This window comes from Pempheris klunzingeri, chromosome 11, assembly GCF_042242105.1.
Source record: "Pempheris klunzingeri isolate RE-2024b chromosome 11, fPemKlu1.hap1, whole genome shotgun sequence".
NCBI classification, from domain to species: Eukaryota; Metazoa; Chordata; class Actinopteri; order Acropomatiformes; family Pempheridae; genus Pempheris; species Pempheris klunzingeri.
The window spans coordinates 23,573,464-23,645,552 of NC_092022.1; the positions used below are offsets into that span (position 1 = coordinate 23,573,464).

Sequence of the window (72,089 nt, forward strand, 5' to 3'; positions counted from 1 at the left end):
AAAGTATCTCTTTCATTCCTACGAAAGATCTGGGGCTCATAAAGAACGCAGTAAGGCAAAGCTAAAGGGAATGACACAGTTGCAGATAAACCCAGTGAGCACGTGTGTGAGGGCTTAATGTCAAACAGATTTTATTAAAATACACCAAAACAGTGGCTCAAGAGCCTCATGCAAAGTTTGCCTTGGCTTAATAGTAACCTTTGGGACCTAATGAGAAAAAGAGCCACCCCAAAAAGTTCCTAAAATCAGGACTGAATACTGATCGACTGATTTATAAAAGTTTGAGAAGTAAAGTCCTTAGAGAGGCTAAAGCAGTTTTCTTTCCTGAAATCATCAGAGAAGTGGGATTGATTGTGATTGTGTACTTGCATACTTCCTAATACTTACTTACTGTTTGTATACTTCTTATCTTTCTTTATTGACTATTTTTAGCCTTTGTATACTTTTATCTGTTATCATAGTATGTTGTACTCCTGACTAACATATGAAACTTTCTTATTATTCTATTGGAGTAATTACCTACCTGGGGACAACAGGCAGAAGATACCAGTTTTGCCAAAACCTGGTACAAAACATCTCTCCTTGCTTTAAATAAATAAGGTTTGTACATTGCTCCTGTTCAAATATAGGCATTCGTTAGTTTATTCAAAATGAATGAATACTATAACCTGGCCAGCTTCCAAGAGGAAATACTCTCTCAAATCCAGAATTTCCCAGTAAAGCAACATTTGAACTCTTCTCATAACAAACTTAAAACAACTCACAACAAAAGAAAAAAGCGATCATGTAGGCTTTAAAGAGTGATAAAAGTAAAAGCTCACTTGAACTGTTGCAGTCACCACGGCATTCTGCAGCAACATGCCGCCCCGTCTGGTTTGCACCATCAGTTCTTTTTCAACGGGACAGTGACTCCAAACACACTGTGTGCTGTGTAAGGGCTGTTTGACCAAGAAGGAGAGTGATGGAGTGCTGCGTCAGATGACCTGGCCTCCACAATCACCGGACCTAAACCCAGCTGAGATGGTTTGGGAGGAGTTGGACAGCGGAGTGAAGGAAAAGCGTGCTCAGCACCTCTGGGAACTCCCTCAAAACCGTCCCAATAATACCAAGAGTGTGCAAAGCTGTCATGAAAGCAAAAGGTGTCTTCTTTAAAGAATCTTTAAAGAAACATATTCTGGTTTGTTTAACACTATTTGGTCTACTACATGCTTCCATATATGTTCCATGATAGTATCGATGTCTTTAATATTAATCTATAATGTAGAAATTAATAGAAATAAAGAAAAACCATTGAAGGAGATGGCGTGGCTAAAGCTTTGACTGGTACTGTGCGTATTACACATTGTTTTCCTGCCTATTGTCCCCACCTTAGATTTTCTGATCGTATCCTTTGGCCCGGCAGCTAATAAAATGACACTTTAGCTAAATGGATCTTGTTTCTTTTGAGAGTAATAACTCGAACAGTCCACCCTTTACAAGGAAACTGAGGAAAGACTCAGTTCTTAGTGGACACACAGCTCAATTTTGTGCAAGACAGAGTGGACAATTAAGAAGTAAAAAGACTTTTGCAAGGTAATTCAGGACGGCAGCTACTAAAAATGAGGACGAACACCATCTGGAATAAAACCCATTAATGCATGATAAATAAGGCAACTAGTCTCCACTTAATGATGTGTTTATGAATACCAACAGGGAAAGAGCAGGTTGGTAAGTATAGAAAAAAACTATGCGTGAGGATACATTCATGAGAGCAGAGGTTGATTTGACATTTGAATTTGACCATCACCTGCATGTCAGGGTCTGTCAAACACGTATTGTAAGAGCTGGCGGAGAGTAAAAATGGAGAGACAAAGCCAGAGACAGTGACAGGAGAGAAAAGGAGTGCTGGTTGTGCCTGCTATAACTATCATTTTAGTAAAACTTGAAAAATGACAGTTTGAGTAAAGGTTGGATTACTTTGCCCTTTTCTTCCATCTTTTATAACAAAAATGATACGGTGCTGCAAAAGGCCATCTGATAGTAGAGAGGCTCCTAATGGAGCTGCTGCTGCTGCTGCACACAAAATAGCAGGAGGTTTTCCGTGCCAAGTCTTGGTGACCTTGGGTACAGACAATCATTCACACTCACAATTTAGAGTCGTCAATTAACACACTTGGCATGTCTTCGGTCTGTGGGAGGACACCAGAGCATCCACAGAAAAAACCCATGCAGGCAGAAGAAAACACACAAAAACATGAAAAGCACATTAATCCTCCAGGTGTGTTTTTAAATCTCCATGTGCAGCCGATTTCACTCTGGAGGTTCTTCGATACGACCTGTAGAGTCGACCTGTTTCCTCAGAACCGAAGTTCCACATTTATCATTCAAAGTCATCAGCCTCCAGCTGGAAGGACAACCTCTCACGTGCAAGATTTAAAAACACAACCATGTATTGATGCATCCCTGGGAACTCACATACACTGATAGAAAAAGTCAAATATGACGCCTGAAGTGGAAGAGTTGGACATCCAAGTGTGAACGAAATGAGGCTCTCCACTCCCAGCTCATTTCTCTTCTGCCTCGGCCTGCTCTTGTACTTGATGATCTGTGATGAGTTCGTTCATATATGACGAGTGTGTTTGTGATCAGAATAAGAAACAGCTGACCCTGCAGGAGACCTTAAGCATGACAGGTCATAACGGCACAGTGTGCATGATGATGCTTTAATTGGAAACATTGAGTTAATGTACGTTTTCCCTGGTCAGACAACAGATGTCTGTATGGATTAAGTGGATATTATGACAGCTGCTCTTGAACTCCACATCCAAAAAGACTGATTAAGGAGGCCAGACAACAGCCTCGCTACTGAAAGAAATTATGCAAATAAGTAATTACACTGCTATTCCTCTGACATATTCCCTGTATGACTCTCTTTCTTAATTACCAATTGCCAGATAGAGGCAGGGACTGACGAAGGAAGATAAACAGCAGGAAAACAGAGGCAGGATAAATGACATAAGATGAAGAACAAAAGAGGAAGATAAGACGAGAGAAATTAAGAGGAGGGTCCCTAAGCTGCTTCTCTGCTATCATAAAACTCAGTGTTAAGTGCGTTTACATTAACACAGTTATTGCACATATATCTTATTCGTTATATCTTAAGAGACCAAACGATTCAAGAATTCAAAATTCATCAGATATAAACTACATATTACTCCATATATGAGGCTCATAAGCTTTAGGTTTTACAGATTTTCACAATAAGACAGTTTTCTCCAAAGTTTTATGTCCACTCATCCTAACTTTGCAGTGTTTCCTGCTGAGAGAAGACACAGAGGACGTGATAGAACAAAGAGAAGAGAAGAATGAGCTTTTAATAAGCTCTTAAGAAAAATCTGTGTTTTAGTTTGAGTGACCATTGTTCACATCCGTTATGTTTTTTAGTCTCTTGTGGCTGTGAAAACAGTGTGTTAGCTGTTGTTGTGTCTTTGTGATGCCACAGAGCCCGTGGGATGAGGTTGGAGGCAGATCTTCTGTTATCTAACTTTGACACCCTCGTCAACATATGAGATTTTTACTTGATTTTCCCACGTGGTCTTTTTCTTATTACGGTTTAAATTACAGGATTAGTTTTAGTTTTTAATCAGTTAATCAGTTAAATGTCTTATTATCTATGTATTACCTACAAATCAATAGCTGTATGATTACATTACATACTGTGCTTGAGTGTTAGATGGTGGTGAGGACAAGTGACACACTGTCAGCTGAAGAGGGAGCCAAGTCAACAAAACAACTGAAAATACAAACAGTGAAAATACAAAACGATTGCTGCAAAGGTTGAATATTTATAATCCATTTTTAACTGAAACATTTGGGTGGAAACAAGTCATTTGGTAGGCAGATGAAGACAAGAAGTCCAGCAACCATAAAAATCCTCAGCTGATGGAAAACTGCTTCTGGGAGCCACAGGAGATTTTTTTAAAAGAAAGAAAAAAAATACTTCCTGGGTCGCCATGAAGGTCACTGCTTCCACAAAGATGATAAGTACCTGTCTGAAATGTTCATGTCTGCTGGCTTCATGCTGCGCACGCACACACACACATACACACACACACACACACACACACACACACGCACACTCAAGCGGACAGCTCTCACCAATAGCTCCAATATATAAATGTCAGACCTAAAGTGAAATTAATTTAATGTGCTCTGTCGTCACTGCAGAACACACACACACACACAGACTCCCCCCTGTGACTGTTTCCAATTACTGTGCAGGTGCACCTGAGCAGGCCTTTTAGAAAAGGTCATCTATCATGTTGTGTGTGTGCATGTGTGTGTGTAGTTTAATGGATGTGTGTGTGTGTGTGTGTGTGTGCTTCAATTTAAGCACCAGTCCTCTATCAAATTGCCTTTTAGTTTACCTCAAAGTCAAGCAAATGCTTGACAACAAGTTACTCAGCTGGGCGGATTGTCTGTCTGCATAATGTGTTCATGAACAAACAATCTGAGGATGATGGTACTTTCTTTACGCTCAGTCACATCCAATATGTCAATTTCTGCCCCAGTGGTCAATAGAGAAACATGGAGCCTCAAACATAGTTGGTTAAAGTAATACTCCAACCAAAATCATGCCTCCTCTGTTTTCTCAGAACTATAGCTACAACAACCAAGGTCCCATTGTGAAGTTGTTCATTTTGTCATTGATTCTCCGTCTATTGACTCATTAGTCTCAATAGTTTCAGCTTTACTCAAAACTCAACTTGTTAAAAGGCTGGTGTGGGCAGTTTGAATGTTGTTACAATGAGGATACAGTTAGAGTGCAGGAAAAGAACCATTAGCACCTTCTCAAACCCTTCCTGTTGTCTGATCCACCTCCGCATAGACCATCAGGGTGCTATTCATGCTTCAAAAATGTACTTAGGCATGTCTGAATACACCGCTATTATGTCGTGCTGTCACCCTGCGTGAAGCTCAGCCTCCCTACTGAAAATGTTCCCTGTGTTTCAGTAACTACCCTGAGACATTTTTCATGTATTTAAAAGTGTAGTTTGCAGTGGAGTAACCTGTCCGTCTTATCCACACAACTTTTAAGTTTCTCTTTTCATCTACACTTCTGTATGTGGATGAGAGAGCATGGCTGTATGCAGTCCTATGTCTACCGTGCACATGTGGGCTGAAGTTTTCCATTGTATAGAAATACAATGGTGAAAATTGAATATTTTAAATTAGGTGAAAAACGCCTATTTTGCGAAGGCACTGCATCTTACACATAATAATTACTTAGAGAGCTCGATACAGGGCAGTTAGTCAGCTGTGCAGTCAATTTGCCCCAGTTGCCCACTGTGATATAGTACAAAAAATGTCCTTGCAGGCCAAAAGGTATTTTCCTCATCGACCGCCATTAGAAAAGAGAAAAATGGAACTGTTAGTAAGACACCTCGGAGTGTAAACCAGGTTAGTTACTCTTTGTATCATGAAACAACTATGAAGGTTATTTATTTTCAAAACTTTTAGGATTTATCCAGTGGTGAGTTAACTGTGACCCTTTAATAATGAATGTGATGCTAAAAAACACCTCCTGCCCACTCTACACAACCAAAGTGGCATATTGCACATTGACAGACTTACATCATCCTGCTGAGTCTTGACACATCACCGGCTTTAGTCAGACGGATCAGTAGGAGTCAGTCCACATGATAAGTGTCTAGAACCATCAAGCTGACAACCAGCTGCTTTCTTTGTCAACTGGCGGTCTCAGCACTTGAAATGAATGTCTGCTCCCGCAGGGTTTGATCCAGTAACTGTGCGGTTGTTGAGTCGTGATTATCAAACAAGTTTGAAAATCATTGCAGTGACTCAGATCACCAGCGATTTGGTATGGATGATTATAATCTAACCCTCACAGATAATTTGAGGCTGTCCTTTCAGTAGAAAGCTGTGATGTGATGTGAGAAAAATGGGAAGAACCCTCTTTAGATTTCTAAAAGATAAGTGCTACAGCCTGTTTCGCCAACATTGTGAATATTATGTAAAATGGTATATTTTGAAATCCACTCCACAGTCTTGTGTCATTTTCCCCAAACCTACCAGACATTCCCTGACATTTAAGCCGCCTTCAACTATAAACTCTTTTGCTGTCTGACATGGACTAGGTCATAAACTAGGTATAATCCAGCATTACCCAAGCCCGACCTATCTTAGTTTTAGTCTTGAACAGGAAACCCAAATACGTCCAGAGGTATCTGGCAACCTCTTTTTGCACACAAATAATACCCTTAAAAACGACCCTGAAAGTACTCAATTGTGCCCAGAAATTATTTAGCTAATTCCATCAAATTGATAGAATTTGGTTCAAGGAGTCTGAAAAACTAGATGACAGCACATGAGCACGTGTCCTGACTAATGTTACTGATTGGTCCCTCCTTCATTCTGTACTCAACCTCTGACTGACAGCCTCTCTCAGCTTTTCTGTTTGACAAGTATACTGTCACTGTCAATCATATAAACACAAGCAAAACAGCCGTCGTGGCCATAACGCTACTCTCAGCTCATAGCAGCTGCTCAGCTGGCTCAGAGCTGTCTTTGTGCTAATGGGTTAGCTCCATGGATGTATGATTAGCCCACTAAATATGGCTCAGTGTGTGTGTGCTTCATGCTGGTAGCTCATGACAGTCTGTCACTGAGCCATGATTTACATTTTGGCCGCTCTACCATTCTAATGCGATTAGCTCGCTAGCTTTAGACAGATAAGTGCGCAATGAGTGTGTATGCGAATGATTTCATTCAGTCCAAATGGAACGATTGGACGGGTTTACTATAGGCACCGGATTCTTGGCTTTTTTTTGTCAAACCATTTACTTCATTGATTGCTGTCTGGCTGTTGTGAGAATTTCCACCAATATAACAAAAAGTGCTTCTAAAATAAGTTGCAGACTCTGCCTTTAATGTGGCAGTGGGACAGGGCTCAAAGTGAACAGTTATCAGTGAAGGGCTGGCTGCAAATTACTGACTGAATGTTGTCAAATCAATGTTGTTACACCTCTGTAGCAGGACATGCAGACTGGAGAACACGGGATTGAACCATCAGGCCTGGCTGTTATATAGTTTAGCCGACTATTGCATCATTTAAACATAATGAAAAAATGTTTAATGTATTATTATTATTTCTTAAAATTGCTTAAATTATGGAAATATTTGAAAAAATTAGACAAAAAAAAATTGTTGCCATATGACATCAATGTGTAATTACACAAAGAACCAAAAACTCTTTGCTTTTATTGAAAACAAGATTAAACAAAGGCTTGGTGAAACTCCTACTCATACTTGGTGAAATGTATAACCCAATATTTACACAGTGAAATGTATATAACATAATATAATCAAGGGCCCAAATACTGCCTACCATCCTACCTGGACTATGCTGTATTATCACGGTGTATTTTCCACCTGTAAAGCATCTACAATATATTATCCTCGAGGAGGAAAATGTGGTTGTTAAGGATCACTGGGCTTATTCACTAAGTGAACTAACTAAAAGTGGACCAGCATATAGTTTGGGTGGGAGATCATGACCATCTCAATGTCATGTGTCCAAAAATAAGTTACATAACATAGTAAAGGACCTTCTTTTCACAACTAAACAGTAAAACATGGATTCTATGTTACTGCCTTTTAAAAAAGTAGAAATGAGATAAAGTAATTGTTGCCATTTGACAACTCCATACAATAGAGGGTTAGAGATGCTATTAAATGTGTGTATTCCCTCCCTCATCCCCTCTGTACACACATTATTAAGATTCCACCCTGATACCTGCCAGCTCCATACAAATACCAATCTATGTTTTGCAATCAGTTCTGGATCACAGATGACATCCTCTCTGGGTTTTTAATGTTTCGGTGTGTGCATCTGGACACCACTGTGACATTCAAAACAGTGTGCTCACACACAAAAGAGCAGAAGTGTTTCTCAGAAAGGTCAATACTACTTTGGCAGTGGGAATGGGAGCGAAGAGGACAAAATAAACAGTGGATGTGCAGCAGAAAAGGTTAAGAGCCTACCCACAAAGACATGATGTATGCCATTATCTTTTCTGTCTTCTTTTTCTTAAGTTAAATGTGTCATTTCCAGGTGGATCATTTATTTATATGTTTGAGTATTTGTATTCAAAGTCTATTAATGTAATATTGTTTTACAGTTTTTTTTTACAGTAGCTGTTTTGCATTAATGTTCAGTGCCAATCGGTGCCATAGGTGGGACTGATGCTGTTGTCAATGAGACAATATGTCTTCACCATACCACCCAAACACTGTAGTTGTTGTTTTTGCTTTGCTCTCCTCAGCTTTGGGTTAGGGTTAGGGTTAGGGTTAGGGTTCAGCTCTTAGAACCCCACCAAAACCAGTATGTTAGCATGGCTCTGCATCAGTGTGGTCTGTAGTGATCAGGGTCAGGGTAACCTGAATCTCCTCCCCCGCAGAAATCTGTCAGAGAGGAATGAGGCGATGTCAGGCTGAAGAGTCGGCAGTTCTGTCTGATACAGGATAAGAGTCTTACTATGTGATGCCTAATCCAACATGCTCCATTTTAACACATATTTTATACAACAATTTGTGTGTTTGTGTAAATGTATTAATGTATTGTCGTGGTACTGTGTTGAGATATATACTTACACTGTGAAAGCACGTATTTCTACATAAACTCTCGTTTTCCACTGTTTTCTACCTTCGGCAGACAGAAGGACAAAGGTTAGCTAGCAGGAAACGGCACCCATTCTTTAACCCCTTACTGCCTGAATTTATTTACAATTATATATAAAAAAATTAATTATTTGTGTTTTTGCATTCAAGCAGATGCTAAATGAAGTGGAGATTGTTAATTTGAATATAACATAGCATAGACTAGTGCAATATAATAATAGTATAATAAAAATATATATGTACATACGGATAGAATATATATATATTTATTTATGTATGTATGCATCTATGTATATATAATGTATACATAGAATATGCATCAACCAGCATTAGTAGGATACAGAGGCCACCTCAGATGCATCAAGACCGGAAGAGGTTTGAGGCGAATTCGCGACAACAGGCAACAAGGGGTTAATGCATAAGCAACACCCTCATATTTAAACCAACTGCAGTGTTGCTTATCTACAGCTGGGTATTTTCACACTCGCCCTATGACTCTCAGATGAAAGTCTGTTTAGTGATGTCTTGTTCTCTGTAATTTAGTGTCCTCTATTATTAGTGGCTGTCGTCTTGCCACACCACGTCTTTGTATTTACTGAATTAAGTATATGCAGACCGTAAGCGGAATGTGAAGCCTTGCCGTCCACAGAACATCATTTGTTGCACCATTTCACTGGAGGACGGAAAGAGAGATCAAAAAATCACTTTGTGCTAAACGCTCTACGCCCCAGGCTTGTTTAAATGATAAGAACCTGATGAAAGCCATTTGCAGTTTTTTTTTTATTCTACTCTTCCCTCTCAGGCTCATCACTCTGGAAGCATTTAGTGTCCATAAATGAGATTTATATAATTAAAATCAGCAGGACTTGATTTTTCAAAACATGCTAGCGGCTTTGTTTGAAACGTTACAGTGTCATGTTGAAATTGCAGTCCCTGCACATGTTATTAGACTATAAGATCCAGATCTATTTCCACCAGCGATAAAATACGATTTTTGCTTTTAATAGTCCACACCAGTATCACTCAATTAGGCCATAAATGCACAAATGATGCAGCTACAAATAAACCTCTACCAAGGCTTCAGTCATCTCTTCATATTCTTTTAACCCTTGTATGGTGTTCGAGTTTGTGGACCAGATTTCATCTGTTTCTTATGTTCTTCATCAAAAGAAAAATTATACGATTAATCATTATTTCAAACTCAGATTCATCAATATGAGCCAAGGCCAACGAGTCTGAGTTTGAAAAAATTATTTATCGTATCATTTTGCTCTTGATAAAAAAATGAAAACGGGTCCCACAGACCCAAACACCATACAAGGGTTAATGTCCCTACTTGAAACTACATTTTTTTCATGTTAGCTCATCAAGCATCAGCTGTGCCATTATAGACTATATACACTCTATGGACAATTAAATCTGGAAGTGTAATTATGAGCTTTTTATCTCCATGGCAACAGTTTTTAATTTTCAGTGGAGATGGCGCAAAGCAAGGACACAGTGAGTATGTATGTCTGTAGAGTGTGTTATTATACACCATATATTCAGGAAGAGATGGGAACCAAAGATCCAATGACGGCCAGGTCACATCATGCTTTATCCAGCCCGAGAGCTCCAGCTGAGGGGAGAGAATGAGATGGAAGTGTCAGAAAATGATGCAGTGAATGAGAATGTGTGGGGGGGAAAATGAGGGAGTGTGTTCAGATCAGCTCGGTGACCGTGGATGGCAGAGTGACATTAAAACTGAGTGAGAGGGACTGAGTGTGAGTTATTGGGAAGAGATAGAAGGAGGCAGATGGATCAAAAGAGATGAACTGTGACAGAGTCAGAGAAATTTGAGGCAGATGCTGTGTGTGTCATCATCAGTGTGTGTGTGTGTGTGTGTGTGTGTGTTCAAAGATGAATAAGATAAAAGTGTGGTGTGTTCCTGAGATATGGAGGAAGTAAAAATCTGTTAAAATCTCTCATTTTGATGCCCTTCTTCTACTTTTCTGTATGTGTTCAATTCATTTTCAGCTGCTGGTCCAGATCCATGTCAAGTTGGCAGCAGGCTAAGTCAGGTAGCCCCAATGGCATGTTCACAAACCACTTAGAGTCTTCAACGATGTCCTAAATGCAGCTAAAAGTTCCTAGATAAGAGTTTCCTCCTAACACCCCTCCATTAAGCTGCTGAGATCACATAATCACTGTTACTGTGTCCCAAATCCATTCTACATGATACTTGCTCCATTTGTCTCAGTCCCCACCAGTAGCATACTCAGAAACGGACCCTGTATTCGTTTTGCATTCTGTCTGGTCTGACTTCCTTTGTTGGAAATTCTTTATTTGGAATAGCACATTGGGAAGAGCCATCTCATTTTGATGGTCATGATACAAGCCTTATTCATTCACTGCAGTGTATTGTTCATTTAATAAAAAAGGTAAAAAGCTCCCTCCTCACCACGACAGTCCGGTTCAACGTCCACAGTGCTCAAGGACTAAAGGTGTTGATGTCTTTGAAACAACATATCTGAGGAGGGCATCAGGCTGGAATATCTCCACATGCCAGTTCACATACATTATCAGATTTTCATGTCTACAATATCATTTATAAAATATTAATGAAAAAGCCTTTGTAACCAAAAATAGCAAACCAAGTAGATAATCCATTCTTTTCCTAGCTTTGGGAACAAGGTCATCTTACTCATAGACATTAAAATGACCTTTTTTTAATAATCAGTACACCAGAATAAATTGGACACTCTTACATTTCTTGGACAAATTTGTTCTATGAAAATCAAACTGCACTGATATTATACATTAAATTACAATGGCGTTATGGATTATTAATGAAACATGGATTATTCATGTTTGTAACTGGTCCAACGCTGATTTACTAGAAAGCAAAATCACAAAAACGTTTGTGGAATATAGCATAAGGAGGGTATAAGTTGCCATTCACTAACTAGAGGACGTGAAGCTGTTAAACATCATGCTTGATTGTGATTGTTTCATTTTGTAATTCAGTGGTTAAAGTTTGAAATCAGCATGTGGCTGAGTTAGAATGCTTTGTGTGGTGAATGCTGTCATCCAGAGCCTTTATCAGTACTGTGAAAGCATGCAAAGTACTATTACCTGTTATTTGATTGGAGAAAAGAGAGCAGAGTGTGACTGACCTGCACTTGGCTCCTGTGGAAAAACAGAGAAAAATAAATCTCTTCCAGGTGTATTCGTGCCAAAGTACAACTCAGGACAACCAAAAGTAATGTATGTGTCTTTGCTGTGTCGTATCTGTCAGCAGAGTTCCTGAGGTCTGAAGAGTCACAGATGTGGATGAATACCTCCATGGGTGTGTTAAAAGAGCTGGTTGCCATGATGGCACCCAAATTTCAATAAAAGCTGCTCGACACCCACATACATCAGAAAAATGACTATAATCCGTCCATCATCCAAAGCAGAAGTGCTCTGCAGAAAAGTCTGTGTTATAGAATTTTATTTCACACAAACATTCATTCACAAAACCTGTGACCCTGTACGCTACTGCCACACACACACACACACACACACACACACACACACGATGCCTCCCACAAGAGTCTATGGCACCGGTTCATCAGTTATGAAAGGGGGCGTGACTTAAGAGTTGGCGGAGCAAACCATCGCCAATTAATCTAATGTGTGTGTGTGTGAGTGTATGTTTTTGCAACAGGCCACGCCCCCTGAATTGGCATGAAGAAAACACACACCTTCACACCTTCACACACACACACACACACACACACCTGAGCCTTGTTTTCAGCCTCCTGGGGCGAAAAACTTTGGCTGTCAAGGAGTGGATACCTTTCTGTGGACCGACCAACGGAGCGAGCTGTAGAGCTGCTGGTCACAGCTGAAAATCAGCTTTGTAAAAGGTTGTTGTCGTGAAAAGTCTAATATTTCTCTCTGAAATGTAGTGAAGTACAGGCGCCATAAAATGGAAGCACTTATATACAAAAACCTCAAAACTTTATTTGATTAAATCTACTTTGTCCCTCCCCACTACATGTTTAATAGTCGTTGACCATGATGAACAGCAGAAAAACTTTAAATTTAAAAAACTTTTTCAAAGAAAGATCATTTATTTATGAATATTCAAAGACAAAAACATGTAAAGGTCTCCTTTAACTCCATCCGACATTAACAGTAATTCAGTGTTTGTTCCAGCGTCCACGTGGTCTTTATAAAAATCGAACATCTGAACTCTTTATTCTTAGTGTGAATAATTTTTTGAAGGGCTCGTTCTGAAGATATCACCCATTTACTGACTCAGTGGCCACATTACCTTCTGGAGTATAATGCCTTCTGTGTTGCTACAGTGGAGCACTAATTAAATTGTTTGTGCAGCGAGCGCTGGGAAACAGTTACATCTGTCAAACTGATATCTGAAATAAGCACAAGGGGGGAAATGACGTTCTTCGAGGGTTAGCTGGGTAAGTTCTACAAGGAAATGAATGAATTACGGTAAGCATATCATCATAATTGTATTTGTGTTATTTCCCTAGAGTCCCTCGTTTGCCCCTGCTCCTCCCACAATAACACAAACAAACAGACACAGAGGTCTCACTCTGCTGTTACCGCCTGACTCTGTCTGGCTGCTCTGATGATGTCCACCTCTGTTATTATTGAGGCTCGTCCTAAAATTGGCCTAGTTATCCAGGGGTCGGTAATACTGCAGTGGGGAAATGCTCAAATAGATTTAAAGTCCATATGAAACAAATGTGTTTCTAAAGACATTATACATGTTTTAAAGATGTGGGCTGAGGCGATCTGCTGGGCCAATTCCAAAACATGTGTACCTACCAGCCATATCTAACCCACAATATGTGAAAATTGGACCCAGGTTGTAAATCACGAGAATTATCCTTGAAGTTGGTTTAATAAGAGAAAGAAGACAAGACCTCAGAGCTGGCTATGTAGTAATAAGTCTATATGATTATAGCCTGGTGGTCAAGTGAACATATCAGACATTTGCCTCTCATATTTAGTTAATATTGTACTTTGGTAAGTGTTATTAGTTATTTCTGACTGTTGCTGCTGCTTGTCTTCAGCTGAAGGAAGAGAGCAGCACACATTTCTTTATCTAAAGGTTTGGGTGGTGCAGTACCTCAAGCTCTTTGTTGGACAAATGGAATGACAGTTTTAAAAATGACTGAATACAGAAGTTCATTCTTGACGTTTTAATAATAATAATCTTTATCTGTACTTTTAGCTTGGCAAATATTCTAATGTTACTGTTGTTTTCATGTGAGCAGTTGCTTTATTATACCTAAAGGTTTATAACTAATGCTTTAAATATCATTTATAATCTATTAATAGGAATACATTTTGGGATGCCTCTGGTTTAACTGGTGTTCATCCCCCACCAGCGAGATATCTTCTTCTTTTAAAGTCCTCTAGTGACTCTAATGAAGCACCGACCCTCTGAAAGAATCTGCAATTATAACTCTAAGCTTAATGTCTTATTGTTTTATCACCAAATAAAAAGGGGTCAACCAGTCAAAGTTGCCTCTACGTGTTTCATCCGTCCAGCATCCAACAATTATGTGTCCTTGTGTGTTATGAGCACGTCACCGTTGAGAGGGTCCTCTCCTCCACGTCAGGTGGGTTCCACTGTGGCGGAAGAGTCACATCATGTCACATGGTCCCTTTTATGGACCAACACTGACATCTCATGGCACAAGAGTCAGATGACACCTCATGGACACTATTTAAACTCCTGAGTTGAAGTGTTTTCTTTTTGTTTTACCCACTTTCTCCTGGAGCTGTTTTAGGATTAACACTCAAACTGCCCTTGTCCACTTCCACAGGAAACTGCACTTATATGCTTCAGACTCAGGACTGTGAATCTCAGGCTGCAGTCTGATAGTCTCTTCTCTGCCTTATCGTCTTTTCCTCTCCACTTTTCCTAAACCACGTCATGAGGTGAAGGAAAGATGTGAAGGAGACTTCTTTAATACGTGTCTACTCGGTTATCATTGTTGAAACGCATATTTACAATGAAACCAAATATGATAGTAAATACAACTGTACCTCCAGAGGAACATGGTGCATCTAGATGATCTGTGATTTAATTCAGTAATGTAATGATGTAATAGTATCATAGTACTGGTGGTTTGAGAGTGGCAGTCCAGCCATGAGTTGACAACTCTCAGTCACAATCCTGCTAACAGACACAATTTAATTTGGTGATCCGGAGATTGAGATGCCTGGAGTGAAAAATTGGGCCGCTGTATAAATGATGTGACTGGTGGTAACTTGGTGTCCGTGTGGAACTGCTCCCACAGGCGGTCAGCTGAGTGTCCGAAGATGTAGATAGTGAATAAGGGAACCTGCTGTGTGAAATTACTCACTGTGTATTTTGTATGTATTTGTATATCAGTAATCACTTTATGGAAGTACAAGGTACTTGACCTGAATTTTCAACTTTAGTTCTAAATATAAATATAAATAACAATCAGTTATTTAACTAAACTGCCGCTCTTCATCAACACTCTTCCCATTATCAAATAGCAGCTGTGGTCCAGGAGGCGGAGCAGGTCGTCCACTGATGGCGGGGTAGGTTCTGCCCACCTCCTCATACTAAAGTGCTCCTGATGGTTGGCCATCATGAGATCATGTTTGAGTTAATGCCCTTTCCATCGTCTGGTAGAGTGTACCTCTCTCACCTGCCTATCATGTCTCTCCATCCAGACCTGCACACCACAATATTAATATCATGTTTGATCACATGGAAGTGTGTTTAAGGATATTATTAAGCTTTTAAATCTATGGTACAAATTATTGGTCTGCGGTCAAAACAAGATGCTCATTTTTGCTGATAGACAGGACAGGACTCTTCCTGAGTCTTTGGTCCTCCTAGGGATCCTGGGAATGGATGTCAGCCAATTCTCAAACCTTTGTGGGTTTAATATCCAGTTCTGATGTTAAACCCACTAAGGTGTGTACCGGTGATGTTGGATTTGGTTAACTAATTTTCAGATATCTTGGGGTATAAAATAGACAGGACCAAATCTGATAAGATCGGCTCAGCCTTGAACAAGATACAACTTAAGGGCTCAGACAAACTACAGATCTTATTATAAGGAAGAATCCAAGCTATAAAAAACATTTTAACTTCTGAACTGGTCTATCCTCTAAGCATGTTGCCTCTACGTGTACCAGTGACCACAGTCCAGACTATAGACGGAGTGCTGAGACACTATATTTGTGCAGGAAAAAGTTAAAGGCAGGGTCTGCAACTTCTTGTAGAATCCTTTTTGTTGTATTAGTTGAAATTCTCATCACAGCCCAACAGAAATTAATAAATGCTGTCAACAGGTCTGTAATAAACTTGTTGAATCATTTAATTTGGACTGAATGAATGAATGAATGAATGAAATGAATGACACCCACTGAGCCGAAGAACGAGAAGGAGCCGCTGCTGACCATCACCGACCGTGATAGCTTAGTGAGCTAACAAAGCACAAAGCACAGTCTCCAGCTGCTCACTACCGTTGCCATTTGGTTTCAAAACTTTTATTAGCCACTTAGCCAAGACAGGGTGGCTGTCTTTGTGATAGGTGGGACTACACGTGGGTCCGGTGTGCCTCTGGCCCCTGACGCTAATATTAGCTTGTGCACAGGAGTGAGGAGGCTTTGGGAGCCACACTTTTGTTCCACAAGTAGGAAAGTATGGAGTCTTTGATTGATGCAGCAGTATTTTTGATGTGTAAGTTGTGTCTGATGTCTGTCAGTGTGCTGTAAAATGGGTGACAAACAGTCCAAAGCAGGAGGTAAAATAAACAATAAAAATAAATCTGTAATTGGTTCACCAAACGTTAAGAGTGAGGGTTTGAAGAGCATAGAGCTAATTTAAACTTTAGTTTGAATTTTAGTTTAGTTCAAACTTTAGCTTAAATAAAGTAGAGGAGCAGGTGTGGACATTCAATCTTTTATTTACTTTCTCCTAGAAGTTCAGCCTTTTTTTTTAATCATATCATTTCTAACTCATACATTGAAGGCCTCAGAGGTAGAGAGACCTCTGTCTGACTTTGTTGACCTGAGAGAAACTTGTAAACACACTCTATCCTCCTCCTGAAATGTTTGACGTCTAGTTGGGGCGACATTTTGGAACATTGCCGCCTCCTCCTCTCACCAGACAAAGCTGAGCTGCTGGCAGAAGTGTCTCCTCCACGCCTGCAAACAGAGCTTACTGCAGGTACCAGATTCACTGGACGCTGTCCTTCATCCTGCCACTCTGAGCTCTACAACTGAGCCCTTTCAAAGAACAGTAAACATGACATCAGCATTCAGAGACTTGAAAGCTGCTCTCCCATCAGCACCAGCTTTGGGCTTGACAAAATATGAGCTGTCTCTTCATCTGTGTGGGCAAGAGATTGAGCGTTTTCATCTCGGGTCGGAGATACAGCCTATTATAGCTGTGAGCATCACAATTGGAGAATCGCTCTCATTGTTATGGGCCCAACAGTGCAGTACTATGTTACCTAAGCAGAGCTGTGTGTAAACTAAGCACCCCCACTGACACATTATGGGGGGTACGTCAATTTGCTGCAAAGGTGAGGCATCCTCTCAGAGGGAAGGGACAATCTTTAAGGAGGTACTGCTCAGCTGTAGCTGTAGCGTTTCCCCTTCATGCTGTCAGCGTTGTACACTACATAAATGTATCTGTCAAATGAGAAATGGGACATTTGTGGGACTGAGATCTCAAACACCAGGACCCACAGCACAAGCTAATGCCCTTGCATACCATCTTATGTCATCAATGATGTCTGTCATAACTTATAATGTAATTAATTATTAGTTAATGATCTCTGGTATTTTACTGCTATCATAATGAAATAAGTTTTTTCTCTCTAAACAAGCTGTGTATTGAAGTGCATAGAAAAAAGCAGAAGCAGCAGTCACTTCTTGCGCCCTGTGTTGATCATTTGTTTTCATGAAAGGCTGGATGGTGTGCCGCTTTTATCTCCTTTCCTCTCATGAAGAATGGTCCAGTGTATCCTTTTCTAAAGGAGATAATAAAGAAAGCACTGAAACACCTTCCCTTAGTATTTAGAGAATTCAGACTCATGGCTGACAGGTAAGTACTTGGGGTCATTTGGCTCATTTAGGAACCTCCCTAAGCAAAATGGGTCTATTTGAATGCAAAGGCGGAGCAACTTATGACTACATCCTTTTTACTGGTACATGGAAGAACAAAATGTGGACCCACTCATAAACACATAGCTCCACAGCACTACCAGTGGTTAAAGAACAGTGATGGAGGAAGTACACAGAACAATTTAGTCCTGCAGGCCGGAGCTGTGCAGCTCTTTGTTATCCCTGGTGGGTAATGAGCTACACCTGTCCAATAACTACCAGAGATCAGGTGTACGTCATTACTCAGGAGGAACAAAAGCCTGCAGGGCTCAAGACCTCCATGACTGGGACTGAGCAGCGTTAACTTAAAGCAAGTAATAATCCTGAGTACATGGATGTTGCAAGCAGCATGTACTACAACACTTCACTTCATATTGCAATGGTTCCTCTGATGGACATATTGATATATATGACACTGATGCATCAGTGCATAAGCAGTATGTCAAAGTGTAGCTGAGCTCCCTCCGAAGGGTCACATGATAAATCTGAGGGGATGATATATTGGGAAGGAAAGAGGGAAACTTTTCTCCTTACTTTTCTGAAAAATGCTCCTCTTCTCATTTGCCTTTTTCTCAGCAGACATTTTGACAAAGCACCAGTGTTACTAGTACTGATAATATATTAATAATGGTTCTGTTCTGTTCAATCTATGCACAACACCATGACCCTGAAGCCGAAGCAGCCAAATGGAGTTCATTCATTTCATTATTCACACTTGTTTTTCCCACTGTCACCTCTTTTCTCTCCTCCTGTGCCAGATCGTCTTGTGGCCTCGTGTCGAGTGTTCCAGCGATCTAAGTCAGTGTGAGTGTCTTGTTGAGAGTTTTTGAGTCTAACCAGGTAGTACTTGTGATAAGTGTTTGTGTTTGTTGGTGCCTTGTCTTTGTTGTTCTGTTGTCTTTGTTGATGTATGGTTATAATAAAAATATCCATTACAGCTACTTTAAAAATGACTTTCTAATGCAAAGTAAACAAAGCCACAGCAAAAGTTGTTTTTCCTCCTTTCATTTTTAACAGGAGAAACCTTCTGTGCGGGAAATAAGGCAACAGCAGCCGCAGTCCTGCTCTCCTCTCCAACCTTTATAGTAGAGGCACGTCAGAATCAGTGAAGCCCCGACGGCTGCACAGCTCAAACTGATCAGCACCTGTGTGTTAGGACACAACAAACACACAGTGGGATCATTATTTTGGCACTGCCCATGAAACTTTTTTTTTTTGTAATGACCAAACACGCAACAATTTATCACTTTTACAGACAAATTAAATAAGAAGTAATTGAAAGAAATCGATAACCAAATGAATAATGAGTGCATCACTGCACCACCAAACCCGTCACCTCCTAAACCAAACCGTACTGTGTGAAAAAGAGCTCGGTCCATCTCTTCTGTCACAGTCTGGTTCTGCTGGTTGACAGTGGCCCACTGGGCCAGAGAGCTTTCGTAGTCCAGATTGAGAAACCCAATGGGCAAAACCCGGATCCCCCAGTAAACCCTCTTTACCCTGCGGAAGGCAGAATCCTGCACGTCACAGCGATAGGTGCCTGAAAGTAAAAGTTGATAGCTGATAAATTTGCTCTGTTTTTGTAATTATGTGTTAACATTTCTGAAATATAGGTGGTGTGTGTGTGTGTGTGTGTGTGTGTGTGTGTGTGTGTGTGTGTGTGTGTGTGTAGATGACGTCACATTTGACCCACATTTCATTACTGCTACTTGGATCATTGTGAGAGTTTAAATGAAAGTTTGAAACCTTATTTTTCTTGGATGTTCAGTTGCCAACTTCATCTTCAACCCCAAACCCCAGGAAAGTTTAAACCATGCACAGAGTCTGTGTGATCACATGCGTAGATGTTTTTACCTGCGTCTTCCTCCCTGATGGGGTCCAGAATCACTCGGCCCAGCTGAGGAGCATCCAGGCGAGTAAACACAGAGTCGTCAGAGCTGATTATTCCTCGGGCGTAACGCCAAGACACCCTGAGCCATAAGAAATAACACCACACTGAACACGTCATGTATAAAATGTGCATATTACTCACATATCTGCAGGTCAAACACCATCTTTGCATATCCAACTGGCCAAAGTGAGCTACTGGTAATGGTAATTACTTTCAGGCAATGTGATGAATTGATCAACACAAACTGAAATGTTAAATGCTCAGTAAAGTGCCCAATGTCTCTAGCCAACAATTGCATGTTTTCATAATTTCAGAATGAAAAAAGACACGAGTCACTCCTGTATCCTGTACCTCCAGGAGAACCTCCCCATCGCCTTCATGACTTCTCCCAGACAGTCGAACTCCACTCTCTGCCCTGAGGTCACAGTCATGGCCTCGAGTCCACACAGCCACGACTCCAGACACTTCACCGTACGGGCACGACACTCCTCCGACACCTTCAGTTAAGCCACACAACAGTGAAAATATGTTATTAAAGCTTGAGCTGCTGTCCTTCTTTCATTCCTCAGTCATTCAGGGTTAGATGTTCAAGATATCTGTGTGGTACCTCTGCCCCGTCTTCACTTCTCACGTCTTCCATCGCTGTCTTCCCATCTTTCAAGAAACACAGCGTTTGAGTTTTCACTCCCAGCCCACAGGTGACACTGCAGGGGGAGCTGTCAATGACGACCTCCACCGGCACTTTATCCACCTCCTCCGGGTCAGCCGAGGTCAGAGGATGGAGGAGGAGGAGGAGGAGGAGGAGGAGCAGAGGAGGCCTGGTAGTCAAATGTAGCATTTCCATGTTTGATGGTAAATAAAATATTTTCCTGTCAATGCACAAAGATCTGCTGCTGTTTATTTATTAGCTGAATGTTGTTGTCCTGACAACCAGAGTTCCATGCTGCAGGCTCCTTCCCACTAGATCTTGGAAGGTTTTGTCAGTTTCCAGAGAAGCTTTTTCATCCGTGTGAAACCTTATTATTATTATTATTATTCAGTCTTTGCTCTTTATTGTCTTGAAAGTAACTGAAAGTAATTTTTCATGTTATCCAAAACTGCTGAAAACCAGCTTGTTGCATGTCGATGATGTTGCAGTTTGTAACGTGACCACCAGGTGTCAGACAAATACAAGAGAGAAACCAGCACAACATGCAGACTCATTGGTTGTAGCGCTCAATTGATTGGTTACATTGTACATTTATAATTACATCAACCAGTCAGGTTTTAAATATGAGTGGTTAATCATCTACAGTCGAACCTAGATAATTTGCAAATTTCCCCTGATGGGGGATCAATAAAGTCCATCTTATAAAGTCCATCTTAAATAAACAGGGAATAAAACATGGGAATAAAACACAGTTATGGTTCTTTAGTTAATTGGACATACACATATATCCTGATCCTACTCAGGAGTCAGGCCTTGGTGGGTTTGGTTGGGTTGGATTCAAACTAATGTGGCTCTGTTGCCTTTGTGTTTGTTGGACCATAAAGTTTTTCACTTCAAATTCCATCTTTTTAAATCTACAACTTGGTTGGTATCCCGTTTGTGTTTGTCCTTGACTAAAGGCAAAGGTGTATGTAATGTTACTCTAAACATTGCTCAAGTGACTTTTACGGAAAAGAAAATGACGGCACACTGAACGCAGCACTGCAGTGTTTATCTGGGAAGCAGAAACACTAATTCTGTCAATTCTGAATCGCGGAAAAGTCAAAGTCATGAAAGTTTACTCACTTTTACCAGGAGCGTCTTGACCTTGTTGGTGATAACTTGGATCTTTGCTGGTCGGGACGCACCAGCAGTAAATGCACCAGTAGTTTTGGTCCAGCCTGACCTTCAGGCCCAATGAAGGACCCACTTTCATGGCCCATGGCTCCCCCCTCTGGAAAAGTTCCAAACCTGCCTCTTTTTTTAGGCCGAAACAGGCTCAACATTATGGTACAGTCATTAACAGTGGGCGGGCTTTGTTAGTTGACAGCGAGGAACAGACAGGAAGTGTGGGAGAGAAAGTAGGTTAGCCATGTGGCATGTGGTATGCAGTACAGCCATTTGGCTGTGGAGCTTATTTTTGTGAGTGGTACTGCTACTGATGCTGGGAGAGGACCAAGACACGAAAACACACAAAAAGGCAAAACACACTCAAAGAGAGTCACGAAGATGACTCAGCATCAGCGTGGGACCAAAACAGTTTCACTAGTCAGTACCAGTGGCCTAGTTGGCAGACCAGTAAAACTCAGAATGTGGTCGACACCACATGCTCAGTGTGCTTGTTTGTGTGTCTGAAATATGGAGCGAAATGTAAAAGGGGAATGAGGAAGCAGCATAGGACAGGAGAGGAGAGGGAGTGAAGTAGAGGAGTTGGAAGAAGGTGAAGGGGGATGAACCGGTGTGATGGAGGAGAAAAAGGAGGAAGACAAAGACGAAGAGATGCTGTATTAGAGCAGGAGGAAGGAAAAGTGGCAAGTGAGCCCACTAAGAGTTATGATCTCACAACACAACTCCAATGGTGGCGTTTAGTGCCAGTGCAGGAAGTAGTGTGTGGAAAATAAGGGAGTGGAGGTCAAGGTGGTGGATCTGTGTGTAGTGTGTCACACTCAGTCAGTGCCTGTTGATTCACTGTAGCCATCATCTTCCTCTAACCAAGAAAACAAACATTTCAATTCAATTCAATTCAATCGTTTTATTGTCGTATGTACACCTTGCTTCACCCTTTTCCCTTCAATGCTGCTTCAGGATTTAAGAAATAGACAAATAGATAAATAGAAAAAGAAAGGAGATAAATGAACAGTAGCTGTACAATAAACAGCAGCTATACAGAAAAACTACATACAGTTCAGTAAAGTTCAGCTAATATCAGCTTTCTTGTCTGATTGGGTTGGAAAAGTGCAGTAGTTGACCCTTACATCAATAAGGAACCTGCAGCGGATACTACTGTGACAAAACCAGTTACAGGCCACCTTGAAATTAAGCAGTGGGTTGTAAACACGGTCTGCGATGTGTTGCAGCTGCACACATCTGATGCTGAAACACAGCAGCGAGGCGCATCGGTCTCAAGAACCATCAAAATCAGACCAGCAGTGTTTGAAATACCGAAACATGGAAAGAAAAATGTCGTGTGCGGCAAGCATGGGCAAGGACCAGGGTGTGTGTGATGGATGAAAAGTTAAGCCAGTTCATAGCTCCAGCCATGACCTCACTGTTGGAGCCGATGTCCAGTCATGTAATATGTATTTTATGTTTCAAACTACGTGGTGCCAGAGAACGATGCCAATCTGCACACACCCATAAACTCTTTTAGTTTCCTGTTGCATGGAGGTGTGGTTTATGCCTTTGGACTATTTATGGCTTTTGGCAACTTCCTTGCAGAAAGCGAAACCAGTGAATCAGAGAGCGCTGAGCTGCACAGAGAGAGGGACGGTCAGAAGTCATGGTTTGGAAAATGTATTCTAGGTTTAGAGTTGGCACATTGTAGAGAAACGGGATTATCTTAATAATCATCGACGCAACTTTATATGGCAGTTAACATTTGGGTTTTGGGTCAAGAACAGCAAAGAAAGGTTCAGGTAAAGTAAGATCCAGGTGGGTGGGTCGTGGTCACAGCTTTGCCTCATAAATCGTTATTTCCCATGCTGATGTTTGGACTTTGAACAATTGGACAGTGGAGAGCGATGAGCGAGCACCTGCTGAAAATACTAATTATCGGAGGAGAAAATGTTGGGAAATCCTCCTTTGTGCATCGCTACGTCAGCGGACAGTTCAGCAAGACGTACCAGATGACAGTAGGAGGTACGGCTGCTTTTGTCTGTCAGGGTTCTGTGGTTTGATTGTGTGTCCCCACATTGCCCACAGTGTCTGGGTGTTATTGATAAAACAGATTTTGCTTGGTGATGGTTCATGTCAGGGTTAGGGTCAGGGATAGTTTAGTATTCTGCAATTACAGTGTACATTGTGTCAATTGGAAGTCCCCGCTGGCATAGAGACACATGGTGTTGTGGGGGCACACCCACAGTGAGGGAACACATTGTCTTATGGGGACATTTTTCTGGGCCTCACTGGGATGACAACATTTTTATAAACTATGTTGTTATTATTGATGAAACAAAAAGCGTCAGAATATTCATATTCTACAGTTACAGTATAAAACAGTATGTATGGGAAGTCCCCACTAGCACAGAGACACTGTGGGTTTCAGTTCTCTCACTTCTCGCTTATTTCACTTTCTTCTTCTGCCTCTGATATATATGTTTTGTTTCTCTAGTGGACTTTTCTGTAAAGCTGCTGCACTGGTCAGATAAAGAGAAAGTCAGACTGCAACTGTGGGACATCGCAGGTATGACACATTTTTCAGTTTTCAGATGGATGGATGGATGGATGGAGGGATGGATGGGCAGCACAGTGATACAGTGAGCACCTCCCTGCAGGTCAGGAGCGTTTCATATCCATGACCAGGATCTATTATAAAGGCGCGCTGGGCTGTGCTTTGATGTTTGACGTCACCAGCTCGTCCAGCTTCCTGAGCTGTCGCCACTGGAAACAGGACCTGGATGACAAAACCACCCTTCCCAATGGAGACTCCATCCCCTGCATCCTGCTGGCCAATAAGGTGATTCAGTGCATTTAACTAATGAATCATGAAACCCCTCTGGCTCAGCGTTAAGAAATGAGCAATGAATGCATTGTTGCTTGATGTATTAACACTTTAGACGTTCAGCTGCAGCTTCCCTGTATTTTGGGAAATGTTAAATAAATAACATTATAAACAAGAGGTGAAACTGGTCTGGTTCTAATTGCTTATATTTTGTCCCTGTTTGTCTATATTTAACTATGTTAAGAGATTTTATAAAATATTAAACATAATTGAATGGAAAAGGCAGTAACCATTTTCTTGGAGTTGGAAGTTATTTTAACTGGTCAACTTTTCTGTATGCAGTATGAAAAACAACATGAAGTAACAATGAATTATCTATATTGTTTATTTGCATCTGTGTGTAAATGATCATATAGATACATTTAATTTACATTAACCTTGCAGTGACCATAATCTTATTTCTGCTTCTACTTGTTTTTTCTTGGTGCACAGACTGAAATATCACATTTACCAAGACATTTGAATCTGTAGCACATTTTGTTATAATTGTTAAAATAAAGGATTGTATCATGGCCTGTGACGTGTGAGGTTTAACAGTTTTGCTTTGCCACTGTTGTACAGATTAATTCCACAGCAGATATAGGTCGAGCTATTTCGCATCAGTCATATCACAGACGGACAACTCTGAATGGAGCATAAACAAATAAAGTTGCTCTGTCTGTCTCCGTGCAGTGCGACCTGGCTGAGCGGGTTGTGTCGGCAGACAGCATCGACAGGTTCAGTAGGGCCAACGGCTTCGTCACGTGGATGGAGACTTCAGTCAAGGAGAACAAAAACATCGAAGAGGCTATGAGGTAACTCGAGAGGAGATCACAAAAACAGGAGAGTCATATTTGAATGATTACCATTACTAAAACCATAACAAGAGGAGCAGAATGTCCTTTTACTCAGCTCCTCCTTGTCCCGGTCTTCTCCCAGTCCATCCTGCCTGGAGGTCCTCCAAAAGGGAGGTCACCTGGTGGCATCACTCACTGGGATACTTACACCTTGCAGCTACTCAATACCAAGGTCCACCAAATAAATGCAGACATACAGTAGGATTAAATGCTTGGTGGGAGATTTCTCTCTCTACTTTAGAGTTTACACCCTACATACTTGTCTTTTTAATGCATGACATTATTTTTCACCTGGAGCTTCAAAAAATTTTAGACCTCATCCAATTAGACAAATCGATAAAGATGTTTATATACATGATGGTGTTGGTAGGCCATGGCCTGTTCTTTAGGTCAAAACCAAGACAAATGTTGCAAAGCTGCTCATTAATCCTAGCCTCTGTTGGTTTGGCCAAGTGCAGCTGAGTGCTGATTATGTTCTTGCACCGTACAGCTGCCAGATTTGGTTGGGTTTTGAAGGTGTGAACTTCTATGTGGCCTGAGAATCAGCACCATTTAGCATTTAGCTTGGGCTATAGTGTAAGTCCAGCAAAGAGATGTGCCTAGTTGTTTAGGCAACCTGGGCTAGCATTATATAGCCTAGTTAGTAAACAGCAAGGTGGAATGACGTCATAGTTATTTGCAAAGTGATATTCTCACATGTTAATGCAGGTCCACCATTTACAACCTCTGCTCATCTAACACTTGTTACGTGTGGTGTTTAGTGATGACTTCTGCAAATGTCTTGCTCATGGATGAAATGTACTTAACATCTACAATTATGGTTTTTAGCTGACACTTGCCATTTCATCAAATTTCCCCTTTTTTTGGAAAAATGGCCCCTCTCCTTTTTTCTTCAAAGCTTTGGCCAAAGTACCAAAGGATGTCAACACAGAATGGGTGTACAATGAGAGACAAAAGGGATGTGGGGATGGTAGCCTTCATCTTCACACTTACTGTATAATATACAGTACTATAGACTAGACACACGTAAGATGTTGAAGGTTGGCATTAGGATTTGGTCTAATGGGGATGCTTTGGTTTCATCTACAGTGATTTTCAATGAGTGGGCTGGCAGTATGGAAACAGGAAGCCAAGTGATGATTGACACAGGCTGCTGTCTGTCCTGTTTCTGTGTGTCATTTAGCTAAGTATTGCATGCAAGAGTCCAGCTTGACATCAGCGTATCTCACCCCTAATAAAACACCTGTAATTGAAATGGCTGGATGAACAGATTCCTTAAACAGGAAGTCTATTTTGATGACTCATAGAATTTACATTTCACCAAAGTCTCTAAATCTGCTCTGTTTCAGGAGGTTGGTGCATGAGATTTTGTCTGTTCAGTCCAGATTGGACCCGATCCAACCCGGACCTCAAGACAATGCTTACCCTCAACTGGACTCAGAGTACAGCGGCAGAGGAGTGGGCTGCTGCTGAAGCACTTTCATCAGCCTCATGGACAAGCAAACCCAGCCTGGACCTGCTCATCGGTTTAGCGAGCGAGGCACCTTCAAGCTCTTGGATTGATTCTGTCCTCTAATAGAAGCCAGGCTGCCAGTATAGGGGTCCTACTGTAGATGTTGATGTAAGGAGGCGTATTGTTACAAGTGCACTTAAAACCTTCCTTTGACAGCAGAAAATAAAAGATTACAGCTTTTCAACCAGGAAGTCACTGCTGAGCATCCAGTGTCTCCAGTACAGCCGCTCTGCCACCAACACTTCAGGATGGGTTTACTCAGTGGTGGAGTGTAACTAACTACATTTACTCAAGTGCGGTATTCAATCCACATTTGGGATCCTTGTACCTTTTCTGGCCACTTTCTATCTTGTCTCTGATACACTTCAGAAGCACTCATTACTGTTGTCGCAATACAAACCCTTCAGGATGAATCAAGTCCTGCACCAACTTGTCAGGGTTCATTTTGCAATCATGACCCACTCGCTGTACACTATCTCTTACGTAGCATTTCACAGAATTGTTAAGTTGTTAGACTGACAATGCTAAAGGAGGCTGACAGTCAGCATTGTGCACAGAGGAAACAAAAGACCTGGCTATGGAGCTGTGGCAGCCGTGGTGGTGGTGGTGGCAGCAGATGGTCTAGCCCAGCAGTAGTCATGCAGTGTGTGTTCATGTTTTGTGGGTGGGTGGCATTAGAGTGAGACTGGAAGGGAAGAGGTGGGATTTTTTTTTTAAGATACTATCAAAACAAATTTTGTATTTTTGGTAGAATCTAGCTACTATAGCTACTTTACGCCATGTTACACATCCTGCCTTTGAGTAAAAGACAGAACTGACTGCTTCCTCTATAACTCTATCTAAAAGGACATAAGTATGAAGTTGCACACAGTATCTCACAAGTGTTTCAATGTAATGTTGAAAAATCAGCTGCCCCACATCAGGTCCTAACTCAAACGTGAAGGAACTCTAACCACAGACCTTCCCTCCCTCCAAATTGTTGGATGTTGCTATGCTTTCAACTATGACAATCATTTTTGGGTTTTTATGTTCTTGTTCTTTTAAATAAATGTCACTTTGGTCAGTACTGCTCCAGAAAATGTTGCATTTTAGATTTTGCGCCAGCTGGAGTGGTTTCTTTGGAATAAACAGAAGAAGAACTGGGTGGTTATCATGAGCAGCGATCAACAGACCAACAGATCAACAGTGAACAACATGGCTGAACAGAAACCTGACCTGCATCAACACACAATCCATCTGAGGAGAACATTGCACACATACATCGCTAACTACAGTTTAATACTTTCACCCACTGACTCGCTGTCACTTGGATGTTAGAGAGAGGCAGACATTGCGCGCTAGGAGGAGAGAGAGGCATGGAGAGAGACAGAAGGAGCAGAGGGAAGGTGTGTGTGCCGTTGTTACAGGGAAGGCCTCTTGGTGCGAGAACGAGGTGTGGAGTGTGCTCAGTGCAGCCGCCAAGTCACCTCCTCCAACAGGCTGAGTCAGCCAGACACATGGCGTCCCCGTGGTAACAACGAGGGGTGTGTGTGTGCATATGCAGTGTGTGCCAGTAAGGCTAATAGTGTGTAGGTGCTGTTGTGTTTTTGTGTGTGTGTGTGTGTGTGTGTGTGTGTGTCAGATGAAGGCACATGGATGTACATGTGCTTTAGGGAACATTCTGCTTTTGATTTCTTAGCATGAGCCTTTGCCGGTGTTTTGAAGTCAAAAACAGTATTTTTAGCAGACTGTGAGAGTTTGATTTTTATGATATTATTATTATTTTATATTCACAAGCAATCTAAAACGTCTTTTACTGTCAGAGTCGCATCCATTAGCTACATAATCATTTGTCACAGAATCGGAGGAAAAGTTGCATCTGTTTGCATCCACTCGCATGTTTCCATCGACTTTGTATGCAGTTGTCCTGAGTGTCATTGAAACCCAGAGAACTACTCGCTGTTGGAGCAGGGGTGTTAAATAATTTCATTTCAACCTGCCCGTAGGCTTATTAGATACTGTGTGTTTAAAGGTCGTATCTTGAGCTGATAGTGAAGCTAGAAGAAGGGTTAGGGGATGGACGAGCCCACAACCAAGATCTAACACACACACAACCAAAAACAGAAGTCATTTGCTGCCTACGTGCATCTGAAATTTAATTTGACTTCTTTGGTGCGCATGTCTGCTCCTCCGTGTGGGTTGTTCTGCTGTGTGCATGCGTAGGCTTCTATTCTTATCAGTGAGTTGGAGGCAGGCAGGAACCCTCGGCTGTGACGCAGTCATCCTCACACACTACAGTCCCAGAGAACCCTCAACAAAGTGTCTGGCTGTCGGACAGATGGACTTTTTGTTTGTCAAGATGTAGTCACTACACAATAAGTATGTCACCTCACCATCATCATCATCATCTCATCATATTTTTTTCTTTTCATATAATTTTGCAGCTCACAGCGTGTCAGTGGGACCAAGGGCACTTCAGCTGGTTTCAGTAGCTGTAAATAGACGCATTTGCTGTTGCACAGGGGACGTTCTGGACCTTTTCAATCCTGGAACTGTCTCTCTGCTCACCAAGTGTGGCCGTACAATTGTTAAAAAAAAAAAAAGAAAGAAAGAAAAAGAGCACCCATTGAATTCTTGCGTGTCAGATTTCTATTTATTTACTACTAATCCTGTGCTTCCTCCCCAAATGCGACCATCCATATATGGCCAGTTCCCCTCCTGTAGTCCCACAGATGCACATAATCGAACCACAATGGATTCTGTGGCACAGAGAATTTAATTTAATTGAATTAATTCCTAATCCTGGGTTTCGGACTTTAAAACTTAGTTTAATTTGAAGTTTTGACACTGTGGATCTTTAAAAAGCAGGTAGCGGGTATACGCATTTGTTCAGTTAGTTCACTAGTTTCACTAGTTTGTCTGTATTTTAATTTCTTGCTATTTTTACACACTTAAGCCTTTATAATTGTGACGCACAACGTCTGCTGTTGAAAGTTGCAATAAAATAAATTTGACTTCATTTCACTTCATACCTAATTTTACTTTTAATCCTACCCTACATCACATCGATCCTCACTAAATAGTAAAAGGAAGAAATGCAAAATGAATTGAGTTTTCAAACTTGCAGCGGTTCTCCTTTGTTGCCAAATGGGGCCACCAGGAAACTCCCTCTGGTTACAGCATGTTCTGTGAGTACTAATGCTTAAGGAGCAATCTTAACTTACCAGAGATAAGAAGCGTGACGAAATGAACAACCTTAAGCAATGTATTCTTTTCATTTTGCCAAGAGACAATAAGCACAATGTAGGAACAAAGTCTAACAAATGGATGATGACAGTGCAGTCTGGCACCAGCACTTGGCCTGGCCTCAGTGCTTACCAACCATGACGCTCGGAAGCAGCAGCGTAGGAGGCCTCCCACCAGCTCATGTGGGCAGGCTGACTGAGGGCCCTCTCTCATATCAAAGCTGTCTTTGGCTCAGAGAAAGAGAGCCAGAGATAGGAGCAACTGTTCGTCCTGCATCGTGATCACTGTCTCTGCTTAAGGCCACCGGAAGGTGTGGTAGTCCCAAACACTGTGGATTTCACACTGTGCATGGTTTTCCCTTGTTGGCTTTCCTCCACTCTATTACATAAAACATTATTTATTGTGTATGGGCAATATGTCAGAATCTGAACTATCTGAGTTCATGCTGTGTCTTTAGACGCATCCGGTGATGGAAAGTAACGAAGTAGATTCACTCTGCAGCTGCACTTTAGTACAATTTAAGCCTATGCAATAAGACATTGAACCAGAGGTTGCCAGCCACTTAGCTTGTGACACCTTACAAAATCAGTGTCCTAGTTACAGATGTCTATGAATTGTCCCACCAAAGAGCTGGTTTGATTTACATAACTGAGGCCCAGTATTCACAGACAGTGAGCGCAAGCTGAAGAGAGAGAGGCAGTGCTAACCGCCATTTAGATACTTTAATAGTACATTTTGCTGCTAGTATTGTTATTTAAGTGGGATGTTGAGTGCAGGAGTTTTGCTTGTCGTCGAGTATTTTTACATTATTGTATTGTTGCTTTTACTCTCTGTATATCACATTTGTGTAAAATGATGGCTGAAAGTGTTGCGCTAGCTTTGCAAAGCTGGTCCACATGATCTATTTTACTTACTGAGGTCTGGAAAGGCCAATAAACTTGAAGTCTTCAAGAAGTGCAGACCAAATTAACACTCACCGGATCAGCTTCAAAGGTAAAAGCAGTAATCCAAAGGTAAACTGAAGTATGTAGCATGTATCAATTTCTTTTTGTCTGAGGCTGTTTTGTGGAACTGGGGTTTTAACAGCTGTAATGTCCACTTCTATTTTCAGGGTGGTCTGCCTACATATAACATGTAACATTTAGATGGTGAATATAGTGAACTGTTGATGCACTGCTGTGTCTGTGCACAACTTCACACTAGCATGGCTGCACACTGTTGCAGACTCTGCTGAGCATCGTGACTGGATTATTTAGAACAGGGACAAGGAGTTCTTTTCTTTATGAAAGTCATCCATTGATGCATGCTACATAGTCATAATCAGGCTACGTAGCAGTTCGTGGATTAAAAAAAAAAGAGGCACAAAGATCAAATCCTGCATCCACAGGAACCTGGAAAGGAGGAAGAAGAGTTAAATGCAATGCACCAGATCAGATCATAGCAGTCGCTTGACCGTGAACTTTTGCTCAATTGTGCCAATACTGTCAATACTGCTCCTTTGAAGCAAATAAATGCATCTGGTCAGACCTGCTCTTTCTGGGCTTTTAAAGAGCATTCTTTGACGTTTTCTTTCATTACGAATTCAACCTTTACACAAATATGTGACCGGGTTTGCAAAGAAACGCACTTACTTGTTCTTCAGTTCAAGCACAATACAGCTTCATAACGTTTTACCACAGCAGCCTTAACACAAGAAACAAGAGAGCATCTGTGACATGAACTTTCTCTTGAGCCATAGTAGCCTTAGTTGTACCGTGACTTAAGAATTTGCTGATTCTACAGGAGCAGCGTCAAAGCTCCACGAGGCCTTGAGACGAGACGTGACGTCAGCGCCCCAGCAGCACCTTCAAGGAGGGAGGGTAAGTTCTGCCCTTTACCTCTGCCCCCCACTGGAGTAGCGCAAGCAAACTCACAGTTGCATCACGGATTACGCTGGACGTTTTTTTATGACTCGATAATGACGAAGAAAACACATTATCTGGACTGTCTGCAGGTGTGATCTGATCAAGGTCACCAGTGAAATAACACAGTGATGTACGTCTGCTCTTACGTTTAGCTTCCATAGAGCAACCTTTGTTTTTTTTGTCCCTTTGACCGTTTTATTCTTCTCTTTTCTCTTTGTCTTTTGTTGTACAAAATGAGATACAAGTGTTGCTTACAGCTACTTTCTTTTGTGTGTGAAGTATACAGTGTATTAGCTGTGATTAAGGAAAGTCTGCTTATTTCATGGGCAGGCTGGAAGACAGAACGTCTTGTGACGCTGGCGTACAGAGACGGCAAATGGGTGACTTATTTTGGGGGACTGTTCCCATTGGGATTCTTCAACCAACAGGCGCTCAAAACATCTGCTGACAGAAATAATGACAGGACACAGGGACAGACACAAACACTGTCCGGGTCAAGTAACCGTGTTGTTGGCCCATGAAAAACATTGTAACCGGGTTAAAGCAGTTGGAGTAGCTAGCTCAGAGAGTGAGGGATGAATGGTTGGAATAAATGGAGGTGCTGATGACGGGGTACATGTGCTCCTCTGACAGGCTGGGGGGGGTACATATAGGGGGTAATATATATATTATATTTGTACTATCTTCCTGGAGATTTGTAGAAATATATTGAGAGCTCCTGGAAACTGGAGTCAAACTCTTTGTGTGTGCTGCATGTGTTTCCCTTTAAAGTTTATTCTTATTGTGATTCTGATTCTCAAAACTTGTTAGAGAGGGGAAAGCTATGAGAAGCCCAACAAGCACATACAGTAAGGTGTTAATTAGATGGTGGTGAAACACAGTTGATGCTGTGAATGTCGTCTTATAACAAAATTTTTTGACCAAATAGTTAATTGATTTATTTTTGGAAACAGAGAGAAGTTACATCATAGCATCAAATATTAATTTCTAGAGTCCTTGTAAGGTGCGTGGACAGTGGAGCAGTTGGGGACAGAAAGGGAGGTCTGGATTTACAGGGGGAAAAGAGAACCCGAGAAAAACAGCGAGGAGACAGAAGGAGTGATCGCAAGAACAAGTCAAAGCAAATAAATGAGTGATGCCAAGAGCAAATGACAGTGGTGTTATCATCCCCCATTACTTGGACTTATGGATCTTACACTTATGGAACCACCAATATGTCACAAATGTGCTGTGGTGCCAGGTGTCAGTTTAATCCACTTTACATTGAATGAATAAAAAAAAAGTGATGGGGTCTGAATACTTTATAAATCCAGTGTTGTTTCACAATGTTAAACTAAATGTGAATAGTGAAAACCACTCAGGGGAAGAAAATAGATAGTACAAGGGGGGGGAAATGACAAATAAGAGGTTATCTAGCTGTCTGTATCTATTTCAGTCATAGCATATTTGCAGCAAGACTGGCAGGGTGCTACTACAGTGCCATTACACTCAGAACTGGGGGAGTAAGCAGGCTACCAGTCCTCTGGTCCTCTGACACCCTCTGTAAGACTTCAAAACACGAACAACCGCCAGTTTTTCGGGAAGGAAACGCGTTGTAATGACATTATCGTTCACTAACTGTTGGCTACAACCACTGCTGCCACTGGCTGCTGTGTGACTGTACTTCCGCATTTCCATGCCTCTTAAACGTGACCAGCCAGCGCACACGTGACAGCAAACCGACCAATGGGAACGCCCGTTTGGAAGCACGTCGCCGTTCACGTTTGTCAGGGCTAGTGCTGCGTTCCGTTACAATAGGAAAGGAGAAGACTCTGACCTTTTTCAAAGTATTATTCCGGTTAATGCAGATTCAAGAGCAGAAAATAACACTAATCGAACTGCTATTCGATATTTCCTACGTCTTCTGATTCTATTCTGTGATATTACCATACTATACCATATAGAAGTGCATGAAATATCTTACTTATCGAGAAAAAGACAAAATAGTTGAATGATATGTTGAATGATAGGTTGCTATCGTGTTTCATGCACATATTCCTTAAAAAACTATCACACGTAGTTATCTTGGTTTACTCGCTGTTACTCTCCACTAATAACTTCTCTAACGTGTGGACGTTTTCGACGTGTGGGCTCTCTGTGGAATTTTAACCACCAGGATTTGAACGCAGCACAGGAGTGGGATAAGACCACGACACATGCGCAGTGAGCCAAACTCTTATGAAACAAAGTAGTTCAGCGGCAGAAAACAGGTACAGAGAGACGGGGATTCTCAGGCTGTGGCTCCCTGCACCTACCCGGCTTGCAGCATCTCTCCGCAACACAAAACACACGGAAGAAATGCTTCTTTCTTTGGGCTTGACATAAACTTCAGCTCCGGGGTGCCAGCACAAGGTAAGACGGCTCTTTTTTGGCAGCAGCGAGGGTTTGATTTGACGAGGAAGCCTACTATACTTTTATAAACAGCGCCACCAGTTACATAAGGAGCGCTCTGCTGACCCCGTTTTGCTCTATGAAGATGTTGTGTCTTTGCCACACACTTGAACTTCAGCTCAGCTGTATTGTTATAAGAAAAGTTAAACCCTGTACCATGTTGAGCATGTTGATTATTTGGTGTGAATTGTGGGTGAGGTTCGTGTCAGATGGACATAATATCAGCTCCTCATTCAGAATAGACTGCGTGACCTAATTTCCACTGGCAGAAGTCACAGGAGCCTCCTCTCTCTCTCTCTGTGTGACATGACACTCACATATACCTTCTCATAACATCAGAAATATTGCTGTGCTTCAACATAAATTGGAGCTTATATACTGATCAGCCTGCTGTCATTAAAATCAGAGCCACAGTAGAGACAGTAGAGTCCAGAGCTGACTTGTTTTATTCTGCTGAAGGTCATATTAACTTAACTGTACAGAATATTCCATTATTAGATATTAAGATAGGTTGGCTTTATTTGCAAAGTGTCATTATTAACTGATTTTTTTTTTTTTTTACATCGTCCTGATCAGAATGTACCACTTTGTGAGGTCAGGTCAGTTTTATCAAAACCGGCCAGCGTCCCATCCACATCCTGCCCCCTTTTTTCCTCCCTCTCCCTCCCTCCGCCCGTTGGATGTGTGCTACTGTGCCAGAGAAACTGACTGACTGCAAATAAATGTTGGACGTCGCACAGTGAACCCAGCCATGTGGCAGAGAATCTGATGCCTTATGCTGCTATTTGTGAGAAATGATTATGTTAGCCGGGCTCTTCGGAGGGAAATAGAACATGTAACCACACACTGACGGCTCCTTGTTCTGCTCTCACAAGTTGCTTTGCTTTTGTAAAGTCTCTCTGGGTGTAATTTCTGTTCTGACAATTTAGCGTGATGACACAAATATCAATATAGCTGCAGCCCCCTTGTCGGAGCCCAGTATAGCTTGAACTCTGCTTGTCATCACCCTGGCTGTAGTGTCGGTGCAGCCTGGAGCTTTATAAGGTACAGCCGTCCTGGCATTGCAGGTTTACACTACGTAATGGCTAATTACAGTGATTACGTTGTCTGTGTGTTAGTGATTCACAATTATTGACTTAATTGTTAAGAATTTGATTAATCTAACCTGTATTGCCAGAGGAGCTGTGTAAAATTAGTACATTTTCAGTTTGTAACATGCTCTTTCATGGAGGGTGGCTGAGAGTGATGCCACATACAGTTGATTCTAAGGCTTCATAAGTACGCAAAGGACAAGACCTGGTCCTGCACGCACAAACTCTACTCAGCCTCAGTGTAGACTCAACATGCGTTCTTACGCTCTCCTGGCTAAATATTCAAGAGGCATCATTTTCAAGAACTACAGTATTTTCATTTGATGCAAGGATGCAGGCAGCATGGTGGTACGGTGGTGGACACTGATGGAGTAACTGTAACTCCAACTGTTGACTGTAAGAAGGTTTCAGGATCAAATCCACTGGCTTTGAACCTGTGAGTCAGCTGGGATTGGCTATCCTACCCACAATCCTTAGGGATAAGTGATATAGACAATGGATGGATGGAATGATTCAGCTACACACATAAAAAAAAAAAAACAGAATCTTGGATTTGATTATTTGTAAAAATCAATGCCAACGTCCGGTAACTTCAATAAGACTTGGAAGCAGCTGATACAGAATATGAATTCAAATTCTCAGGTTTCTATATGTGTGTTCCAAACTTTGAATATTTACCAAAACATGGTACAGATGCATTGGGTCTTCAACAAGTCAAATCTGCAGTATTCGAGAATTCAAGAAACTCCCAACTCATTTCTTCCTATGAAACGTGTTCACTTCTAGCGAGTGTGCGATGTGTTATATGCTGCGTTCAGGTAAAATCCTAATTGATAAACTAACGCTAAACATGACACATGATGCATTAAGTCCAGACCCGCTGACATTTTAACTTGACAATTACAATTAATAGGATTAATGAAAACTGACAATTCATTCTTGTCATTCAGCAAAATAATCTCAACCCAGAGCCCCCTTTTATTAGCTGTTTCCAGAGTTTTCATCAGCATCTCATGGTTTTCATGATTGGATGGCGTTTGCTCAGTTGCCACGGAGACGTCTCAGTTGTTATCACATGCAGTATTATGAAGCTGATCTTGCTTGATGCTTGTCAGCAGTCTGGATAATGAGGTGCTTAAATACACGAGCACTGCTAAGATGCAGCATGATGATACAGTCCAGAGCATTTATCACAAGAAACAGTTCTCTCCATTTTGACTCGTTCCATCGGCTGTGAATGATATTTTTTCTTTTTACCTGAAGGCCTTGAAAATAAAATTAAAATCTTTTTTCCGGCACGGTGTCCTCAGACTATCCGAGGTCACCGCCCTTACCGAATATCCATTATCATTCGTACACCAATGTTTTAAAGAGGTGAAAAGAAAGCAAGTGACTACCTGTTTAGACTAAAGTGTTCTTAATGACTTTTGCTGAGATGAAAAACTTGGCCTTAGCAGTGAGACTTGAGTTTTATCTGGACACAGGCTTGGCTTTCCTCCCAGGTTTCAAAAAGAACACCTGTTGTTACCAAATGGCAGTAAAAAGTTACAGTGTGCATGGCAGGTAAATCCCTGAGTGTCACCTGTCACACTGGCTGGTAGAGTATTGAGACTTAACGCCTTGGCATTTGCCAGTGGTCAGGCCTTGTATGCTGTATGCTCCCTCTGACCATGAGCCAATCAAATCAGTAATCCAGTGGCCTTGTAATACACATACTTCTGACAGGCTGCCTGCTCTATACATGAAAGAGCTCTGACAATGGGTTTAAGGACACAGGCTTTTCTACGAAATCTGTCTTTTGTCATAATTCTGTGTTAGTCTTCTGAGAAACCCCTCAGCTTGTGTGCGTCATTCCTCTCCTACGTCACACAATCGTTCTGCTCCGTGCTGTAAAGTTTCATATCGCAATCTTATAGCACTGAATGAAGAGACAGCATGGGCTGTTTTATGGACTTTGGCCAGTATGAAAGCAAGAACTGGGACAGTGAGATAGGAAGTGACTGACATGCAACAAAAAAATGTCCAAGTCTGGACTTAAACCAAGACCATTGTGCTGTATGTGGTTCAGCCACAGAGCCACAGAGCCACCGCAGCAGCAGGAGGAGCTGCATGCATGCCATTCCTCTGTTGGTCTAACGTCTTCAGAGTACAAGGATGATGATTCAAATGGCTATAAAAAAGTGCTAGAGAAAGATTGTCATGTTTGAAAGGTGGAATCACCTTGTTTATCGCTAGTCTAAGAGTTTAATCAGCTGGCTCGTGAGTTTGCGGGCTCTCTCCAGGTACTCACAAAACTGGCTGTGAGTGAGCCACAGTGGCTGTAATGTAATCATTTGGGGCAACCAGTCAAAGTACATTCACTAAAAGTTCTAGTTCTAGTTAAGACACACCTGTATGATCCTTTTTGTTCAGCCAGAAACAGCCGTTATATTGCTCAGTTCAAAGACAACCAGACTCCATTGATAAAAACAGCAATTTTACTTTACAGAGCATGGGAGTTGCTGGTCTATTGTTGCCTTGATAGTTAGTTTGTGTTATTGTGTGACTTTTGGTGTTTTTAAAGGGTTAATTCAGATCCAAACTAATGTATTAAAACAGCAACCAGTCCAGTCCCTGTGTTCTGTGTTCTAAAAATAGGGCCCAGCTTTAAAAAATACCAAAGTTCTCCTTCAATAAATAACATCTCATTATTCTCATCATCAGTCATATGGTTTTCCTTACCATCTCTGCTTGTGTTGGCTCACCAAGAGTTTTGTTTGACTGTGGGTTTATTTCAGCAAGTGCCAAACACTTAGAAATGTGTCTGCCGACAATAAAAGGCATAAAAACTCTTTGGCAGCATCAATGTGATGGTGTTCCTGTTCAGATTGTTCTATTCTGGGAACACCCCACACTGTTGGCAATCAGTACTGTACATCTTGGATGCTTCAGTTATTTCTCCTGCTGGGAGACGGTGTAAAAAGCTGACAGCAGCACGTTCTGTCCTGTACATACGGAGCCGTCGGCTTCATTCGGCTCGCCATTCACTCATTTGATCTCTTCTTCTTTCCTCCTCGTTCCCTTTCTCGTTTCAGAATAAGATGGCCCCAAATTCCATCCACTGGTTCAGGAAGGGCCTCCGTCTCCATGACAACCCAGCACTACGGGAAGCAATCCGAGGGGCCGGTACAGTGCGCTGTGTTTACTTCCTGGACCCTTGGTTCGCCGGCTCCTCCAACGTCGGGGTCAACAGGTGGAGGTAAGAGGAATTTTTTCATTTGTATTTGTTCGTTCTAATTGTTTTTGTGGGGATTTTTTTCTTTAGTTTACAAGGTGTCTACAGGCGACAACCACTCACTGTCTGAAAGCACCGTTGGTAGAATCTCATCGTGAGGTGTCATCTGATTATACTAAGAATAATAATGATAATAAGTAAAGGAATTAAACCTTTGGTTGGCCTCGTCTATCTTTAGACATAAGCTATCAGTATCAGTCGGTCATGAGTAAACATTTCTTCATTTCAAGGGGAAACCAGCCAAAAAAGATTTGGAACTGCCGGAACTGGTTTTAATCAATAACTCTAAGCATAATACATTGAACTACATCATTCTGTCTGCTGCCATGCACAACAGTGGAACACAGTTTAGAGGGTCGGAGTATTTAATATTTAATGTTGCCTACATTTGCCACGTCATGATATATTAATCAGAAAATGTGTTTTTTAAGTAATATGGTATTCATTCCTGTCCTGTGTGTGAGGACCATCATCACTGCTTATAATGACAAAGTAGCAACAATTCATGTCCATACTTGTTAAAGCAGCTATAATTCACATTATTTCATAGTAAGTATTTAATATATTCATTGGTATTAAAGTGCACCAGTTGATTTGCACACATTCATGTGCAGCAGATGCTGCCACACAATGTCTCATGCTCAGTATGTTGTAACATCCATTCACTTTCATGGAGCAGGAGTGAAATTAGGAAATGCGAATTGCACATATTGTATTTTTGCTGCTTTTGGACAACAGTGATGACAACAGTCAGTCACAGATTGAACTGGTGGAAGCTGTGAGTCACACATAATGAGGAACTGACTGAGAGAAACGGGGGAAACAGGAGCTGCAGTGCTTCAACACACAACATGATGTCAGCATTTCTCTGCTTTCAAAGCATTATTTTGTTAAATCTAAGGCCTTTAGGTTTTAAATGGTCAGGCTGGTGGAGGGAGACTGCTCCTGGTCGCCTGGCAAACAGAATTTATATGATGGAAATCCGACGTTAAGACTTTTGTTTGACCGTTCAATGTGGTTTTGAATATAACACAGACCACGAAAGAAAAAGTTTTAAAAAAGACGAATGAAATAAATAAGCATTATTTATTCATGCACCTGCTCAGCTTTGCTTTAGTTTCTGCTCACATAAGCTTAATTATAGAGGTGAGTCGGAAGGATGGCTTAGAGCTCGCTGACCGGATGAATATGTTGCAGTTGGAGTCCATCTTCTCCAAATGAAGCAGCCTCTTGGGGATGGGGGGGGGTCTTGAAAGTAGGTTATTATAAAACAAGCCGCAGGGATAGATTCTGTGTAAATATCGTGTGTGTGAGTGTGTGTGTAGATTTGGGGGGTGTGCACAGCCCCATGTAGAGGGAACGCCTGTGAGTTCACGTGAGTGTCTCTGCAGGGGAGGACAGTCCGGAGTGCTATTTGTATTCCCTGTACAGAAATAAGTCAATACTGAAGTCAGTGACCCGGTGATGTCCAGCTGATCTTGGTACTAAAAATGTGAACAGATCGGCGGTGGTGGTGGTGTCTGCCACGGCGATCGAGGCAGGAAACACACATCAGCGGCACACATGCCTGTTTACCACTCACAGATTCCAAAACATAATTTGTAGGTCAAACACACTTCTTCTTTTTGTCAGCATGCAGTCAAGCGGTCTTATTGTTGAAATGCTGACTTCAGGAAGCTAACTGAAGAAAACGCTACACTTTATTTTGTAGGTCCATACTTTGTTTAGAGTTTCTTAAGAAAATTCTTTGAACAGTCTATGTGATTTTGGGCTAATTGCATGTAAAATGGAGGCTGTGTTCAGATGGTACACTTATAATAATACAATGAACTAAACTGTCACTAAAATACCTGTCAAATAACAGTTACAAGCAAATTATATGGTTTGTTCTAAGAATCAGGACGGGAAATTATGGACCCGTAAAAATGAACCTACTGGGTTGTTTAAAGTAATATGCAATGGTTATTCCTAGTGCATGACATATGTATATATGCATATTTCATTACAGGCACATAGGCCAGTGTGGCTTTGCAGACAGGCACAGTCCAAAGTTTTTAATGGACTCACTGGTGGGACCGAGAATGTTGAGGAGGCTGAAATCTCTCAAGGCAATCTGAGGTGATTCAGTAGGTTTGAAAAAAACCAACATGAGTCATTCATTGTGCTGTGAAAGAAAGGGGATGCGGCACATTTATGGTGGTAAAGCTCTGAGCCTGATAACTTTCTCAGCTTGGAAGAAAAACAGGCACCATTTTCTATCAAAGTGGGCAGGGAATTTGCAGAAAAGTGCAGAATGCGTCCCACTTATCTTGGTACAATGGACACACAACCGTCAGACTTCAGGCTACAACCATCCTTTTTATCTGCTGAAGTTAAAAAGCTGCAGATTGGGTCAAAAGACGATGCTCTGACGTTAAAGTGAGGTTAAAGAAAAGACAAATCAAACAGAATTGAGGTCACTGATTCCAGCGCAAGCTCCCACAGACGTGTGATATTTTCATGTGCCTCTGCTACGCACACAGTGGGGAAAATGTTATTCAGCATGTCCCATATATAGACGCTTACAGCTGAGCAGACGACCATCACAGGCTCAGCTAGTGACACTAAAGCCTGTCCAGCTGCCCCGACACCTGCAGGTCTGTGAATGGCAGACCATCATCCAATTAGAAGAACAGATATTTTTACCTTAAACTGGGACTTAATATGTCGTGTAGGTCTGTTGTGCTGGGATTAAAATGCTCCAGGGCCTCTCCCTTTTTGTGAATGGGAAACTAATAGTGAGTAGGGCGTGCCGTTATGAATGTTTTGCCAACTTTTCTAGTCACCAAGCAGCGGCATGTCTTGTTTACTGTAATTTAATTATGTCACTGTGTCCTGTACTTTCAAATGGGACAAAGAGTACAGACAGGAAAACCACTGCATGATGGATGCCATTTTTCTCATAACTTACTAAGGAGTCTCACATTTATATATAAACACATACACACTTGTACAAACATACTGAAAGACACAGACTGTTTTTACTACACTGTCAAAAGTAAAGGAATAGAAATTATAAAATGAATGTAATGAAGGTATACTGTAGATAGTAAATACATTTTTAAAAGGGTCTAATGAATAAACAGTAGTTTAAGTAGCCATAAACTAAACAGGCCCTCTACATATTCACTGAATATGAGGTTTAGTACATAGAACTGAAAGGCAGTCGAATACAGAGGAGCAGAAATCGACTAGAGAGGGGCAGGACCAGAACATGAGGCCTCAATCACATCATTTTAGTTTAACTCAGCTCGTAGACCAGACTTTTGCCAGAAATCCCAAGTTTGAACTGGACATAATGCAGATAAAATGAGTACTTGTTTACTCATTTAGCGCCTTTTGTGCACTGACCCATTTCCTCAGTGTTTTCAAGCATCACGTGTAAAGGTCAGAGATGATTTAAAAACCATAAAGGCCATGTTGGGTGACCATGTGCTGAAGGAGCTCTTCAAAATGCAGATTCTGCTTCCAGTGCATGACTGAAAAACAAGGGAAAATACTGAGTTTATTACCCTCTCCATCCTATTTTCCATTTTTGTTGACTATTATGTACTGGTGGTAGTGTGGTACCAACATTTTGTACAGATTCAGGAAGTCATTTTCTGACCAGAGTTCACTTAGCAGCTCCACATGTCCTTATAGGATCCCACTGGGATCCTATAGGAGCCACAGTGAGCAGACAACAGATCAAGAGATCAAGATTCACTGATATATGGCATGGTGATCAATTGCTTTTCCATCTAAGGCAAAAAGTGACAATAGCCTGTGCAACAGATGTAGGTTAGTGTGCCAGAGCATGAGACTTGTGAGTGGTTATGTGATCGTGACCTACTTGTGGGGAAGTTTTCTCGCGCGGCCTGTTACCCGACGGATACACGCTGGAAAACACTTGAGACGTACACAAAGATAAAGCGCCTTACTTTATGTCTGTTAGCGTGAAAGAAACAAGCCTGCATTTCTTATCTGCTAAAATATGCAAGAGGTAACGCGCGTCATCAGATTCTTCCCTGCCAGTGACCAAGGATACCAACCGCCCTGTCGTCTGAAAAATCACACTGTTTGCCAGTGGGGTGAAGTCAAACCCAAGGTTTACTGTGGATGTTTCACACAACGGTTATCAATGCTGGAATAACACAAAACAACACCCGAGCAATGAAATGGACTCGATCAAAAACGCATACCAGTTAAGAAGCTCCTAACTGAAGAGCTTTTTACAACCAGAGGTCATAAAACATTTTTACTTCTTCCTAAGGTTTTCTGCTTCTCATTCGCACCCTCTGTCTATGCACTCTGCTGCTGAATGAGAGCGAGAGAGAGAATATATGTGTGTGTGTGTGTGTGCGTCAACCTCACTCTGTTTGTGTGTGTACGTGCATGAAATGAGGTTACTGGGCTTAGGGATTGTGTTGTGGTACAGTCCATGCTGAGTGTGTCTGCTCTGGTAGATGTAGGCCAGTGCAGTTATATAAGGCCTGATGTGTGAGCACACACACACACACACACACACACACACACAGGCATGCAGCCAAGAACATCAGGAGGAAGTGGCTAACCCAGCAGCACACAGACACGCACACACAGAGGAACAATCGAAGCTCACAAATGTAGAAGCGTGCACTAATGCTTCACGCTTGTGCACATGAGCACATGCACACGCCTAATAGGTGTGCACATGCGGGCATTAATATGCTCATGCGCATGCTCAGACACACACATGCACACAGAAAAGACTTGACATGCTTATCCACTGCATGTTAGGGCTCACGTGCGCACACAGACACACACACACACACAGACACAGACATAACAGTTGAAAGCATCACCCAGAATGACTTGTTGAGCATCTCTGATATTAGTGAAATGCTTTTTGTCCACTGAGGTGGAAGGAGGACGGCCTAAAAAATGTCTGGACTAAGTGTTTACTATGTGACTAAAAGCACAGAGATGCACACCCTGCTCGCTTCAGGTTTCACTTTGTTTACAAATGCAGTTACCATGGTGTTCGATGACGTCTTCAGAAAAATAGCGTCGCTGTAATTTTCCTTTTGAGCAAATATGAGCAAAAAGACTGAAGCCAGAGTTTGCGGAAAATAAAATAGAATTTTCATTCACCGACGTCATAAAACATTTAATATTTGACTCCATGAGAGGAAATACCCTTACATGTGTCAGCTGAGTGTTTTCCAGCTGCCTTATTAGCCCTGTGTTTATTTTAAATTGCATGCGTGGCTAAAGAAAATCCTTCCTTCTCTATTGGAGTTTGTCTTGTTGACCACTTGTGTTTATATCATATAAGTGTCATAGGCTTATTGTCTTTAAATTAAAAGCTGAAATTGGATCTGCACTACAATAAGACCAACCCAGACGCTCTGCTCCTACAGAGCCTAGCTCACGTATAATCAGGCACGTGCCTCATGTGTGTGCGACCTTGCTGCCCAGCGCTGTCCGTCTGTGTGCGGATTGGGAGCAAATGGAGCTTTGCCTGTGAGCGAGCCCTCCTCTGGTGTACTGATCAGGCTAACGGGGTCAGACAGGAGGGAACAGAACTCAGCAGAACATCGTCTGGCTGTCTGCTCGACTTGCCGACTGTCTGCTTTGCCTGTGATCCTGCCAGATTCTGCTAATGATCAGGACTGCAGGTCAAACGCGACACAGTCTAGATGGGTGGTGCTCAACAGTTTGACCTCCGGTGATGCTGTTGGCACGCTGAGCGTGCAGGTTGTGTTATGGCGAGGGAAGTGCAGGAAGAGATTGCACACATTGATCATTAGCTTGATAAAAGGATCTAAAAGTCCTGAATTCTCACATTAGCTTTGATATTTTTTGTGCTGTTTTACTGTATTTATTGCATTTTATTGTGCTGTACTGTTGTGACAGTGGAGGAAGAAAAAAAGGTTAAATTATCTTTATCACTTTCTTACAAATAAAATCCTTTTGTAACTAGACATAAACCTGCAATATCTGAGTTTGTGACCACTGGGCAGAAACAAATCATGAACACAACATTGATTTAAAAAATGCCATTAGCTGATTGAGCGTCCAATGTTAAAGCCTTTTTTACCGATATAATATTGCTATGATATTCTACAAGGGGAAGATGCTATATTATGTAATGTTATAGATGTTATGTAATGTTATATTACCATGAGAGTAACAAATGAAATGGAAAAACTCTGAATACTTAAGTGGAGAAACACGGCTGCAGATGGGAATCATATGCTGTGGCCTTCACAGATCTCAAACAGATGTCAGACTTGTATGTTTCTAAAAGCAATTTTGTGATCTATCAGATATGTAGGAGCTATTCTACAGGTTTAAGTCCAGAGTATGTCGTAGTTCTTTGTCTAAACTGTTGATAAATGATGATGTAACAGTTCACAGTATCTATCTAAGTATGAAGGTGCTAAAACCAGTCAGAACTTTGTAAACTAGTGCTAAAATTGCAAAAATCCCTTCTATTAGCGACAGGAAGCTAATGTGACAAAGCCAATATTGGTGTGACGTGCTTGGGAGTTCTGTACATGCTAAAGTCTGTTCACTGAGATGTACAGCACTGATTAACTTTACACCACAGTGCTGTGACATTTAGTGCTGATCTCAGACATGTGCTACTTTGAACCGTGCTCCAGTTTAGTGTTATGGTTACTTTTATTGATGTATTATGATCCTAGGGGGATTACATCTTATCCCTCTGTACACCTGCGGATAGATCACCAAGAAGAGCTGACATGATTTCGCTGCGTTTCAATCAGCGGTAAGCACGGTTATAGATTTGCGGTAATTAATTATCACCAGTGGCCCTGCAGCTGATGTGCTGTTACAGTATATTCTTCCTTCATTCTGTCTCAGTGATGAGTCGAATTTTCCACTAGTGAAGCAAACACACACACATTTACACACCTTATTTTCCACAGTTAAGCAGCGTTGGTAGGAAATTTGGATGTAATACAGCCTGTCGCCGGAGAAGTCTTTCCAACTAGCAGGACAGGGTGCCACCCTTCCTCCGTCCAATACATTATTAAAAACGAAACATTGCTTTATGATAGAAGATGAGCAAAAAAAAAAAATGTCCATAGCTGTGGAGGTACAACATGTGTCTGCTAGCAACTTCCCCAGTTGAATGTAAATTAGAAGAGGCAAATTCTGCTTTTATTATATTGAGCAACTGCCTTAAAGGCAATGTTCAGCAGCAAAATATACTTATTCATTGTCTTGCCTAGAATAACACAACAAAAAAATGCAAAGTACTGCTCCAACCATATTAGAATAAGCTCACTACATTTTATAACTTGTTTGACAGCAGTAATGTGGGAAAGCAGACCTTGGAACAGATTTTACTGCATAAGAATGTACCTAAAATGTCTAAATTCTCTCATTCACACCATTGATCATCCTGTCAATGATCTTAAAATCAGAACCTGAATGGCTGGTCTCAGTTAAAAGCCCTTAAAAGGAGAATTTAAAGATGACCTGGTTGAGCAATAAGAAAACATTAGTTTAAGTTAAGTCTTCAGGAAAGATGAGGTGGATCTGATTTTACATTCCTGAGATGAGAAGCAAACCTGAACACAGTTTTGTGATGCTCTGATGGAAATAGAAGCAATAAGTCAAAATAAAATCATAGCTCTTGCACAAAGGCGCTCCATGGCCACTGTAGGCTGCTGTCAGCATCATCTGTCAGCATCAGTGGAAAAAAAAAACCCTGAGCGGAAGCTGTGATTGGTTCTCTTGGAGAACAGACAGAAGTGTGCGTCACGAACGACCTTCATACAATCCGTCACACCACAACCTTTGAGTTTGTAGTGGTTAGTATCCTCCAAGAGCCTGAACAAAGGCTCAGCCATCGTTTATGTTTTCTTTTTCATAAAGGTCATCCTCCTAGTGGGGACTAAGTCATGTCCACATTCATCGTGGTAATCAGGCTTTTCAATTGTGTGTTTCATTCAAAAAGGCAAACACAATCAGAGCACACATTCAGTGTCACACTTAGAAAAGTTAGCGTCTCCATCCCCGGCTACCAAAGAGGACACAGCAAATGATTTTTGTCTGATGTACGCCGATGCATTAGACCTTCAAACATGTGGTTGTGACACTGAGGGGAATCAGTTCTCTCTGGGTGGTCAACATGCGTCATGAAGCCCAAAACACCCACATGGCCGTACCCTTCACACATGCATACACTCTTCTCCAAGGTTTAACATTAAAAACAAGTTGATGGCTTCTTGTTGTCAAAGCTTTTACAGTGTCAGGACAAAAATCTGAGCCCCAAAAACTAAACAGCTGCAGAAGAAACACGCAGCAAAGTGAAAATGGAACTCCTGATGACTCCTGGGTATTAACATATTTTCTGTCCTCTTCCCTCTTCCTCTCTCTCCTCCTCCCCCCCATCAGGTTTCTGCTCCAGTGTTTGGAGGACTTAGACGCCAACCTTCGGAAGCTCAACTCCCGCCTTTTTGTCATCAGGGGGCAACCAGCCAACGTGTTCCCACGGCTCTTTAAGGTCAGCATCAGGAAACTGGTCCAGTAATGTCATTTAAAGTTATTCATCAAGTGAAAAGGCAAAGGGCTGCTGTTGCTATCTTCTCAAACATGCAGCTTTTTGCTGTTGTTAATCATGTAATATCGGTGGGTGTTTGACTGTTGGTCAGATAAGCAAAAAGGGACATTGTGATGTGAGTTCTCCTCTTTCCCTGTCTCAGGAGTGGAAGATCTCTCGGCTGACCTTTGAGTACGATTCGGAGCCTTTCGGGAAGGAGAGAGATGCTGCCATCAAGAAGCTGGCTATGGAAGCCGGCGTGGAGGTCATCGTCAAGATATCACACACTCTCTACGACCTGGACAAGTAAGGCAGATACCAAGACACACGCAGGCACGCAAGCGTACAACAGTCAGCGGCGCCATCTTGACTCCATGTGGAGCGAGGCGAACACAAAATCATCCACTGACAAATGTGCAACACCTGTTTTCTGATGATTTCGTCAGATCTATGAATTTTAGGTGCACCGATTGGCACATTTTGATTTTGATCATTCAGAGCATGTCCCTGTCTCCACCCTCTGCAGGATCATAGAGCTGAATGGTGGGCAACCTCCTCTCACCTACAAGCGTTTCCAGACCCTGATCAGTCGACTGGACCCTCCTGAGATGCCCGTGGAGACGCTGTCGGACACCCTGATGGGTCGCTGCGTGACCCCCATCTCTGAAGACCACGGAGACAAGTACGGGGTCCCGTCACTGGAGGAACTGGGTGAGAAAACAAACACACCCCTGCACTTAGACAAGTACAGACAGGTTTTACGAGCCTTTGCACTAAAGCTGAAGTGTGTAGGCAGCAAAAGGAGAAGAGTTTGTCCTCGGACCAACCGCGGCGGAAACGAAAAGTAGAAGTATGGCTGAGAATATCAACAATGCAAAGCAAAACAATATACAAATTAAGTATTCAATTTAAAAAAACAAACATCAGAAACACCTGTAGATCAAACTGTATTTGCATAATCTCCTGAATTATTTTATGTTCAGGCCAATATAGTAATTCAAACTTCCTAATATTAGAAATTGTCACTAAAATAGGACTAAAATCACATTTTAACTGGAATGAATGCATTATGTGATGCAAAAAAATCAATTCAAGATCTTTTTTTACTTATCTAGACTAAGTCTTGAAAATCCCCTCAACAATAAAACCCTGTCTGGCCAGTAACCCTGTTTAAATTGCCCAGTTTCTCTATTTTTAGGGAGTTCTCCTCGAAACCCTCTATCGGATTAATCAGGTGACACTTTCCCTGGGATTCGATCCAGATGTCTGGTTTCCATTCTAACAAGGTTACAGCCCATTCATGCCGCTGTAGCTATTTTGTGCCTGCACCCGTGCAGCTAGTCAAGACTTATTCCCCACAAGCTGTTGTTTGTCCCCTAAATTAGCCATTTAACCCTCTTAAACTCAGCCAGTCAAGATGTCCAGTTTCCATTCACAGACGGCCACTTTTCATTCACATCCTTACTGCGCTGCAGCCATCTGCTGCTCACACCTGCACCCAGAGTCCTTAATGAACTGTTTGGGTCCCCTGCTGAGAGCCAGTCCTCTTACCAGACAACATTATGTTATGTTGAACACTATGGAATCGGATGAATTAATAGTATAATAAAGTGCCTATACACACAATTTTGTTTTAAAGTAGATTTAATGTTATATTACAGCAGCTGCTCTTTTTAATCTCTTGTGTTTTAATGATGTATAGCGAGTAGAGTCTGTGTGGGATAGTAACAGCTCCTCAGATTCAGTGGCTAAGATGCAAAAATGATACCATAAAGCTGTTTGCAAAGCAGGAAGGTGATTGTGATCCACACGAAATGTTTTCAGGCTTCGACATCGAGGGCCTGCCTTCAGCCGTGTGGCCGGGAGGAGAGACCGAGGCTCTGACAAGGATAGAGCGCCACCTGGAGAGAAAAGTCAGTACTGCACCGTTTTGTTGTGCACCTGAATACATGAAGAAAATCTGTTGGGAGCTGTTTTTATTGTTTTTCCTTGACATAGAGAACTGTGGAAGATTTCCAACCCTTAAATACATAATCATGTAACTGCAGGTTTTACATACTGATGGACATTTGATATGAAGCCAATATCGATTGATGATATGTTTTGCTGCTAATGATTTTATAACTGTGCCCTGCCTGTGTCTCATTCACAAATCTACTATTTCTCATCTACTCCTTCCCTTCCTATCATCCTGTATTTCTCTCTCTCTCTCTCTCTCTGTCCTTTTCCAGGCGTGGGTGGCTAATTTTGAGCGTCCCAGGATGAACGCCAACTCGCTGCTGGCCAGCCCAACAGGCCTCAGCCCCTACTTGCGCTTTGGCTGCCTCTCCTGTCGCCTTTTCTACTTCAAGCTCACTGACCTCTATCGGAAGGTCAGCTCACTCCTTACAGTAGCCTACAAATAAACATTGTTTTCCAGTTAAAGATCCTGAGAAAAATGTCACAGAATGTTTTTTTTTTTTTTTTAAAGCTAGCTTGAAAAAATGAAAAGATAATTTCAGAATGTACCACTGCATATTTTTATTTTAGTTAGTTCAGTGAGATTTTCAAATTTTTGTGGTTATCTACTTAACACGATGTCCCTTTGGCCTAATATTTTGTTTTTGTTTATCATCCAGGTGAAAAAGAACAGCTCCCCTCCACTCTCTCTTTATGGCCAGTTACTGTGGCGGGAGTTCTTCTACACTGCAGCGACCAACAACCCACGCTTCGACAAGATGGAGGGGAACCCCATCTGCGTCCGCATCCCCTGGGACAAAAACCCAGAAGCCCTTGCCAAGTGGGCAGAGGCTAAAACTGGCTTTCCATGGATAGACGCCATCATGACTCAGCTGAGACAGGAGGGCTGGATCCATCATCTGGCCAGGCATGCAGTGGCCTGCTTCCTCACCAGGGGGGACCTGTGGATCAGCTGGGAGGAAGGGATGAAGGTGAGGATGCTGGGATTTAGAAGACAAGATGAAAGGGAGGGAGGGAGAGATGTCTTGTTGAACAGAAGCTGTGGATCAGCCAATTCAACAATGTAGGAAGCCAGAGAAGAACATCAGAACTGCACACAGAAAGCGTAGACATCAACTGGAGGGATGAGGAGGAAACACAAGTACCAAATGAAGCAAAGACGAGCATAATTGTCTCAGCATTTCATCAGGAGCCCTGTATATCTACCAGAGTTTGTGTTCTGTCCCCTGAAAGGTCTCCATTAGAGCCACGACACTTTGAGAAACCTCGGCATCCAGTTTAAATCCTCTTTTGTCTTTGCGTTGCAGGTCTTTGAGGAGCTGCTTCTAGATGCAGACTGGAGCGTGAATGCAGGCAGCTGGATGTGGCTGTCCTGCAGTTCTTTTTTCCAGCAGTTTTTCCACTGCTACTGCCCCGTGGGCTTCGGCCGGCGCACCGACCCCAACGGGGACTTCATCAGGTGGGTACCTTTCCTGGCATCGCCCATTGGTGTGAACCGCTGACCCCCCACCCCCCCCACCACCACCACCACCACCTGGATGGCGCCTTTCTCCCTCTGTCTCTCTGGAGAGCAGGTAGAGCAGAAAGGAACTCGTATACAAATCGAATGCAGGTTTAGTTTTTTCAATTTATCCACATGCGTCAGTGATATTTCCTAATATTCCTGGTGTCGCCTTGTAGTATGTAGCTATCTCCTAGTGTGAAGTATTTTAATTATTTAAAATGATTTAAGTCCTAGTTCTCAGAGTTCAGTCAGCCATTGCAGTTACAACAAATAGACAAGAGACTTTAACACACACACACACACACACACACACCAGATAAAAGCAGAGAGAGAGATGGAGGGACGAAGGGGGACCACCAGATCTCTGGGTAAGTGAATGAAAGAAAACAAACATCCTTCCCTCCTCTCTTCTTTTTATTTTTTGCCCGTCAGTCCAATTTCTTTTCTGTTAAAACTTCAGCACTTTAGTTTTTGGAATCAGGCATGTCTTTTGTAATACTTTCAGTGTTCGGTGTAGTACGTTGCGTGCCTTTTTAATTGTTTGTGAATGTCTCTTTGGTGATTTTGAACACGTGCATATCTTTAGTTGATAGAGTGATTTTTACTGCAAAGGCGTAGATTAATTTTTTCTCTTTTTCTGGATGTGGCTCCTGTGTTTGTGTTTTGGCTCATCTGTTTTGGGGGGATTGGGGGAAAAGTTCAGCTACCCCTCTTCCCTTTGTAGATTGTAGCTGATTGCTTTTAAGATGATTGGCGGTTCTTACGCCCCCCCCCGACCCACCCGGGTGTGGCCAGGCTGCACGCCAGGGCTGCCTTGGATGGAAGTTGGGGACCGAGATGAGAAATCAGTGGTCATTTGTTTTTACTTACCTGTGCAACCCCGAGGAACGGGATTTTGCTCAAGCCCCTGCAGCACCATCCTCTGGGCAGGTTTGTTACTCGGTAGCTTCTCATTTCGTCAAAAGGGATTCTAACCGCTTGGTAGGGAAATGCAAACGCGTTGCCTGCATTTGTTAGGTAGAGGACTATGAAGCATTCCCCAGAGGGTAGTGAGGAGAGGCGTTGGACCAGCTGTAGCTGCCATTGCAGTGATGCACGGTTGGCGCCGGTACTCGCTACCTGTGTCGTGCCAAGCGAGCTGGTCCATTGTCCAGGCGCTGGGCAAAGCCCCTCATCCCGACTCTTTGTGAAATGTTCAGTGGTGCTCTGCTTATGTGAATGTAGCCTTGCTGGTTCAAGTGGGCCTGGAGCAGTGGCTGGTTGATACAGGCACTCAGAAACACACACACACACACACACACACACACACGCAAATGCACAGACACGCAAATGCACACATGTATGCACATGAGATACTTTTTTTTTTTTGATTACAAGTCCAGCATGGACATGCATAGCCCTAAATTCTGATTAATTAGTGTCCCCTGTGGTTAAAATCACACTTTCACTTAAGCACCTGTCTGCACACACACACACACTCACACACACTCACACACAGACAAGCAAGCTTATTACAACCTCTGTCCAGCACAGACATGCATAGCCCCCAATAGTGTTCAGGTGAAGTATAAACTGAGGTAAGGAGCATTTGATTCCAGTAAAATTCCAAAATCGCAGTTTCATTTTATTACTTGTGTACACACACACACACACACACACACACACACTCTCTTCATCCTCCACACCAACACAGACTCCTCATAACACACCACCTGCTGTCCTCTGTAGGACTGCTTGCTACTAGCAGGTCGCGGATCTTCCTGGCTAAAGGGTTGTGGTCCCTTTTGGTGAAATGAGGGGACCCCCTAGTGGACAGGCCCAGAGTGTGGCGCTGTGGTCGTGGGAGGGGACAGTCAGCACTTAAAAGACGACCACCACAGTCTGAGGGACAGGGGGAGCAGGCATGAGCTCTTTTCTCAGTCCACCACTGTCTGATCTTGTGGGGGGGGAGGGGGGAAGGGAAGGAGGGTGGGGGCTTGGAGCTGTGAGGTATAATGGAAGACTTCTGTCATCGACTAGGATCTCTCTGTATTATTTTAAGTAGGGTTCGAATTACATTTAGCTTTGGTTACTTTTTGTAGAGTGAGTGAGGACACAGGGATGTGGACGCTGACCTTTAAGTAGAACTAAACCTGTAAATATTCAGATATGGGAAAGTTGTTTAGCCACCGCAGCCGTCAACCATTTCCTGTTCAAAAGCAGCCAAAGGGGGCGTCAATGACGACGCAATCTTTTTAAATGAATCCTTTTTTTCTGTGTCACGTAGGTAAAAACTGCTGTCTCGATGGCAGAACTCCTCCACTATACACCTGCTCCGGTCAGGGTTGGGTGGTTGGGTGGTGGGGTGGTGGGTGGGGGTCAATGCACTCTGCTTTCTAACCGCGTGTTGCAGTAGACATCTCCTAGCACCATCAACCCAATCGGCAGCGATCTCTCTAGCGACGGAGCGGTCTCCGTAGCAACCGGAGCGCCGTCCGTCGCGTGTGTGTGCGTGCGTCAGTCCACAAGGCCGCACCGCCCTCGCCCCCGACCCCTCTCTCTCTCTCTGCCTCTCAGCGCTGCACTGTGCCACTTCCCACAGTTCCACTTGCCCCCCTCCTCTGCCCTGTCTGTCTCCCCTCCTCGGACTCGGTAAGGTCGGACCAAGTGCAGTAGGTAGGTGGCCTCTCTTTGTCACATGGAGCAAATCCACGACAGCCCAAGGGGAAAAACCAAACCAAAACCATCTTCAGCAGGTTGGAATGGTACTGTGAGATGTGGACTCCTCTATCTTGTTGCAGTCAGTGTTTTATTGGCTTCATGTCTTTGAAGGATCATAGTTTTTGTTTGCGGCGTGGCTGCTATCATATCAACTTAGAGTAAATGTTGTCCGGGACCACAGCCCCTCGTTTTTCTACCACGGTGTGAACTATAGCCCTGGTTTGTGCACTGTGATGGTAATTCACTCCAGTGCCAGATTCTCAGGAAGTCCTCAGCGACTCTGTACTCATACTCTCATGTATTGTAGCCATACTGTGCAGTGTTGTGGTTGTTTGTAGCTTTCATTTTGCAGCAGCTATTTTGCATAATACTTGTAAGCATGAAGTGCTGAAGACCAGCATGCTTTTATCAGTTACAATACCTACAAAGGCTGTAAAATGTAAAACTGAAATGTATCATCAACACAAGTATTCAGCTATAATGCTCTCAGTAAGAAACACCTTAAAAAGCGTCTTATTAGATGCTTAAAGCTACATAAACTTAATACTGTACCCTGAGATGGTGAAGTAGTTGTAGCTATGTACCATTTTTTCTTTAATATTTTTACTTTTTTTGTAACTACTGTAAAATATTGGACACATTTTTCCTGACCTCCTTTTAAAAGAATAACCTTTTGCATCCCTGCATCACCACCGCCACTGATTTACTCTGGAACTCTGGAAGATTCATGGTTGTCTTATCAATGCTCAATGGGTTGAGAAAACTTCGGCAAATAGATCAAAAATGAATAAAAAAAATAGTCCAGTCTCAGCTGATATGCTCAAACAGTCTTCAGGAGTCAGAGTTCAGAGCAGCAAAAACCTCTAATGCCGGCAGCAAAGGGAGAACACTCTATCTGCACAATCATACAGTAAGAGAGCTCTGAGCTCTCACAGACAGGACACCAGCTTATATTATATATATATATATATATATATATATATATACACCTGTTTTCCTTTCATCACAGCATCAAAATGACCAGTCAAGCTATATTGTAACAATACACCATTATATTAATTGGTCAGGTGTGGGGCCTAAATGGTATAATCCTTAAAGTTGGAATTGTAGGGACTTTCCAGTCACCAGCTCTGGCACGAGCATGTTTCCTTTTTTTATATGCCGTGTTGTATAAACTTTACACCAATATCTTTTAACCTTACCTTGTTCTTATTTTTTTATTCTAAGTTCTCTCTTCTTATTACACCCTTATTTCTTAGCTCCCTTCTGCTGCCTTTTTTTTTTTTAAATTATAGTGTTTTAATGTAAGTGCACTTGTTTTAACATAGAGCAGACATGTGATACAGTGAGGGTCAATGAGTGAGGGACACACACAGTTATGATGAGTACATGTAAATCATAGTGAAGAGTATATGCATTCAAACCATGGTGAAGAATATAGGTCATAGTTGGAATAATTACTAAAACATATTATCCTTCAGCATATATATATATTTGCTCCAGTGACTTTCCCATTATTCCTATAGTTCCAGTGTTTAAATCAACATAGCAGCGTGCAAACTTAATTTCTTTCAGCACAACACTTGTCTTTTACACTACACCTTCCACATCCAGTTGACACAAGCCGGCAAATCTAATGTCTCCCTGTGCTTCCAGACGATACTTACCTATCCTCCGAGGTTTCCCCGCTAAGTACATCTACGACCCGTGGAACGCACCGGAGTCTGTGCAGGCGGCCGCCAAGTGTATAATCGGCGTGCATTACCCAAAGCCCATGGTGCACCACGCAGAGGCAAGCCGACTCAACATCGAGAGGATGAAGCAGATCTACCAGCAACTTAGCCGATACAGGGGACTTGGTGAGGGATCAATATGATTTTCTGTTAGGTCATCAACTGCATTCACCTGGTTTCTGTCTTACACGTCTAAATGGAGGCATTTACAGACTTGTTCTCTCTCTTCTCAAGATAGAAAAACAAACGTGTGTGTATATGTGTTTGTGTCATGCAGGCCTGCTGGCCTCAGTGCCGTCCACCAATGGCAACGGGAACGGAGGAATGATGGCCTACTCTCCAGGAGAGCAGCAGGCAGGGACCAACAACAACAGCTCACATTGTAAGTCAGTTTGATAACACTAACAAGACATGCTGATGTTTCACACACAGCGGTAAAACCTCCCACGGCGATCAGCCACATGTTTTCATCCGTCTTGTCCTTTTTTTTTTTTTGTCAGTGCCTGGAGTGTCGGGGAGCTCCGTTGCAACGGGCAACGGCGGCGGGAGCATCCTGCTCAACGTTGATAATGAAGAGCAGACCAAGCCGAGCGGTGCTGGACAACAGCAACAACGGCTGCAACCGATCCCACAACAGCAACCGCATGGTAGGTCATCCCCTGACACGGGTGCTTCCAGCTTTTCTAGTACTTTAAGTCATTTACTTGCAGGTTTTTGCCCCACAAACGGCAGGACTTGAGCCTGTTGATGTCATCCTGTTTGAAAAGATTGGTTCAGAGATACTTCAGCAGCCAGATTGTCATATATATTCATGGTCGTAATGTGTCTTGTAACCCCTTAATCTTTTCCTGTGTTACCAAAGTTCTTATAATCTTTTAGACAAGAAATATCAGAATTAAGGGGCAGATTGGACAAGATTCATCCTTTCTAAGAGAATTGAAATGACTTGGGTCATTCCAGTAGTGGTGGCGTTGCTAAAAGCACATTAGAAAACGGTATCTCCACGTCCACTCAGTAGTTTTTTCTGGGGTTCTTCATCAAAAATCAACCCCAGATTGTGGTGGTAGTTCCATTACTGGCTCAGTGCTTAAGTTGTGTCGTATCGTTAAGTACTGCAGCTTCCAGTTACACATGTATGTCTAGACCAGCAGGTCAGCTCATCACTAAAGGAGTTACAGTAGTTATACACATGCTTTTTTAAAATATTTGTGTGTAATTATTATATTATGCTTATATAGTCGTAACTGTTGACCCCCCACTATGAACCACAAAGTGTCAAAGTGTTTGATGTGTCTGCTGCAGGATACCACTCAGTGCCAGACGCCAGCCAGACCATCACCAGCAGCCGACTCTACCACGAGTTTGCTGTGCCTCAACACCCTGGTAGGAAACAGGAAGCATGCAACTACCTGTGTTGTGTTACTGGATGCTCAAGTCGAGCATATGATAATATTAATAATGATATATATAGTCACAATCTAGCTTTAATGCTTGACATTCTTTTACAATTACCCACATGCCATAGTTGTTGATTAAGTGCAAATGTATTTTTGGTTAATAATAAATCTTGAAGTATATTTTCTAAAATAAAATGTCAGATGGATAAATCAAAGCATTTGATAAGTGTGTATGAATGCTGCCACTAGAGGGCGACTCTGTTCCCACCCATTAGTAGTCACCAGAATCAGGTGCTTCCCAGTAGAGCGGGATCACAGAGCACTCGCATGCACTCGACTGCATCCACCCAGCAGAGTGTTTTACGGTAATGACACCCTTTTTCTCCTCGCCTCCTCTCAGGACTCTTCCTGCACACCAGAGGCAGCATCACAGGAAAGCGGGAGCGCGAGTCGGAACGTGAGGGCTCGGCGGCATCCTGCTCCGTGCACAAGATGCAGAGACAGAGTGCAGAGGTCAGTCTACTGCTCGTGATGGCATGAAGATGCCTTGTGCTTATGTCTCATGTCCCGTTTGAGAGCTGAAAACTGTATTGCATTACACAGAGAAGTTCTGGTTTAGGGTATTTAGCCTACCCTCATTGAAATGAATGGGTTGAGCAACATGACAAGACCTGTCAGTGTAATGGAGTACAGTTCAACAGCAGCTCAAACTACAGCATCCAAAATGATCATACAGGTGAATCGACACCTCTCTGAAACGGGTCCAAACTGAACATTATAACCTTCACGAGGGGAGGATTTAGTGCACGACTTGTTTTGGACTGCACTACTTTTAGCCAGGTCTACCTAATAAACTGCCAACTGAGTTTATACCATGAGACAATATACATTTATCAAATTGTCAGAGATTCTTTTGAATCCCCAAAGCTGACCATTGTAAAGTATTTTTCCTTGGTTTGAGCAATGTCATTAAGTAGCTGTAAGCAGCTACTCGATAAGTTATCCAGAAAATCTCCCGTATCATGACCTGCATCGACATTGTTATATAAAACTATACACGCCATGATGGAGGATTTGATCCACCTCCTCCTATGCACAGTATGGTAGCTGGGATGTGCTAATCCGGGGAGTGAATGGAATATATTTGCTGTTTTTCCGCAGGGGGAATAGGACAGTGGCGTGTCGTGTTGCAACGTGACGCCAGCGCATGTGTTTATTTGTGTGCTTGCATAGAAAACATTTCAGGCGTGGTCGTTTTGATGCCGCTGGTGTATGTTGCCATTAATATGTCCTAATGAATTATAAATGTGATTGTTGAGGCTAGCAAGCTTTAAGTCTCCATGCAGTGTGTAAATCCAAATCCAAAATAGAAATAAAAGTTGGAATGACGACAGGTGTTTAGCATTCACGTTACCTTCGACGCGGCACTCACACAACAAACAGCCTCCTGTTTTGTGTGTTACGCCTCTCTCTGCTCCCACTACTAAGTAAATATTTCTTTATAATCATCAGCCTGCCATGCAGTTGCCAAGCTCACAATAAAAAACACAAAACAGATGTCTGAGTTCATGACACAAACTATGCAAAACAGTGGTTTGAGTGAGCAACGGAAACTATGAAAGGAAGAGTGCAGGAAAACTTCCCTGAGTGCTTCTGTTCAATTCACTTCAAGCTACCGCAGGCCAAGATTTGGGTACGGGATGTGCAAGGTTTTCTCACTGTAAAATTCCCTTTTCTCATCCTCCCTGCAGACTACCTAGAGCAGGTGGCGACGAGGAGACCACCTGAATCCACGTTAGAGTCACCATCTGGCCAGCAGAGAGTGAGAGAGAGGCAATCCAACACCGCCGCCTGTCCTCCGGACGCGACGGCCTCCTCTCCAGACACAGTGTATCTAAAACTGCCCTCTGTCTTAACAGTCAGAAATTCCCAGGGGTGGAAACATAAAGGTGAAAATGTGATTTGACCTCTGACCTTATTGCGTACAGTCGGGTGTGAAGTCCTCAGAGGAAACTAAACGCCTGCAAGGAATCAAAACGCCTCAAACTTACAGCTCGATAAAGCATTTGTAACAACAACACATTAAAATAAAGAACTACATTATTGTCTTAAAACTGCTGCCACCAGCCAGTATATAAACTGTATGAACTCGGAAGCAGCTATAAATGTGAGAAATGGGACGTTTTTTTTTTTTTTGGTTTTCTTTTTCTTTCTGTTTTTTTTTTTTTCTTTTGTACAGCTGCAAATACAACTCTAATCCTGTACCTATACAAGTAACATACAGATAACATAATATACTTGTCTGCCATGCTTACACCATGTAAAACTAGGCTAATTATGTCGGGGTTTACGGAGAGTTACAACAGTTTTGTAGATCCCATGGCATTAACCAGGAAAAGCCTGCTCACAGTCCGTCTCACTCCAGGAACATGTACAGCCACAAACATAACGGTCTCCACATTGGGGGGGGGGAAAGCGTTTATATATTGATATTTTTCTGTTAGTTGTTCTCTCATTGTTTAGATAAAACATTTTGTAAATAAGAAGACTTGATTTTTAACGGCTGAAAATGAAGAAGTCGCGTCACTAATCTCTCGACTGTCTTACTGTGTATTACGGTGCAGAAACAGCCTGGCAGGTCGTTTCAGGGACTCGCATGTGAATATAACGTTCTTGAGACACCACAGGTCCAGCTGGAGAGTGACTGGGGAATTCCTTCCTAACACAAACGCGACTAGAGTTTCTGGGAACATCTGACTAATGTATGCGACCACCTGATTTGTATTGGCAGCTAAAAACAGTGATTTGTGTCATTTGTCACAGGAAATTAAAGACGTGTAATATCAAGAAAAAAAAACGACCAGTCAAAGTGGTTTCTGTTGGTCGTCTTTAAAAACATGTTTACAGTGTGTTGCTCTTCATTAATTCACTCTAGCTGTAAAATTGCCTTTAGAATGTGGCATTATGGGTAACGGAGTTCTTGTATCGCTATCTTTCTTTGTGAGCTCATCGGAGGTGAACATGTAGAACACTGAATACTTAAGAGGTAAAACTTGTCTTAAAAGTAACCATCAAGTAAGAAGTTGTTTCTTTTTCTTTCTTTCTTTTTTTTTTTTTTTTTTTTTTTTTTTAGGACAACATGATACACATGAAGATTTTAAACTATCATGGTTATCATCCTCATCAGTGAAACACGAGCAGGCTCTGCTCTGTATGGGTATTCTTACTGCTGTCATCTTCACATCTTTCCTACATTTTCAGAGAACAGATCGTGTCCGGTTTAAAGTAACAGATGTTGTGGAAGAAAACATCTTGGCGCTCATCAAAAGTCGGTCACATTTTCACCTCTCTGCCCCCCCTCCCCTCCCCCTGCAAATTTTCATTGTTTTAAGATATCTAATAGTCAGATTATGCCTGAAGAAAAAATGAATGACACTGGAGTATCTCTGGGGCATTCTGTGGTGTTTGACAATGTTGAACTTTTTTGCTGTGCAACACGTTCAACAACCAAAAAAAGCGATGTTAGTGTGGGAGAGGATGCGGTTCGACGTGACCGTGATGACGGAGAACACGGGCAGTCGGGTGCAATCTCCTCTCAAAGGGGTCACATTTTTTTCTAAGATTTCTTATAAAAACCAAAAAAACTAGCTAAACAAAAAGGAAAGGAAAAAAACAAACAAAACAAAGTCGAGTCGACACAATAAAAGACAGGTGACGGCGTCTGATCCTAATGAGCCTAATTCTGTCTGCAACACAGAAACCAACATTCCGCAGAAACAATGATATTCTCCTGATGACGAATCTCTGCTATTGTACAAGGAGTTCACTTGACATGTTTCATCACACCTGATGAAAGTGAAAGTTGCATCCACCCTCCGCTAAAACTTTTACTCCAGGTGACAGAAATGCAGTTAAACTGAACCAGAGAATGTACGACTCCCCCTGTAAAACAGACCCAGCAGCTTCTCTTTCTGATGTTAGTACCCCCCCACTACACACACACACACACACACACACACACACACAGAGCCCAAGCCTTTTACATATACACAAACACCACACCCCGATACCTGATACACACTCCCTTATACACACACATACATGCACACATGACACACGCTTCACGTATGCTTGCACGCAGCTGTCTAAATGGTTCGATAGGAGAGACGTGAGCTTTGTGGAGTTTACTTAAGGCCTGAATCTGCCATGTGACTGACAGTGTAATTGTGAAATCACATTTTTCTACAAATGAATTGGCTCAAACTGGTTTCTGGTATAAAGTGACAAATCAAAAAAATTAGATGGCAAAATAAAAGTTTGGGCTCCCCAGTGATGGTTAAACCACCATCACACTCTCAACAGACACCAAAAAAAAGGGCATTTTGGCCCCTTTTAGCAGTGTCAGTGAAATACTGTTGTAATTAGGCCTAATCAAAAGCCTTCAGATTGGGGCTGCAGACGTAGAGCCGTGGTTTGCAGGCGCTCTCCCGACCAAGTTCTGCTTTCAGTGGAGCCGCGGTGACGTGTGTCCGTGTACAGTACTCGATATTTGTTCATCTGTGATCGTACCACCCTCGGCTTCAGAGCTAATGTAGAGGGGGTGGTGTGAAGGGCCGGGAGGGGGAGATGAAAGTGTTGTAATGTTCCTGTATTATAATTCTGTATGTTCTGTTCTGAAGAGGGGTTGTACATTGTTAGTTTGTTTTTGTAGATTTTATCATTATTGGGGGGGCTTTTCTGTTTGTTTGTTTTGTTCTCCTTTCTGTGACAGGAAAGTGAGAACAGATGCCATCTATCATCTCTGTAATATTACGCTCTTTCTCCGTCTCTCCTTGTGTGGTGAAAGGCTTCTCTTGTGCTCGATCAAGTTCATGACAGGAAATTAAAATTGTTACAACGTGACACCTTTTTCATTTTGTCTTCGTCTTTTGCCGTGGGCACAGTTACAACAGAATTTGAATGAGACAGTTACATGAGTCATACATAATTAGCAAACTATAAATGGAGAACTAAAGAACTGGAATTATAACAGTGATGAAGACAAGTTGTCGCCGTTGTGACGCAATGCACGATGATTCTGAGGAGCTGATGGGATAACGTGGTTCTACAGAATATCATGACCGTAGTCCGTAGCGTACAACACAATGCCAACAAAAACAGACAAAAAGTAAACCTGAATTTTAAAAAAAAAATGTTAAAAACTTGCCAGGTTAGAGTTTTTTCTTTTTATTTCTGTCATTTATAGGAACTTGCAATATATGAATATATGCAATACATACGAAGAACTCTTTTTCTAGTTTCTAGTCTTGTAGTACTAAAGAAAGGCTTCACAAACGTCATCATAAAGTAGGGGAGACAATGAACGGGCTGGATTGCACATTATCAGTCCTACGTTGTCCTTGTGCCTTCAGCTGCTCCTCTCCTTACTTCTTTTCAACACTTTGCCTTCAGATTCAGAAGACTGTAAGTGCTTTCTCTCAGCATGCAAACACGCCTGTGTCCGTCCATCTCAAGCACACACAGGCGTGTTTGTCTTTCTGTATTTACTTCTATAAGCCTAACCTTTCAATAGTATTACAACACAACACATTCACAAGAACCCCCCACCCCCACCCCCACCCCCAGTGAAACTGTGGTTTTTGGTTTGTGAGTCAGCAGATGCATAGCATGTAGCAGCTTGGAGCAGTGAAGCTGCAGGTGATGCAGGTTAAATTTAGCAACAGATGTATTCTCAATTTACACATGTCGCAATAAATGAGAAGAGTCAAGCTTATTTCACTTTTTTGGACTGATTCCCTAATTTCATTGTACCGCAATGACAATAAAAGGCTATTCTATTCTATTATTTAAGAACCGGCTCTGCATGGACTGACAGGGCACCTGCAATGCAACTTCCATATCCGCAGTAGAAAGGTTCTTCTTTTTAGAATAAAACAATACTTGGTTATAATAGATATGCTGTACTGAGCAACATGCTGAGTAGTATACCGCAGGAAAACATTGTATAAAAACAATTAGAAATGCAGCAGATAAAAAAAACGTGAGGGATAGCAAAGAGGGAGATGTAGTATAATAGAAAAAGGAGGTAAGACACATCACAGTTTTGGGACGTTTGGTTCGAAGACAAAGAAGAGAACACGCTGGACAGTTAATGAGTGTTTTATTGAGTGTTGGCAAACCACTGTGACAGTTCAAAGGTGACGATGGATGATGTATAATGACAAAACTACAGCAAGCTGTGATGTTTGGTTTCATATTTGTGTTGTCTAAGCAACACCGGGCAGTTAACGCTCACACGAAAGTGAGCTGCAAGTGTTGCAGTCACAGAAACTCATTCAAACTGATTCTGGCTGCATCAATGAATCTCACTAATTTAGGTAGACACCATTACATTTGCGTACATTTTATGATTTTGTGACTCAATTTAATTGATTGAAACCTATGTATTTTTTTGCAATAGCTCACAGCCAGCTGGAAAGACATTGCAACAATGCGCAAAATGTCATAGAGGTGTAATATTTCAGTGGATTGTCAGACAGATCAGCCGACTGACCGACTGTTGCTTGTCATATGTATGACATTTGTGATTGAAACGATGTACAGCAGAAAATATCATGAAATCTTTTTCATCCAAATATGATCACCATGATCACCGTGGCCTTTTCCTGCCAGTAGCTGCATGTGTATTATTTTTGGACACTCACATTCCCCCAAAGGGACTGGCCTCAATAAAAATTCCATTACCTTACAATATGACAAAGTTTAGAGGAATTTAGAGGTCATCCATATAAATGATCATATTCCAGTCCAACCCCCTGAAACTCATCACCTCATGGCAGAAGGAGACAGGATGAGACATTACAACACCAATTTACACCACACATCACACACACGAGATGTGAGGCTAACCGCATTCATCATCATTCATCGTTCTAACAGCATTACTCAGTTGTCTCAGCATTACTCATGTGGGCAGAAGGGAAAGAAGCCAAAAGAGAAAGGTCAAGGTCCCTTGTCCAGCAGCTGTATCCACATACAATCAACACATGGGAGGTGTTGACTTGCTGGATTCACTGATTGCACTGTATCGCATCAAAGTCAGGTCAAAAAAGTAGTACCACCGCCTTGTCTTTCATTTGATAGACATGGCAGTGGTGACATGCTGGCTGCTCTACAGACAGACGGGACTGCACTGAGGATGGGATGACAAAAAGCGTTTGTATGCATTCAAATCCCAAATTGCACAAAGTCTGTGCAAATCCAAAAAAGAAAGCAAGAAGAGAGGGCGAACCAGTGGTGGGAGGAGAAGAGGAAGAAGCAGGGACCCACGGCTCCCATTCCAAATCAGGAAGGTCGGCTTGGACAATACATCACACTGGCCAACAATGTGTGACAAGAAGGGAAGATGCAGGGTTCCTGGGGGCACAGGAACACCCAAAGTGATGTGTACAAAGTGTAATGTGCACTTCTGTTTCACAGTGTGACAGCAATGTCTCACAACATGAGAATCAATATGACATGACACAGGACTACACAAAGCTAAGCCTGTATCCAGTCATATATGTAAATATGTTTTTCAATTATTTGTTTCCTAATTTGTCGACATTTTTGGAAGATTTCCTGATGTTGTTCTTGTGATTAATAATTTTCTCTGTTGTTTTGTACCATTGCTGCACAACGTTGCCCCTAGGCAACGAAAACATATCTTGGAGTTGGGGGGTCTGAAATATAAAAAAATTTGTTTTGGCAATAAACTGGTCCAAAGTGAATCAGTAAATGATCTTTCAGCATGTACCATCAAAGTGTGTTCCGAGAATCCTACTGTCTCAACAGTTTGTCAGACAAGGGAAGGTGTGTGGCATCATTTGGACCTACACGTGTAAGTTTTTTACCGGTCGAGCTACGTTCCTACCCTCACCTATGGTCATGAGCTTTGGGTCATGACCGAAAGAACGAGATCGCGGATACAAGCGGCCAAAATGATGGTGGCTGGGCGCACCCTGAGAGATAGGGTGAGGAGCTGAGCCATCCGGGAGGAGCTCGGAGTAGAGCCGCTGCTCCTCCACATCGAGAGGAGCCAGCTTAGGTGGCTTGGGCATCAGTTTCGGATGCCTCCTGGACACCTCCGCCTCCCTGGGGAGGTGTTCCGGGCATGTCCCACCGGAAGGAGGCCCCGGGGAAGACCCAGGACACGCTGGAGGGACTACGTCTCCGGATAAGCGTTTGAAGATGGATGGATGGATGGACCTGTGTAAGTGGCTCCAGTGTCCATCAGCATTGGAGTTTCCGTCCTTCAATTTGAACTCAAAGCATAGGTTGTTCATCAGCTTCCACTGTTACGGTTGGAAACTGACCCTCCCCAGTAAGACTCTCTGGGCCTCACCCAGGGTTTTGCCAGGCCCCTTGCTCCACCTTGAGCCCACACAGCAATTTGCCCACAGTCTCTTCCTCAAATGGTCTTATCCACTTACTTGCACCTTCATGAATATTAGGCAACCTGGCGACCAGCCCCCCCCCTCAGGCACATCCCGGGATGTTCTAATTAGATATAATAATGACTCTAGGATATGTACGTGTTAAAACAAGCCCCAATACTGACTGGTATGATTGGTTTGACTGGTTTGTGAGTTCTAATTGAGTCCTGTGGTTGTTGACACATTTAAATTTTTTTCTTTTACACCCAGTCAACCCACAGGTAGTAGGGTTTATGTGTCAACATGGGTGCACGTCTTAGTAAATTGCCCCGTAAACACATCACCAACACAGGCTGCTGTTATGCCCAAAGGTCCAAATTCACAGTATATACAAACAGCACTTCCCCGTGCTTTCAACAATTTATAGTACACAATTTGCAGCAACCTTCCTGCATGCAGGAGACGAGGCTGCGAAGGGTGTCCTGCTGATTCTCGTGCTCTTAATTGAAAGGACCTCAGTGCTCTGGTGAGCGGGATGCTGTGTCCCGACAGCAGTAATACAGCTGTGCTGTGTTGATAGGATAATGGTCCTACTTTGGGCCCGGTGCACAGTTGATCTCCGATGCAGGAACCCAGCAATCCTCACTCAGCTTCTCCTGACGAATCATGTTGGGGTCACCAATCATGTTGTGGAAAATCAAAGGAATCAGCCGGACACCAATTTCAGCAGTCTCTGGGAATTTCATTAAATACAACACAGCTTCACAAAGCACTTCAGTACCGATATCAATTCCGATTCAATTCCAAAGTTCTCATCAACTTCAGGGGGGTTTATACTTTAATGCTGCATCACTACTCAATGTGCGTGTATTGCATTGGCCGTGCTCATTTGGTGTGTGTATTATTATTCTGGTGAGTTGTATGGTGTATTGTGAGACGTCCTGCTTTCCACTTTGTGTGTGTGTGTAGTATTCCAAGTAACATGCATGCACATGTGTGTGTGTTATTCTGTTTCTGACTTGGGTTACCTTACCATCCCAAGCATTGTTATGGATATTCTCACAAAAGCCTCTGGAGTTTCCAGGACAGGACAGTCAGACACACATTGCACAGTATGTCTGACTGTCCTGTTATCAGATTTGAACATATTTTTCCTCTTACACTTCTTCTTTAAGTTTCAGTAGACTACTGTTATTTTCAGGGCTGTTAGTTAGTTTCAGAGGAGTGGCAGCCTCAGTATTTTAATTCCCTCACATCCCTTAAGGTTGTGCTAGTTGGTGTCTTCTGTTCTATCCATACATACTGTAAATAAACTTGTTTAGATCTCAGATTTGGGTCTGTGTCTTGTGTCCACATTTTGGCTTCTCTGACTAGCCGTGACAACAATGGCCACTAGGAAACATGTTTATGTCTGGTTTTTGGTCATGTGAAGAATAGTTACTCAAAGCTTTCCAATGGATTTAAAGCAAAGGTTAACTGTATTTGTATACTACCTTTCAAGAGGTAATTGAAAGTGCACAGAAAATAAACACAAGGCAATATAAAGACATATTTCAATAGGAGTAAAGTAAAAACCTGAAAATAACGAATGAAGCAAGAGAATGAAAATTACAGTGTAGCTACAGTAGATAAAATATGAATAAGTAGTCCCAAATTTGATTCAATAAAAGGCAGTGGCAAACAGAAGAGTCTCAAAAATTTTGAATCGAAAAGGTAACTAGTAATTAAAGCTGTCAGATAATTGGTGGGGTGCAGGCATGCCACCAACGTGGTTATAACAGTAAGTGACAAAGACAGAACTCAAATGAGAAAAGTGCACTCAGTAGAGTGCAGATCTTTGCCCTGTGTGATTAGCTGACAATGAGCACTTCATTTCTACATATGGAGCGGGTCCTCTTCAAACGGAGTCCGCCATGGAGCTCTGCCATGTTTCTACAAAAGCCCAGAATGGACAAAACAGGGCTTTTTTGTGTTTTTACATCAAAGTGGCAGCTGAGCTTTGGTGGCACAAAGGCCCTGGTTGGAAGACAAAGAAGAAGAGGAATTAGTGGTTGCTGTCGCTGGCTAACCATTTTGTGTTGTGAGAGGTTTGACAACAACTTTTATTTACCTATAGGCCGCCGTTTCTCCTGAAGACAGGGTGAAGCGAGGGGTCTTCAGTTGGTTTCAATCCGCAAACCACACCGCTAGATGCCACTAAATCCTACACACTGCTCCTTTAAGAGGAGTGATGACTCCTCTGTTAACGATGACGTAAAACAGTCAATAAAATGTGATTTCAAAAATTGAGAATCACCACAACCACAAGAGGTAATTTAGCATACAGGCATGAACGTGCACAAAAAAATATTTGGTTGATCCGTCCAGTAGTATGTGACTTTAGCTTCGGACACAAACACACACGTGTTGCACCCTTAAGACGACAGGACTCAGTCTTCTGTTTGGCAACTTTATTCTCCCCGGTTCTGCATATTTTTTTTTACTAGTTTCTCTCATAGCAGTCCGGTCTCACGCGGCAACACTCACACAGAACCGCTTTTTTTTAACAGAGAGAAGATGACGAAAAAAAACAAAAGGCGCAAACTAAAGCCAGACAATAAATAAAATCAAAATGTGTTCCGCTAGAGATGCTTTATGTACAACATTTTCAAATGTACTATGCTGGATATTTCTAGGTCGCAACACACGCACGCGACCAAAAGCTTGAACCCCTCCAGGCTCCAGGCCCATGTCTGCATGGCAGAGATGACCAATGAAAAAAAGACAGAATAACAAACAAAGATTTAAGAACCGACATGGTTGGACTACTCCAAATTAAAAGCCATGTCATAAAGATAGACCTTTCATTTCTTTGTAAAAATACAGAGTTTGATGTTTTGAGATCCAAGCGGAGGGTCCTCCACAGTTCAGGGGTCACAGGAACAGAAAGCAGCATAACCAGATTTATGTGGAAACTTCTAAAAGAAAGGCAGTGGAAGAGCTGAGAGTTCTAGTTGGAAAACAAAATGAAAGACAGTCGCTAATAATTAAAAGTCCAGGTTATTTAAGACTTTATGAACGAGTAAAAGGGCTTTTAAATTGATTAAAAAAAGATCCAGGTAGCCAATGAAGTGCCGCAACCAGTGGGGTGATCTTCCACCTCTCCATATGAATGACCAAACAACATTTCTGTTTCTAGGTGACCAAATAGCAATAAACTGTGGTGGAGCAGCTTTCCATATGCGTGGGTGTGTTTGGAGGGATTCCCTGTCAATAGCAATAAAATTAGAAATACTGCTCACTGCATGGGTAAAGACAGCAACAACAGCAGTGTTGCATGTACTTTCCATGCTGTGTGTGTGTGTCAGACCGTCTTTTGTTCTGTTTGTTTCCCTCTCGTGCTGCCTCCATTCACCAACCTGTTTGCTTTAAAGTGATGAGGTCCTCACCAGGTATTCCCAGTTATAATATATATAGCCTACACGTTTTAGAAACAGGATTACGCCACAGAAATCATCAAATTGCCTTGAGGGTGATGATGATGATGACGCGATGGAAGTGAGGATTGACAGAGGTTGCTTTTTAAGGATTGGGAAATGAAGAAAGAAGAAGAAAGGCCTAACAGAGTGACTCACTGCCTCATTCTAATCCCAAGCCAGTCACAGCCGGTCACAGCCCCCGCTATATATGAAAGATATGAAAATATATCCACCTACAGAAATAAAAGCCACCCAAAAGCTGAAAGAAAGCAAATTTTTTCGCCCCCATGTTTGTGTGATGTGCGTTACTATCAACTGACCTGGTTATCAATATGTTGATTTTCAAAATGCAGATATGCTTGCGGTGAATAAGGCTAGTATCCCAAGGATTTACATCAATATTGGACAATTCTGCACCTCACGATTTACATCCAATGCAAATGTTCAGTGCCAGCCCACGAAGTCCTTTTCATGACACAGACAGTAAAAGTGTAACATACCCGACTTTCATGCATTTCATGTCCCGTCATGAACTCTCTCCAACATTAACCAACAGCACCTTAACCATATTTCATTTTCCATCACCATAATCAATCATAGCCCTTAAAGTAATAGTTCAACATTTGGCCATATGCTTATTCACTTTTTGGTGAAGAGTTAGATGAGGAGATTGATACACCTCCTGTGTGTGTCCATTAGATACAAGGCCAGAGCAATTTAGCTTAGCATAACAGGGCAAAACAGTTTATCTAATAATCACGCTTACAGCTGTCTGCAGGTTTTGAAAATTTGACCATCAAAATTCTTTTCTGGCAGTGGAGTGGGTTTGCAAACACTGAGTACACAATGGTACACACATTGCTTCCAGCACACATTTCAGGGCTCTGTGTCGGAGCATGTTATCTCCAGCAATGGTTGCACAGCAGAGAGCAATGACAAGATGTGGCATCATGCCAAAAGTCCACTTACTGCACCAGATGAAACATCTGCAAGCAGTAAAGTAATACTGTGTTATCAATTTGTTTAATGTTCCTCTAAGCTTCAGTGTTTTCCTGTTGTATTGGGCTGCTGTGCTGGGTGTTCTTAGTGTGATAATATTTTTGTCTGTACACTGTGTTCCAAATCATTATGCAAGTAGGATTTCAGTTAAATTAACCTTTGGTTTTTTTGTTTTTCAATGAAACATTTTGCTTGTGTTGTTTCTCCTGTCTGTTTAAAACACTGACATAAATTTCAGACAGGTTTCATTATTTATTTGGCAGGTGAGCCTAATTAAAGGGAAACTACGTAAGGAGGTTGTTCCACATCATTACACAAGTCACAGGTTTCATGCAATATGGGGAGAAGGAAAGATCTTTCTGCAGGTAAAAAGAGTGAAATATTGCAATGCCTTGCAAAAGGTATGAAAACAATGAAAATTTTCACGAAAACTTAAGAGAGATCATCGTACTGTGAGAAGATATGTGTGTGATTCAGAGCGCAGACGGGTTCCTTCAGATAAAGGTGCATTGAGGAAGATTTTTGTCAAGCAAATACATCGTATTAAGACAGCAGCTGTTAAAAAGCCACTGCTGAGCAGCAAACAGGTATTTGAAGCTGCTGGTGCCTCTGGAGTCCCAAGAACCTCTCGATGCAGGATCCTTCAGAGGCTTGCAGTTGCCATGAAGAGTGCCAAAAGGGTTCTTCAGAGGAAAATGGTTCTGAGTAGACCCTCAGCTTGGAACCCTTTCTTCTAAGAGTGTATAGTCTGTAATGTGATGCAATCAACACTGAAACTAAACCTCAGTGTCAAATTACTCACTCTCAGGTCTGAACACAACAGCAGAAACCAATCAATCAGCGATGATAATGCATTAACATGTGATGCAGAAAAATCCCTGAAGAGGGATATCCCAAAGCAAATGATGTACAGTGCGGCAAAAAAGTATTTAGTCAGCCGCCAATTGTGCAAGTTCTCCCACTTAAAAAGATGAGAGAGGCCTGTAATTTTCATCATAGGTACACTTCAACTATGAGAGACAGAACGGGGGGAAAGAATCCAGGAAATCACACTGTAGGATTTTTAATGAATTAATTGGTAAATTCCTCGGTAAAATAAGTATTTGGTCACCTACAAACAAGCAAGATTTCTGTCTCTCACAGACCTGTAACTTCTTCTTTAAGAGGCTCCTCTGTCCTCCACTCGTTACCTGTATTAATGGCACCTGTTTGAACTGGTTATCAGTATAAAAGACACCTGTCCACAACCTCAAACAGTCACACTCCAAACTCCACTATGGCCAAGACCAAAGAGCTGTCAAAGGACACCAGAAACAAAATTGTAGACCTGCACCAGGCTGGGAAGACTGACTCTGCAATAGGTAAGCAGCTTGGTGTGAAGAAATCAACTGTGGGAGCAATTATTAGAAAATGGAAGACACACAAGGCCACTGATAATCTCCCTCCATCTGGGGCTCCACGCAAGATCTCACCCCGTGGGGTCAAAATGATCACAAGAACGGTGAGCAAAAATCCCAGAACCACACGGGGGGACCTAGTGAATGACCTGCAGAGAGCTGGGACCAAAGTAACAAAGGCTACCATCAGTAACATACTACGCCACCAGGGACTCAAATCCTGCAGTGCCAGATGTGTCCCCCTGCTTAAGCCAGTACATGTCCAGGCCCGTCTGAAGTTTGCTAGAGAGCATTTGGATGATCCAGAAGAGGTTTGGGAGAATGCCATATGGTCAGATGAAACCAAAATAGAACTTTTTGGTAGAAACTCAACTTGTCGTGTTTGGAGGAGAAAGAATGCTGAGTTGCATCCAAAGAACACCATACCTACTGTGAAGCATGGGGGTGGAAACATCATGCTTTGGGGCTGTTTTTCTGCAAAGGGACCAGGACGACTGATTGGTGTAAAGGAAAGAATGAATGGGGCCATGTATCGTGAGATTTTGAGTGAAAACCTCCTTCCATCAGCAAGGGCACTGAAGATGAAACGTGGCTGGGTCTTTCAGCATGACAATGATCCCAAACACACCGCCCGGGCAACGAAGGAGTGGCTTCGTAAGAAGCATTTCAAGGTCCTGGAGTGGCCTAGCCAGTCTCCAGATCTCAACCCCATAGAAAATCTTTGGAGGGAGTTGAAAGTCCGTGTTGCCCAGCGACAGCCCCAAAACATCACTTCTCTAGAGGAGATCTGCATGGAGGAATGGGCCAAAATACCAGAAGCAGTGTGTGAAAACCTTGTGAAGACTTACAGAAAACGTTTGACCTCTGTCATTGCCAACAAAGGGTATATAACAAAGTATTGAGATGAACTTTTGTTATTGACCAAATTGACCATGAATCACCTGTTTGCTCAGAGCTGGCTCTAGCTATTTTGGTGCCCTAGGCGAGATTATGGTTTGGCGCTACCACCTCTCCACGCGCACACACCACCCCAGTCATTAATGGACTACAGCCGTATGAGAGACCTTAAAGGTTTCATTGTTAACACACAAATAAACACATAACATAAAATAACATAAATAACAATAAAAAATACTTAAATTAAATAACATAAATAAAACCAGAGTTCCTGTTCAGGTTTTGTGCAAATATTTAGAAAGTCCTGACAGCTCCCACAATATGAATAATAAAAAGGTGCAAACAATGTTCAAACAATACAAAACAGTG

General features: G+C 42.2%; 3 protein-coding genes across 3 annotated transcripts; 2 read left to right on the forward strand and 1 right to left on the reverse strand.

Annotated features, from left to right (window-relative positions):
• Positions 1-14,253: 14,253 nt before the first annotated feature.
• tmem81 (transmembrane protein 81) lies at positions 14,254-20,570 on the reverse strand. The gene is made up of 5 exons (XM_070838982.1): positions 20,334-20,570; positions 20,078-20,223; positions 19,690-19,805; positions 19,191-19,375; positions 14,254-14,307 (listed from the first exon to the last, which is right to left on the reverse strand). The coding sequence occupies exons 1-5, from the start codon at positions 20,568-20,570 to the stop codon at positions 14,254-14,256; spliced, it is 738 nt and encodes a 245-aa protein (XP_070695083.1).
• A 2,636-nt stretch (positions 20,571-23,206) lies between these two features.
• On the forward strand, positions 23,207-27,817 carry LOC139209860 (ras-related protein Rab-7L1-like). Its single transcript, XM_070839737.1, has 5 exons — positions 23,207-23,552; positions 24,025-24,096; positions 24,188-24,369; positions 25,087-25,208; positions 26,600-27,817. The coding sequence occupies exons 1-5, from the start codon at positions 23,435-23,437 to the stop codon at positions 26,721-26,723; spliced, it is 618 nt and encodes a 205-aa protein (XP_070695838.1). The 5' UTR covers positions 23,207-23,434; the 3' UTR covers positions 26,724-27,817.
• Positions 27,818-38,491: 10,674 nt separating this feature from the next.
• LOC139209225 (cryptochrome-1-like) lies at positions 38,492-59,675 on the forward strand. Its single transcript, XM_070838858.1, has 14 exons — positions 38,492-38,651; positions 47,118-47,226; positions 47,426-47,568; positions 47,789-47,973; positions 49,087-49,175; positions 49,494-49,634; positions 49,881-50,192; positions 50,529-50,680; positions 55,082-55,284; positions 55,436-55,540; positions 55,659-55,805; positions 56,461-56,541; positions 56,956-57,068; positions 58,307-59,675. Exons 1-14 carry the CDS (start codon positions 38,494-38,496, stop codon positions 58,313-58,315), a joined length of 1,947 nt encoding a protein of 648 aa, XP_070694959.1. The 5' UTR covers positions 38,492-38,493; the 3' UTR covers positions 58,316-59,675.
• The last annotated feature ends 12,414 nt before the right edge of the window (positions 59,676-72,089 follow it).

Bases quoted from the DNA above. Each gene is read 5' to 3' on its own strand.
- tmem81 (XM_070838982.1), bottom strand. From the start codon at position 20,570: ATGGAAATGCTACATTTGACTACCAGGCCTCCTCTGCTCCTCCTCCTC. The intron at 20,224-20,333 runs GTACCACACAGA...GCTTAACTGAAG, and splicing joins GAAGTGAAGACGGGGCAGAG to GTGTCGGAGGAGTGTCGTGC. The intron at 19,376-19,689 runs GTAAAAACATCT...TTTTACTTTCAG, and splicing joins CATCAGGGAGGAAGACGCAG to GCACCTATCGCTGTGACGTG.
- LOC139209860 (XM_070839737.1), top strand. From the start codon at position 23,435: ATGAGCGAGCACCTGCTGAAAATACTAATTATCGGAGGAGAAAATGTT. The intron at 23,553-24,024 runs GTACGGCTGCTT...TTGTTTCTCTAG, and splicing joins GTACCAGATGACAGTAGGAG to TGGACTTTTCTGTAAAGCTG. The intron at 25,209-26,599 runs GTAACTCGAGAG...GCTCTGTTTCAG, and splicing joins AACATCGAAGAGGCTATGAG to GAGGTTGGTGCATGAGATTT.
- LOC139209225 (XM_070838858.1), top strand. From the start codon at position 38,494: ATGGCCCCAAATTCCATCCACTGGTTCAGGAAGGGCCTCCGTCTCCAT. The intron at 47,227-47,425 runs GTCAGCATCAGG...TCCCTGTCTCAG, and splicing joins TGTTCCCACGGCTCTTTAAG to GAGTGGAAGATCTCTCGGCT. The intron at 56,542-56,955 runs GTAGGAAACAGG...GCCTCCTCTCAG, and splicing joins TGCTGTGCCTCAACACCCTG to GACTCTTCCTGCACACCAGA.